Source organism: Protopterus annectens, chromosome 1.part2, assembly GCF_019279795.1.
Source record: "Protopterus annectens isolate FY-2018-M chromosome 1.part2, PAN1.0, whole genome shotgun sequence".
Lineage (NCBI taxonomy): Eukaryota > Metazoa > Chordata > Ceratodontiformes > Protopteridae > Protopterus > Protopterus annectens.
In genome coordinates, this window is record NC_056727.1 from 1,223,609,512 (window position 1) to 1,223,681,600 (window position 72,089).

General features: G+C 40.9%; 1 protein-coding gene across 1 annotated transcript; it reads left to right on the forward strand.

The window, feature by feature from the left end:
• Positions 1 to 43,750: 43,750 nt before the first annotated feature.
• On the forward strand, positions 43,751 to 49,413 carry SF3B5 (splicing factor 3b subunit 5). The gene has a single exon (XM_044060084.1). The coding sequence runs from the start codon at positions 43,865 to 43,867 to the stop codon at positions 44,123 to 44,125; it is 261 nt and encodes an 86-aa protein (XP_043916019.1). The 5' UTR covers positions 43,751 to 43,864; the 3' UTR covers positions 44,126 to 49,413.
• The last annotated feature ends 22,676 nt before the right edge of the window (positions 49,414 to 72,089 follow it).

The window sequence follows — 72,089 nt, forward strand, 5'->3', positions numbered from 1 at the left end:
GTGTCCTCTGAGCAGATAACGGGTGTAGCGTTGGATGCTACCACTCTAGTGAAGTTGTTTAGCCTTATTTTTAAGCTTAGATTCCTTGGCGGTACATTTCTACCAGCTTATAGTGTTTCTATACTGATTAGCGACTGTGCTATTACTCTGATGCAGCTGCTAGTCCTATATTTATGTTGGGACTCTGCTGCTCAAGCACTGGATACTAGATAACGTAAGTGCTATCACTCTGGTGCTGCGGTTAATTCTTAACTTCTAAGATAGATGGCACCACTTAGAAACTAATAGTCTGCATTCCGTTGTGAGTTTTAGGGACCTGGAATAAACCAGAGCACTTCTTTGAACATTCTAGTTATAGGATTGGCGTTTTACTACAAATCTTTGTATATGACTTTGCCGATCACAACGGCATACATGGCACTCCCTAGTAGGCTTTAATATCAAGTATACTCATTCATTTTCCACCCTAATTAATTAAAATACAACTACAGTATAACTAAATTACCTGGATGCTATAGAGTTTGATTTCCCAGATACCTTGTGACTACAAAAAGCTAGGCGTGACTGGGATGCCTGTGTAGTTCACATTATCGGATTTTGGCACAGGTTCTGGCTCTATTAATTAATTAAGAAGGTAAAATACTAACCATTGGCCTCACCTAAAGCCTTACTGCTACCCTGAGATCTGAAATAGTAGCAGCGTGATTGACACTTTTAGTAGCATTAAAATTTAGTGATTAAACAGGCTTGTCCATTACATGATGCTGTAATAGAGCTTATAAGTTGTCCTCACTGTTCACCTAACTCTACTTCAAACGAGTTGTCTGTAACTGCTGAAAGATAGCCGATTGTTTTTACTGTTCTTTTAATTCTGGCTACCATGTTCTAACTGTAATGGTTCCACTTTTAGTTAAAAGGCTCTGTTTCTAGCATATAATTAATGCTATACATTGTTTTATCCTATTTCAATAGCTAAGTACATAGGTTCATAGGTTCATAGGTTCATACTAGGCTATCTGCCGTAGGGCATTTATAAGCCTAGCCAGAATGTGTTTGGCTTTCGCCACCCATTTTAAATTTATTTTGCTATGCCCTTTTTCGAGGTTAGTATACTGTGCCTCTGTCTAACAGTGACACAGAAGTGATACCCGGGGTAAACCTACGATCTCCCATCCACTCATCAAGATTCCTCTTGAAGAGAGTCAATGAGGGACTCTGCCTAACCTGGACTGGGATTTTATTCCAGAGTGAAGGTAGCCTCTGGGTTATGAATCTGTCCCTCCAGCATGTCCTATGTATTTCAGTGCTGAGGTTCAAGTCTCTCGAGCACGTAGCTCGATGGGATTTGGATTTTCTGAGGTGCAGTATGTTCATTAATTCCGGGTTGGACATGGCTTTATACGTCAGGCACAGATCGCCTCTGAACAGGCGGTATGCCACTGAGTAGAGCTGGAGTTTCTTTAACCGGGCAGCATATGGCATCTGTTTGAGCCCTTTGATCCTCTTGGTGAGGTACTTTTGGGGTCTTTCCAGTTGCTGCAGGTGTCTGGTAAGGTACATCCCAAAAGGGGCATTGTACTCAATTATGGGCCTGATGAGGGATGAGTAAAGAGGCACAATGACCTCCCCTGATCTAGATGTGAATCCCTTCATGATTAGGTGGGCTATATAAAATGTTTTTCTAACCACTTTGGCCACGTGGTTGTCAAATGAGAAATTGCTATCAACTTGGGTCCCCAGATCCCTAATTACTTCTTCTGTACTTAATGGATTACCACCTATGTGGTAATTTGTGGGCACTTTGTTTTTGCCAAAGGGGATGGCTATACACTTTTTGGCATTTAGCTTGAGGCCATGGCTCTGGCACCAGTTGTCTGTTTCTATGAGGCCCTTTTGGAGGATGCTTGTGTCGGCTGGAGAGTCGATTATGGCGCCCAGTTTGCAGTCATCTGCGAACTTGGTCAGCCACAGTCCTTCCGTGTTGGCCTGTACCTCCGAGAAATATATACCGAACAAGAGAGGTCCCAGGACTGAGCCTTGTGGGACACCACTTGTACCTGGTTTGGAGTCTGACATGGCTCCAGAAATTCTAACCATGTGGGTTCTGTCCTTGAGCCAGTTTGCAATCCATCTAGTGACATAGGGGTTTATATTTAAGCTGGTGAGCTTATCTATAATGCCCGAGTGGGGTATTGTATCGAAGGCTTTTGCGAGGTCCAGGTAGGCTGTGTGAACCACCTTCCCCTCATCAATGGCCTTGGTGACTGTTTCAAAGAAATCAACCAGGTTTAAGAGGCAGGATCTGCCCTTAACAAAGCCGAACTGGGTAGGATCCAGTGTCTGTAGGTCCCCAATATCTTTATTTATGAGGTCCATGATGATCCTTTCCATAGCTTTGCAGACCAAGCTAGTCAGGCTTATGGGGCGGTAGTTTCCAGGATCCGTTGAGGCACCACCTTTATGGAGAGGGACCACTGTTGCTGTACGCCACTCTTTGGGCACATATCCTGTAGTAAGGCTGAGATTGAACAGTAGTTTTATGTTTGGGTTTAGCTCTTCTTGGAGTTCATGTAGGACGAAGCCCGGGACACCGTCTGGTCCCATTGATGCTGTGTTTTTTGCTTTGGAGAGGGCGGCTCTTACCTGAGCATCTGAGATGTCAGCGGGGCAGCACTCTGCTGGGATAGATATTTGCCCTTTGGTGGGAGGGTAGAAGTTTGCGCTGAACCTGTCAGCTAGGATGTTGGCAACTTTAAAGGTAAAAGATAGTAAAGGTATCTTTAACAGCTGCTGTGTTACAGATAGTTGAGTTATTATGCAATTAGGTGATTGCTCCTGTGCTTTTGACCTATGTATTGTTGTTTTCTAATCCTGTTGCTGATGTTTATTTTTTGAACAAGAGCTTTTGAACTATTATTTGATGTTGTCTACTCCTGGTGCTGATGATTAATATTTGATCAAGTTTTTTAGTCCTGTTAAATCTGTACTGCTAAAGAAACGTCTCTCTTGCTTTACCCAGTGTTAATTTTAACCTTCTTCTCACTGTATTTTTATTTCTCTCCAGCTGTGCAAACCTATTATACTTACTTTTTCCACTCCGGGCTGTGCCCTATTGGACTCCAAAGACCAGCTATATCCACCTACCAAAACCTGTCTGTGTACTTCCTCACCTGGGCAATCTAAACACCCTTGGACTAAAAGCCACATTAACTAAGATTGTATGTCACAAAGTAATTTTTTTCTTTCTTCATCTACTTTATGTATATACTAGTCCAGTACACCTCCTAGGTGTACTAGTTAAACTGCCATATCTGCCAGCAGCCATAACCCCCACCCCCTTACTACTACTGTTATACTCCACTGTCTGACTCTAAGATACTGCAGCCCCCAACCTTTATGCCAACACCCCTCTAACCTCTCCCTTCTCCACTACTTTTATTTCTTATTTAAATCCAACTGCTGCGATCTCTTTACAGGGTACTTACAGATGTTGGCCAGTAGGTGGCAGTCTTTACCCACCTCTAATTTCACTTTAGTTCTCTTCCTACCTTACTTTAAACTTTTCACACTTGTTGCACTTTTCTCCTTTACTACCTTCTCCCATAGACCATTTACACCTTGCACCCATCTCCTTCCATAGTCCTTATAAACCCTTTACCTAGCCCTCCTCTCCACCTCCACTACTCCTACATTAACCCTTACTCACCCAGGTTTCCCCTCTCTTTTCTTTCCCCTTTCCTCTCACTCACAACCTCTGCCTTTTTACTTACTGTCTCCTGTTCTTACCTTCTACCTTACTGATTGTTTTTTCTCACTGCTTTTACCAACATTGGGTCTCTCCCTGATACTCTACCAAATGTATACTCTACCTAACCCCCACTCACTATCTTCTTCCCTCCCTTCTTCTTTTATATACTCTCCTTTTGTCTCTCCCTCTCCTATTCTGAGAGTATTAGTCCCTATCCCTGTACCTGTCTACATTGATCTCACCCTCCTCTCCTATTTAATTTATTCATCTTTACCTCCCTCCACACAACACTTTAAGGTATTTTTCCTCCTCCTCTATACCTTTAAAGTTTCCAACTTTGAAAGAATTTCCCCTGTGTATCTCTATCTCTATCTCCCTCCCCCTCCCCTCCACCTCCACCTCCACCTCCATTGCTCTCACCTACTGTAGGCTTGTTCTCACTTACCATCCCACACCTCCACCTTACCCTAGTCTTCCGGTCACCATTCTGCTTTTACATACTTTACTCCTCCCCCCAACTTACCACATCCGTGCCTCAACTATTATATGGGACTAGCTCCCTAGAGGCGCCATCCTTAATCTCCCTCTCTGTGCGTGGCTGCTGAGCGATCCCTGGCGTCAAAATCTGTATTCCAATGTAAGTGTTTTATTGTTACATGTTTTTATGTGTTTTTAAACCATTGCTTGTATAAATTCCATTATTATGCTCTTGCCACCTGCTTTTTCTGTACTATTTTACAGTACTTTTTTGTAGTTTCCTACAACCTATACTCTGGGTATCTCACCTACCTGCCGCCTTCACCGTGGCTCCTTAACTGCTGCATTGCTACGCCAGGAACCAGTAGCATGCTTCCACTTTGTTGGAACTGGGTTGCGAAACAGTAGTTATTTCCTCTGTTTATTACTGACTCACTCAACCAGCTTTTAACCAGAGCTGTCTAATATTTGCTTACAGTTAAAGCCTTAGTGCCTATAACTTCCTAACATCTAGCTTCTTGGGTGCATGCCCGTAGTCGGCGGACAGCTACTCTTGCTCCTCCGCACTACCTTACCTTTCATAAAGTGCCCGGTACACTAGACCGGAGTATTTTGGTTAGCTAAAAGTATTTGTCCTACCACACCAGTACAGATAATAGATTACAATTTAAAATTGTCTGCACTGCCTTATTAAATTGTAAATTTGATATCACGCGTGCTGCAGTGACTGTGCCACTCACTCTGGTGCAGCCGTTAGTCATTAAAGTATTTGCCCTACAGAATCCCTGCCAGAGTCCTTTAGTGTCCCCTGAGCAGATAACGGCTGTAGCGTTGGATGCTACCACTCTAGTGAAGTTGTTTAGCCTTATTTTTAAGCTTAGATTCCTTGGTGGTACATTTCTACCAGCTTATAGTGTTTCTGTACTGATTAGTGACTGTGCTATTACTCTGATGCAGCTGCTAGTCCTATATTTATGTTGGGACTCTGCTGCTCAAGCACTGGATACTAGATAACATAAGTGTTATCACTCTGGTGCTGCGGTTAATTCTTAACTTCTAAGATAGATGGCACCACTTAGAAACTAATAGTCTGCATTCCGTTGTGAGTTTTAGGGACCTGGAATAAACAGGAGCACTTCTTTGAACATTCTAGTTATAGGATTGGCATTTTACTACAAATCTTTGTATATGACTTCGCCGATCACAACGGCGTACATGGCACTCCCTAGTAGGCTTTAATATCAAGTATACTCATTCATTTTCTGCCCTAATTAATTAAAATACAACTACAGTATAACTAAATTACCTGGATGCTATAGAGTTTGATTTCCCAGATACCTTGTGACTACAAAGAGCTAGGCATGACTGGGACGCCTGTGTAGTTCACATTATCGGATTTTGGCGCAGGTTCTGGCTCTAGTAATTAATTAAGAAGGTAAAATACTAACCATTGACCTCACCTGAAGCCTTACTGCTACTCTGAGATCTGAAATAGTAGCAGCGTGATTGGCACTTTTAGTAGCATTAAAATTTAGTGATTAAACAGGCTTGTCCATTACATGATGACAGGATATCATTTTGATATCCTATGCCTATCAGAAACATGGCTAAAACCTACCATTAAGGATAACGAAATTACCCCTCCTGGTTATAATATCCTCAGAGTAGACCGTAACACCAAAAAGGGAGGAGGTGTAGCAATTCTCTACAAAACACAACTTCAAATTAGTATAACAAATCTGAACCTTCCTCTAAGGCAGAATGCAGAAGTAATCACCTCAAAATTACAAATTAACCCTAATAAAGCTATCAACATAATTTGTGTATATCTCCCCCCAGGAAATAACACTGACACATTAGAATGTATTCTTAGCCACTTGTCTAACAACCTCCCCCAAGAAACACTAGTTCTAGGTGACTTTAACATTGATTGGAATTCTTGTAATAGCATAAATCCCACATCCCACATAAACCTATATGCTTTTACTCAACTCATTAACTGTCCAACCAGAACTGATAAATACAACAACCATGAATCCATCCTAGACTGGATTCTGATTAACACACCTCAACAAACCTACCAGTCTGGTACCTTTCCCAATGATCTAAGCGACCATTCTTTAACCTATGTCATTAGACACAAAACCAACTTAACTTTACCTACTACCTTTAGAACACTTGAACAAAAACATTTTAACCCTGAACATTTTCAAGCTGATCTGAAACAAACAAATTGGTCCTCACTTAAATATCTCCCACTTAATGAAGCAGTAGAATACTTTAACTCTACGTTCTTATCAATTCTAGACCAACATGCCCCAACACGAACCATCAGAACTAAAACAAAAATAGCACCCTGGCTAACTAATAATACTAGGCATAAAATCATTCTTAGAAATAAATCCTGGTCTAAATGGCGAACCACTAAAAATCTAACTGACCGCCAAAATTTCAGAGAACTTAGAAACAACACCAAAAGATCTATCCTAACAGACAAAAGAACTATTACCTCCAGCTACAGCATAACACTAATAAAGAACCTAAAAATTCTGGGCCAGTATTAACAATCTTCTATCCCCAGGTCATTCCATTTCACCTAATCCCCAGGACTCTAACCCAGATAACCCTAAACAAACAGCAAATGATTTCAACTTGTTCTTCACAAATACTATCAAAACACTTGCTAGTCATTTATCTCCTGATACGTCAAACCTACTTCCACCTATATCAAATCCACCTCCTACCCTCCACTTACAACCTGTCTCTACCTCCTTCATCACATCACTGCTCCAAAACTAAAACCAACCACTCCCTCTGCAGACAAACTGCCTGCAGAATTCCTGCAGGTAGGTGCCAAAGCCTTAAGCTACCCTATTTCCATCCTAATTAACAGATCTATAAGGGAAGGAATCTTCCCCTCTCTCTGGAAGATATCTCATATCATCCCACTACATAAAGGAGGCAGCTCTAATGAGTTTTCCAATTTTCACCAATAGCTCTACTCTCACCACTTGCAAAATTATGGAAAAATGTATTCACAAACGAATACTAAATCACCTTCTTAACAACAACCTACTCTCTAACTGTCAGCATGGTTTCAGACCCTCACACAGTACCACTACAGCTTTACTCTCCTTCACTGACTCCATTAACACTAACCGTAACAACAACTACTTATCATCCTCAGTCTTCATCGATCTATCCAAAGCGTTTGATATGGTGAATCACAAACTTTACTACATATTCTCAAATATTTTGGTCTTGACCAGCTAGCCTTATCCTGGTTTGAATCTTACCTAGAAAATCGTAAGCAGGCAGTACTTTGGAAAAACTCACTTTCAAATCTTCTACCTATCTCCATAGGCACCCAAGGCTCAATCCTAGGCCCGTTACTATTTTCAATTTTTATCAATGACCTTCAAGCTGCTATTCCTCATGCTACCTGTATTCAATACGCAGATGATTCTACTATAATCTGTACTGCTAACTCTCTAACAGAACTCCAGTCACTTACTCAAAAGCTTTTAACACTGTAGAAGAAGGGTGCTCGGACCGGGGTCTACTCCTTAACCGGAAGAAAACGAGACTGTTAGTTTTTTCACCTACTGTAAATTGACTACACCACACTTTACTCTTACATCCTCTGACAGAACACTCATTTCCCTGACTTAACCACAAAACTATTAGGAATAACCATTGATAATAACCTCAACTTTGATTCTCACATCAACAACACCATAAAATTAGTAAATAAAAAAATCGGATCCCTTTACAGAATAAAACCTTTCCTAACGCCTACAGCAAGACCCATCATTGCTAGGTCTCACCTAATTTCTACTCTTCTCTATGCTTGTCCCATTTATACTAATCTTTCCAAAAACAACATGAAGAAACTTGAAACATCCTATCATAACATAGCTCGATTTGCTGTAGGATCACCTTTTCGAACTCATCACTGCCAGAACCTAAAAGAACTAGGCTGGCTTGAACTTCCTAACCAACTTGTTCTGCAACAAATCTTAATAGCTCATAAGATTCTATATCAGCCAACCAATACACCAATACTCTAGCCTTATTTCCCCATACAAAAACCTGAAACAACTTCGCTCTGCCAACAAACTCTTGATTAACATTAGTAAATCTCACAATCATGCAGGTGACTGTTTATTCTCCAACTCTGTTGGAAAAACATGGAATAATCTACCCTCTCATATCACTTCTTTAACCTCTTTCCAAATTTTTAAAAATCAACTAAAGACTCATCTCAATAAACACTGGCTTTGCTCCTGCACTAATCCAGACTAATGCTCACTCTGCTCCTGCACTAATCCAGACTAATGCTCACTATAAAGAAATTTTAAATTCTAGTATCTTATTTTATCTTTTTAAATCATATGTTTAAATTGCTTTGTGTCTCATGTAATATTTTCATGCCTTTTTGTGAACTTGTACAACATATGGAGCTTTTCTCCCCGGGCCTCTACTGAAAATGGACATATATCCAGTTGGACTAGCCCGGTCAACAAATGTAAAATAAATAAAATAAATAAAAATAAATAAAATGATGCTGTAATAGAGCTTATAAGTTGTCCTCACTGTTCACCTAACTCTACTTCAAACGAGTTGTCTGTAACTGCTGAAAGATAGCCGATTGTTTTTACTGTTCTTTTAATTCTGGCTACCATGTTCTAACTGTAATGGTTCCACTTTTAGTTAAAAGGCTCTGTTTCTAGCTTATAATTAATGCTATACATTGTTTTATCCTATTTCAATAGCTAAGTACAGCTGCTGTGTTACAGATAGTTGAGTTATTATGCAATTAGGTGATTGCTCCTGAGCTTTTGACCTATGCATTGTTGTTTTATAATCCTGTTGCTGATGTTTATTTTTTGAACAAGAGCTTTTGACCTATTATTTGATGTTGTCTACTCCTGGTGCTGATGATTAATATTTGATCAAGTTTTTTAGTCCTGTTAAATCTGTACTGCTAAAGAAATGTCTCTCTTGCTTTACCCAGTGTTAATTTTAACCTTCTTCTCACTGTATTTTTATTTCTCTCCAGCTGTGCAAACCTATTATACTTACTTTTTCCACTCCGGGCTGTGCCCTATTGGACTCCAAAGACCAGCTATATCCACCTACCTAAACCTGTCTGTGTACTTCCTCACCTGGGCAATCTAAACACCCTTGGACTAAAAGCCACATTAACTAAGATTGTATGTCACAAAGTAATTTTTTTCTTTCTTCATCTACTATATGTATATACTAGTCCAGTACACCTCCTAGGTGTACTAGTTAAACTGCCATATCTGCCAGCAGCCATACCCTCCACCCCCCTTACTACTACTGTTGTACTCCACTGTCTGACTCTAAGATACTGCAGCCCCCAACCTTTATGCCAACACCCCTCTAACCTCTCCCTTCTCCACTACTTTTATTTCTTATTTAAATCCAACTGCTGCGATCTCTTTACAGGGTACTTACAGATGTTGGCCAGTAGGTGGCAGTCTTTACCCACCTCTAATTTCACTTTAGTTCTCTTCCTACCTTACTTTAAACTTTTCACACTTGTTGCACTTTTCTCCTTTACTACCTTCTCCCATAGACCATTTACACCTTGCACCCATCTCCTTCCATAGTCCTTATAAACCCCTTACCTAGCCCTCCTCTCCACTACTCCTACATTAACCCTTACTCACCCAGGTTTCCCCTCTCTTTTCTTTCCCCTTTCCTCTCACTCACAACCTCTGCCTTTTTACTTACTGTCTCCTGTTCTTACCTTCTACCTTACTGATTGTTTTTTCTCACTGCTTTTACCAACATTGGGTCTCTCCCTGATACTCTTCCAAGTGTATACTCTACCTAACCCCCACTCACTATCTTCTTCCCTCCCTTCTTCTTTTATATACTCTCCTTTTGTCTCTCCCTCTCCTATTCTGAGAGTATTAGTCCCTATCCCTGTACCTGTCTACATTGATCTCACCCTCCTCTCCTATTTAATTTATTCATCTTTACCTCCCTCCACACAACTCTTTAAGGTATTTTTCCTCCTCCTCTATACCTTTAAAGTTTCCAACTTTGAAAGACTTTCCCCTGTGTATCTCTATCTCTATCTCCCTCCCCCTCCCCTTCACCTCCACTTCCACCTCCATTGCTCTCACCTACTGTAGGCTTGTTCTCACTTACCATCCCACACCTCCACCTTACCCTAGTCTTCCGGTCTCTATTCTGCTTTTACATACTTTACTCCACCCCCCCCCAACTTACACATCCGTGCCTGAACTATTATATGGGACTAGCTCCCTAGAGGCACCATCTTTGATCTCGCTCTCTGCGCACGGCTGCTGAGCAATCCCTGGCGTCTAAATCTGTATTCCAATGTAAGTGTGTTATTGTTACATGTTTTTATGTGTTTTTAAAGCATTGCTTGTATAAATTCCATTATTATGCTTTTGCCACCTGCTTTTTCTGTACTATTTTACAGTACTTTTTTGTAGTTTCCTGCAACTTATACTCTGGGTATCTCACCTACCTGCCGCCTTTACCGCGGCTCCTTAACCGCTGCATTGCTAGGCCAGGAACCAGTAGCATGCTTCCACTTTGTTGGAACTGGGTTGCGAAACAGTAGTTATTTCCTCTGTTTATTACTGAGTTGCTCAACCAGCTTTTAACCAGATCTGTCTAATATTTGCTTACAGTTAAAGCCTTAGTGCCTATAACTTCCTAACACCTAGCTTCTTGGGTGCATGCCTGTAGTCGGTGGACAACTACTCTTGCTCCTCCGCACTACCTTACCTTTCATAAAGTGCCCGGTACACTAGACCGGAGTATTTTGGTCAGCTAAAAGTATTTATCCTACCACACCAGTACAGATAATAGATTACAATTTAAAGTTGTCTGCACTGCCTTATTAAATTGTAAATTTGATATTGTGCATGCTGCAGTGACTGTGCCACTCACTCTGGTGCAGCCGTTAGTCATTAAAGTATTTGCCCTACAGAATCCCTGCCAGATTCCTTTAGTGTCCTCTGAGCAGATAACGGGTGTAGCGTTGGATGCTACCACTCTAGTGAAGTTGTTTAGCCTTATTTTTAAGCTTAGATTCCTTGGCGGTACATTTCTACCAGCTTATAGTGTTTCTGTACTGATTAGCGACTGTGCTATTACTCTGATGCAGCTGCTAGTCCTATATTTATGTTGGGACTCTGCTGCTCAAGCACTGGATACTAGATAACGTAAGTGCTATCACTCTGGTGCTGCGGTTAATTCTTAACTTCTAAGATAGATGGCACCACTTAGAAACTAATAGTCTGCATTCCGTTGTGAGTTTTAGGGACCTGGAATAAACCGGAGCACTTCTTTGAACATTCTAGTTATAGGATTGGCGTTTTACTACAAATCTTTGTATATGACTTTGCCGATCACAACGGCATACATGGCACTCCCTAGTAGGCTTTAATATCAAGTATACTCATTCATTTTCCACCCTAATTAATTAAAATACAACTACAGTATAACTAAATTACCTGGATGCTATAGAGTTTGATTTCCCAGATACCTTGTGACTACAGAAAGCTAGGCGTGACTGGGATGCCTGTGTAATTCACATTATCGGATTTTGGCACAGGTTCTGGCTCTATTAATTAATTAAGAAGGTAAAATACTAACCATTGGCCTCACCTGAAGCCTTACTGCTACCCTGAGATCTGAAATAGTAGCAGCGTGATTGACACTTTTAGTAGCATTAAAATTTAGTGATTAAACAGGCTTGTCCATTACATGATGCTGTAATAGAGCTTATAAGTTGTCCTCACTGTTCACCTAACTCTACTTCAAACGAGTTGTCTGTAACTGCTGAAAGATAGCCGATTGTTTTTACTGTTCTTTTAATTCTGGCTACCATGTTCTAACTGTAATGGTTCCACTTTTAGTTAAAAGGCTCTGTTTCTAGCATATAATTAATGCTATACATTGTTTTATCCTATTTCAATAGCTAAGTACATAGGTTCATAGGTTCATAGGTTCATAGGTTCATACTAGGCTATCTGCCGTAGGGCATTTATAAGCCTAGCCAGAATGTGTTTGGCTTTCGCCACCCATTTTAAATTTATTTTGCTATGCCCTTTTTCGAGGTTAGTATACTGTGCCTCTGTCTAACAGTGACACAGAAGTGATACCCGGGGTAAACCTACGATCTCCCATCCACTCATCAAGATTCCTCTTGAAGAGAGTCAATGAGGGACTCTGCCTAACCTGGACTGGGATTTTATTCCAGAGTGAAGGTAGCCTCTGGGTTATGAATCTGTCCCTCCAGCATGTCCTATGTATTTCAGTGCTGAGGTTCAAGTCTCTCGAGCGCGTAGCTCGATGGGATTTGGATTTTCTGAGGTGCAGTATGTTCATTAATTCCGGGTTGGACATGGCTTTATACGTCAGGCACAGATCGCCTCTGAACAGGCGGTATGCCACTGAGTAGAGCTGGAGTTTCTTTAACCAGGCAGCATATGGCATCTGTTTGAGCCCTTTGATCCTCTTGGTGAGGTACTTTTGGGGTCTTTCCAGTTGCTGCAGGTGTCTGGTAAGGTACATCCCAAAAGGGGCATTGTACTCAATTATGGGCCTGATGAGGGATGAGTAAAGAGGCACAATGACCTCCCCTGATCTAGATGTGAATCCCTTCATGATTAGGTGGGCTATATAAAATGTTTTTCTAACCACTTTGGCCACGTGGTTGTCAAATGAGAGATTGCTATCAACTTGGGTCCCCAGATCCCTAATTACTTCTTCTGTACTTAATGGATTACCACCTATGTGGTAATTTGTGGGCACTTTGTTTTTGCCAAAGGGGATGGCTATACACTTTTGGCGTTTAGCTTGAGGCCATGGCTCTGGCACCAGTTGTCTGTTTCTATGAGGCCCTTTTGGAGGATGCTTGTGTCGGCTGGAGAGTCGATTATGGCGCCCAGTTTGCAGTCATCTGCGAACTTGGTCAGCCACAGTCCTTCCGTGTTGGCCTGTACCTCCAAGAAATATATACCGAACAAGAGAGGTCCCAGGACTGAGCCTTGTGGGACACCACTTGTACCTGGTTTGGAGTCTGACATGGCTCCAGAAATTCTAACCATGTGGGTTCTGTCCTTGAGCCAGTTTGCAATCCATCTAGTGACATAGGGGTTTATATTTAAGCTGGTGAGCTTATCTATAATGCCTGAGTGGGGTATTGTATCGAAGGCTTTTGCGAGGTCCAGGTAGGCTGTGTGAACCACCTTCCCCTCATCAATGGCCTTGGTGACTGTTTCAAAGAAATCAACCAGGTTTAAGAGGCAGGATCTGCCCTTAACAAAGCCGAACTGGGTAGGATCCAGTGTCTGTAGGTCCCCAATATCTTTATTTATGAGGTCCATGATGATCCTTTCCATAGCTTTGCAGACCAAGCTAGTCAGGCTTATGGGGCGATAGTTTCCAGGATCCGTTGAGGCACCACCTTTATGGAGAGGGACCACTGTTGCTGTACGCCACTCTTTGGGCACATATCCTGTAGTAAGGCTGAGATTGAACAGTAGTTTTATGTTTGGGTTTAGCTCTTCTTGGAGTTCATGTAGGACGCAGCCCGGGACACCGTCTGGTCCCATTGATGCTGTGTTTTTTGCTTTGGAGAGGGCGGCTCTTACCTGAGCATCTGAGATGTCAGGGGGGCAGCACTCTGCTGGGATAGATATTTGCCCTTTTGGTGGGGAGAAGTTTGCGCTGAACCTGTCAGCTAGGATGTTGGCAACTTTAAAGGTAAAAGATAGTAAAGGTATCTTTAACAGCTGCTGTGTTACAGATAGTTGAGTTATTATGCAATTAGGTGATTGCTTCTGTGCTTTTGACCTATGCATTGTTGTTTTCTAATCCTGTTGCTGATGTTTATTTTTTGAACAAGAGCTTTTGACCTATTATTTGATGTTGTCTACTCCTGGTGCTTCTGATTAATATTTGATCAAGTTTTTTAGTCCTGTTAAATCTGTACTGCTAAAGAAACGTCTCTCTTGCTTTACCCAGTGTTAATTTTAACCTTCTTCTCACTGTATTTTTATTTCTCTCCAGCTGTGCAAACCTATTATACTTACTTTTTCCACTCTGGGCTGTGCCCTATTGGACTCCAAAGACCAGCTATATCCACCTACCTAAACCTGTCTGTGTACTTCCTCACCTGGGCAATCTAAACACCCTTGGACTAAAAGCCACATTAACTAAGATTGTATGTCACAAAGTAATTTTTTTCTTTCTTCATCTACTTTATGTATATACTAGTCCAGTACACCTCCTAGGTGTACTAGTTAAACTGCCATATCTGCCAGCAGCCATAACCCCCACCCCCTTACTACTACTGTTGTACTCCACTGTCTGACTCTAAGATACTGCAGCCCCCAACCTTTATGCCAACACCCCTCTAACCTCTCCCTTCTCCACTACTTTTATTTCTTATTTAAATCCAACTGCTGCAATCTCTTTACAGGGTACTTACAGATGTTGGCCACTAGGTGACAGTCTTTACCCACCTCTAATTTCACTTTAGTTCTCTTCCTACCTCTTACTTTAAACTTTTCACACTTGTTGCACTTTTCTCCTTTACTACCTTCTCCCATAGCCCATTTACACCTTGCACCCATCTCCTTCCATAGTCCTTATAAACCCTTTACCTAGCCCTCCTCTCCACCTCCACTACTCCTACATTAACCCTTACTCACCCAGGTTTCCCCTCTCTTTTCTTTCCCCTTTCCTCTCACTCACAACCTCTGCCTTTTTACTTACTGTCTCCTGTTCTTACCTTCTACCTTACTGATTGTTTTTTCTCACTGCTTTTACCTCACTTGGGTCTCTCCCTGATACTCTTCCAAGTCTATACTCTACCTAACCCCCACTCACTATCTTCTTCCCTCCCTTCTTCTTTTATATACTCTCCTTTTGTCTCTCCCTCTCCTATTCTGAGAGTATTAGTCCCTATCCCTGTACCTGTCTACATTGATCTCACCCTCCTCTCCTATTTAATTTATTCATCTTTACCTCCCTCCACACAACTCTTTAAGGTATTTTTCCTCCTCCTCTATACCTTTAAAGTTTCCAACTTTGAAAGAATTTCCCCTGTGTATCTCTATCTCTATCTCCCTCCCCTCCACCTCCACCTCCACCTCCATTGCTCTCACCTACTGTAGGCTTGTTCTCACTTACCATCCCATACCTCCACCTTACCCTAGTCATCCGGTCTCCATTCTGCTTTTACATACTTTACTCCTCCCCCCACAACTTACCACATCCGTGCCTGAACTATTATATGGGACTAGCTCCCTAGAGGCGCCATCTTTAATCTCGCTCTCTGCGCATGGCTGCTGAGCAATCCCTGGCATCTAAATCTGTATTCCAATGTAAGTGTGTTATTGTTACATGTTTTTATGTGTTTTTAAAGCATTGCTTGTATAAATTCCATTATTATGCTTTTGCCACCTGCTTTTTCTGTACTATTTTACAGTACTTTTTTGTAGTTTCCTGCAACTTATACTCTGGGTATCTCACCTACCTGCCGCCTTTACCGCGGCTCCTTAACCGCTGCATTGCTACGCCAGGAACCAGTAGCATGCTTCCACTTTGTTAGAACTGGGTTGCGAAACAGTAGTTATTTCCTCTGTTTATTACAGACTCGCTCAACCAGCTTTTAACCAGATCTGTCTAATATTTGCTTACAGTTAAAGCCTTAGTGACTATAACTTCCTAACATCTAGCTTCTTGGGTGCATGCCCGTAGTCGGCGGACAACTACTCTTGCTCCTCCGCACTACCTTACCTTTCATAAAGTGCCCGGTACACTAGACCGGAGTATTTCGGTCAGCTAAAAGTATTTGTCCTACCACACCAGTACAGATAATAGATTACAATTTAAAATTGACTGCACTGCCTTATTAAATGGTAAATTTGATATCGCGAGTGCTGCAGTGACTGTGAAACTAACTCTGGTGCAGCCGTTAGTCATTAAAGTATTTGCCCTACAGAATCCCTGCCAGAGTCCTTTAGTGACCCCTGAACAGATAACGGCTGTAACGTTGGATGCTACCACTCTAGTGAAGTTGTTTAGCCTTATTTTTAAGCTTAGATTCCTCGGCGGTACATTTCTACCAATTATAGTATTTCTGTACTGATTAGTGACTGTGCTATAACTCTGATGCAGCTGCTAGTCCAATATTTATGTTGGGACTCTGCTGCTCAAGCACTGGATACTAGATAACGTAAGTGCTATCACTCTGGTGCTGCAGTTAATTCTTAACTTCTAAGATAGATAGCACCACTTTGAAACTAATAGTCTGCATTCCGTTGTGAGTTTTAGGAACCTGGAATAAACCGGAGCACTTCTTTGAACATTCTAGTTATAGGATTGGCATTTTACTACAAATCTTTGTATATGACTTTGCCGATCACAACGGCGTACATGGCACTTCCTAGTTGGCTTTAATATCAAGTATACTCTTTCATTTTATGCCCTAATTAATTAAAATACAACTACAGTATAACTAAATTACCTGGATGATATAGAGTTTGATTTCCCAGATACCTTGTGACTACAAACAGCTAGGCGTGACTGGGATGCCTGTGTAGTTCACATTATCGGATTTTGGTGCAGGTTCTGGCTCTATTAATTAATTAAGAAGGTAAAATACTAACCATTGGCCTCACCTGAAGCCTTACTGCTACCCTGAGATCTGAAATAGTAGCAGCGTGATTGACACTTTTAGTAGCATTAAAATTTAGTGATTAAACAGGCTTGTCCATTACATGATGCTGTAATAGAGCTTATAAGTTGTCCTCACTGTTCACCTAACTCTACTTCAAACGAGTTGTCTGTAACTGCTGAAAGATAGCCGATTGTTTTTACTGTTCTTTTAATTCTGGCTACCATGTTCTAACTGTAATGGTTCCACTTTTAGTTAAAAGGGTCTGTTTCTAGCATATAATTAATGCTATACATTGATGTATCCTATTTCAATAGCCAAGTACAGCTGCTGTGTTACAGATAGTTGATTTATTATGCAATTAGGTGATTGCTCCTGTGCTTTTGACCTATGCATTGTTGTTTTCTAATCCTGTTGCTGATGTTTATTTTTTGAACAAGAGCTTTTGACCTATTATTTGATGTTGTCTACTCCTGGTGCTGATGATTAATATTTGATCAAGTGTTTTAGTCCTGTTAAATCTGTACTGCTAAAGAAACGTCTCTCTTGCTTTACCCAGTGTTAATTTTAACCTTCTTCTCACTGTATTTTTATTTCTCTCCAGCTGTGCAAACCTATTATACTTACTTTTTCCACTCCGGGCTGTGCCCTATTGGACTCCAAAGACCAGCTATATCCACCTACCTAAACCTGCCTGTGTACTTCCTCACCTGGGCAATCTAAACACCATTAGACTAAAAGCCACATTATCTAAGATTGTATGTCACAAAGTAATTTTTTTTCTTTCTTCATCTACTATATGTATATACTAGTCCAGTACACCTCCTAGGTGTACTAGTTAAACTACCATATCTGCCAGCAGCCATACCCCCCACCCCCCTTACTACTACTGTTGTACTCCACTGTCTGACTCTAAGATACTGCAGCCCCCAACCTTTATGCTAACACCCCTCTAACCTCTCCCTTCTCCACTACTTTTATTTTTTATTTAAATCCAACTGCTGCGATCTCTTTACAGGGTACTTACAGATGTTGGCCACGAGGTGGCAGTCTTTACCCACCTCTAATTTCACTTTAGTTCTCTTCCTACCTCTTACTTTAAACTTTTCACACTTGTTGCACTTTTCTCCTTTACTATCTTCTCCCATAGCCCATTTACACCTTGCACCCATCTCCTTCCATAGTCCTTATAAACCCTTTACCTAGCCCTCCTCTCCACCTCCACTACTCCTACATTAACCCTTACTCACCCAGGTTTCCCCTCTCTTTTCTTTCCCCTTTCCTCTCACAGTAGATGTATTTTTCTTGCACTTAGCCAAGACTTTTGCTACAGTTCCTTGTTAAAGCCTTTGAGAACTGGATGTTTAATAAATATTCTATCATCTGAACAATAAATTAGTTAAATGCTAGAATGCCAAGTGTAAATATTTAAGTAAAAGGAAAGTGAAATGTCTAGTGGTATTCCACGAAGTTCAGTTTTGGGTCTTGTTTTGTTTCATATACTTATGTCTGGATTCCCAGTTGTGAATAAGTGTTGGGTTGGGAAGTTTGCTGATGATGCCAAGGTTGAAGATGTCACATCAGTTAGTGATCAATATAAGATTTGATAACATCTAGATATTTTATTTTAATGGGTACAGTCTAATGGAATGATGAGTGATGCATATGTGTATGCAAAATTCAGGTTACCCAATTATTATAAACAATTCCATTATTAAGGAATACTCTGTCTATGAGGATTTGGGCATTATAACTGATAATAAATTGTTCAAAGCATAGGTGAATGCAATTTTAAGGAAAATAAATATAGTTTCAAAGGACAGATGAATACAATTTTAAGGAATACTTATTTAGTAATTAGGATATTATTAAGAACAGTTTCCTCAATGGATGAATTGATTATGGTTATTATTTATAAATCAATTAACAGACCATTAATGGAATACGGCACAGGATTTTCTGTTTATTCAAGTTCTGATATTTGTAGACTGGAAAAACATATCTCTTGAAGCACTATGTAAAAAGCTTAACTTAGTCTCTATCTTATAGATAAAAAATGGGGAGATCTAATTTGGATTTTTGAAAGTCTGAAAAATATAGATACAGGTTGCTCAGTAGGTAATAATTTTCTGCAGTATGCTAAGTGCACATGAAACAACTAGCCTGTTGTGAATATAAGAGCACTGCACACAAAATTAGGTAGAAATTTCTTCCAGGCCAGAACTGGAAGACTATAGAATTCCCTGCCTTTAGAGATCAGATAGGAGGATAGACAAATGGCTTTGAAAAAAGGTGTTTTGCACATTGTCTTTGTGAAGAGCAGCTAGTGTTGATCTATGACAAGATCCATAGCCACTAATGAACATATGAACATTTCAATATTTGAATAAAAACCTTCAAGATGAAGAGAATTGTGTCTTTGTGTAGACTGCAATGGAAGAAGGGCTTATTCTATACAGAGAGAAAGGACTTCAAGAACACCAGAAATGTCTGCAGATGCAAGTGACTGCTGATGTCAGTGCAGCTGATGGCCAGAACACGTCTAATGTCAGAAGTTCATTGACAGTATGTAAGACCATTCCAGAAAAAGCTACAGAGCTCCAGCTTTAGATCTCAAGTAGGTCATGGACTTAATCGGGTCCAACCACTCCCACAGATAAGTTTTTCTCTTCCACTGATGAGCAATCGTTGGCACTTGAGGTACATGGCAATCAATGTGTGCTTCTTCAAGTACACATGACATTGTTTTCATTGGTCTGCCCGAAGGGTCCACTTTGTGCAGACCTCCCACCATTCTGTCTGCACACCTAGCAACATATAGTGAGGGTAAGAATGAAAATCTCCTGAATAAAAGACATGTCTCTACACACTGTTATATCTGGTGCTGAAAAACATTACTTCTGCCAGTTGAGTGGTTATGAATAGTATGTAGCCATTATGATTCCCATTTCTGTTTATAATTGCATGCTTGCATGTCAGTGATACATCTCATGTAGTCATCACAATCACCATCAGATTGGGGGATGTTAAAACGCTGATGCTTCTAACGCTTCTGTGCAGACACAGACATCTCATTTCCAGAATAAAAGAAGATAAGTTTTGATAAGGAAAAGTAGTTAGAATACAAATTACAACTGGTACTTGAGGGAATACAGAATGCTGCTGATGATGATGATTATGATGATGAAGATGGTGATTAGAAGGAGGAGAAGGATCATTGTCCTGCTGCATGACACACAAGGGGTCTAACATGGATCATAGGGATCATACAGACATGTATGTGTCAGCAGCTAAAAATAACCCCATCTGTACTGTAGGGGTGGGTGGGCACACAGAGTGGGTGAGCTGCAACACTGTACCAGCCTCATCTTGCACAGTCAGTGTACATTATCCTAAAAGGTACTCAGTGCTACCAGTGATGAGGAAGTAGAGGAAATGCGCAAATGCATTTGGGGCAGCTTACTGCACCATTACTATATGAGATGCAGGCTATGTGCAAGTGCAGGATGGACTTTGTGCAATAGCATGAGCCTCATCAGCATGACCTGCACAGAACCCAGCTGTAGCTCAACATAGTAGGTTCAATGCAATAAGCTATTATACCAGTCTATCCAACACCTTGTCACAATCCTCTCTTTTTTGGATAGAACTGTCATCATGCTGTATGATACAGGGAGGTCATATGTGATACAGCTATCTGTCTATATTGGTATCTGAGACAGGTTGTGTATGTACACTAGTCTTCCCATAATAGTATGCAGGATGCCTTTGTAGAACACACACACACACACACACACACACACACACACACACACACACACACACACACACACACACACACACATAAACACTGAGATTCAACATGCACAGGCTGCACTGGGTGCCATACATGAGGCCAACATACAGTAAATTCAAGCCATTGTGGTATTCTGGGTACAATGATCCACGCTTAGTGGAGAGCTATCAGGATACCTCAGGCTGAAAATATTTATGATGATACCAGCCAGACACATATACATGACCAGCTTCCACTGCATATGCAGCCAGAGTACAAGCCATAGCCAGCACAGCAGAAGACACACTTGCCCATGGTGTGCACTTATGGCTGGTGTACATCTCATGCAATGAATCTGTGGACTTATATGGTTAGGTAGACTGTGACTTATACCTGTTGGATGCCTGACCATTATTATAAAGGGTGTCTAGCCTGGGGTACATTCTGGAATCAAAAAAGGATCCACATTGTCCAGGCCATACAAAGCATGGATTCAATGAAAAGAAAAATACCATGTGTATTTAAAATCCAAATGTAATAGCATCCGTTACTTGCTTTCATCCACCATACACTGGACTTCTTCAGAACATAAACCACATTATTTCAAATACATTTAAATATACACCAGTATCCATTTAATCCATCAATTATGCCCAAATTAGTCAATAAAAAAGTAATCAGATCATTTACAAGTCTTGTCATCTAGAATACCTTTTAAGCTAAAGCCACAAAATCTATTGAGAATTATTTAAACTCTCATTTGAAACAAACAATTCAGCACATACTAAACCATTACAATTTAGTAGCCTTCATTCACTGGAGACTGAATGGCTAAAAGATCAGATTTGTACATACTCGGTATGAGATGCCACTTCTCTGACTATTCCCTTTTTGCCAAGGTATGGCAATCTCGGAGTTTGTATATATAATTTTGAAGGGTGTGGGCCCCCCTCCGCAAAAAGAAGTTTTAAGGATAAAAGTGATTTTCAAGCTTTGCCCTTCTCCTGTGTTTTCAAGGTTTTTTTTTTTTTTTGGCTTTTCAGAGCTCACCATTTCAACAGGGAGCTGGCGCTGTCAGCAGTCTTTTCTTCATATCTGTGTAAACTGTCCCTGTTATGCTATTTATTATAGTATGGGCACATCTTTAAGCTGTTATGATTTAGGCATAGCGCTATAATCTTGGCCCTCAGATTTAGCATTGCCTTACTTTTCTCATAAACTCAGACCCAGTTATGGGGGGGGTACATTTTTATATAAATAAACCGAGCATATTCAAAGCTTCTGCATTGCTTACTATGTAAGGCATAGTATAGGGAAAACTTCTATTGTGAAAAAAATAAGAAACTGTTCCTCTTTCTGGCCCACTGCTATTATTTCTAAAGATCAGTACTGTGATTTTTAATCTTCTGGGGTTAAGATGTATGAGCATGGGTATTATGCCCATTCCTGAACCCATCCTGTGCAAGAAAGCAATCTCCCTCTTAGTATCATGATACAAAAACCGCTTGTATGTTATGCCAGCCCCTAATTTTCTTGATTCATAGTTCATTGAAATTAGCTTGATCATTCATGCTGGATTGAAAACAGTAAATATTTGAAACCCCTGTGCACTGTTTTGAGAGGTTCTCCCTTCCCCGGTGTTATGGGAAGATGGAATTGGTATAGATAAGTTTAGGATGTCAAGTTTGGTAGTCATTGCCCCCTGCAAAAAAAAAAAAAAAAACTTAAAACACTAATCTTTATTAATACCAGTGGAGTACATGATTTTCCAGTGATCAAATCTTGAGTTTACACAGAGCAACTGTGTACTACCTTGTGTATGCTCCTAGTTAGCGGCCCAGGTTAGAGAGCTGCTTGGAGTCACTAACAACAGTGTAGCATGGCGTCATAAATAATGGTGTTTTTGCAACATGTTTCCGACAGTGTGGAGGAACTTTCATGTGTGATAGTATGTTAATGATGTAGGTTAAGAAACCAGCGATACTGAAAAGAACCATTTTCAAAACTGATGGAGGAAGCTCACTGGGAGGGTGACTTTTTTTTTTTTTTTTTTTAAATAGTCTGCTTACTGATTTTATAGAAACTGACCTAAAGTAAAATATCGGCTGATCTCTTCTAGTATCAGTTCTGAGCAGTAAGTCCTAAGTATCAATGACAAATTCTACATCACTTGAGAACATAACCTCAAAAATATGGATGTGTGAGAGTTTGACCTAGTCTGCAGAAGTAGGGCCTTTTATCAAAGTAGAAAATGCCATTGGCTGCTAGCCTAGATAGGCAACATCTGTCAACTCCTTGAAAGCTGGGTTTCCTATTGTAAAGGTCTGCTTATTCCTAATGTATGCAAATGTAATGGTCGACCTACAAGCTTTTCTCTTAACAAGAGTACTTCTTGTAGCAGAAGGTCTTATGTTTTTTTCTACCATTTCAAGAAAAAGTGCCTGTCTTTCAGTTGTGCCTTAAGCACACTAGTCAAAAGACATTTATCACCTCTTAATCTTCCTAGTCTCACTAGGAATCACTTGTCCTTTACCATTCTGAGGACTGTGGTAAACATTTCAAAGGTGAATACAATGCTTTTATGAGTTAAAATACACCCACGTTATCTGAGTCTAGTATATCCAGAAGCTTAGTACTCATTGTAGGAAAGATGTATCTGCCATTAACATAAACTGGCTTAACTTTTGCCTTTTTGAATGACCAGATCTGAGGAAACAAGTCAGAGAACACTGAGGGTATCTGAATGTACTCGAGTGTCTAAGCCTTTGGTAAGCCTACCATGGTGACTGTATCAAGTAATGAATAACACCCTGTAGTAATAGTGGGCCTTGTTGGTTCAGAAACTATATTCTGTCTATCCCTTACAGGTTCTTAGGTTCATAAATAATTATTAGGTATGTAGCCAGAAAACTATTGAGGATCCTAGCCCCAATTTCCCAATTGCTCCAAATCACTGTCACACAGTAGACAAACACAGGCTAAAGGAACCAAACAATTGACTACAGGAAAGTGATTGTTAGCAGCCCATAGCCCTAATCCTTTGTGCTAACTGTCAGATTTGAGTTTTCTGTTTATTAGAACAATTTTGAGCAAAGACCCTAGACTGGCATAATGGTTAAGGTGTTATGTTCATAGACAAGAGGTACAGGGTTTGATCCTCACTAAGGGAAATTGGGTAAGCTTAACATGGTCCCCAAAGCCAGCACTTAACTATACATTTGATTTAGCTGAAGTACGTGCTTGTTGTACTCTCCCTGAATATTGTTGATCTCTATCTGCTTTTTATTTTGAATTTATTTTTTTCATTTAAGGTTTGGTTACTTCTAGTTTTATCTTTTTCTTATATTACATTTGTTTTGTTTAAAGTTTTCTGTTCTGTTTTAAGAGGTCCTGGCTAGGGTCAGTTAGAAAAGTTAGCAAAGAATTCCTTTCCAAATAGTGAATAACATCAATTAATTAGTGGCAGGAGCTGAGAAATAGCATTCCTCATTCATCTTGAACTATTTGGATGCATGTCTATTTAGCTGGAGTGCTTGTTTGACTTGCATTCTGTACTCTGTCTGAATATTGCTGAGCTTCCCACCCAGCTGCCCAACTGTTGTTGGATTCTTAAACTTGGTGTTTTTTGAACTGCCCGCCCCACTATAAATCTGATTTTGGACACTCCTCCCACTCCCATCTCATCAGCTCATTCTACTGAGTACAGAGAGAGATCAGCTGGGAAGACCCACCCTTAGTTTCTTAACCTTGAATTCTCTTCTGTTTCCTCTCTTCCCACTAAACTTTAAAAAATTGCACTCTATTCAGCTGCTTTTACTGCATTTGCATTTCTTCCTACTTTATTACTTTATTTTGCTTTTCCTGCTTGTTCTTAAAATGTTCAATTGCATTTATTCTGCTGCATTTATTACTGCTTGTTAGTAGCCTGATTAAATTGTAACTGTTATTCTAAACCTCTTAGTTTTGATTTAAGCACTTGGGCTTCATGCCAGTTATTTTACATTAAGAAGGTTAGTGGTCTACACACTTGTGGGAGGAGAGAGTAGCCTCTGCCCATCTGAGCTGGGAATTGCTGGTGAAGGCTTATTGTGGCTGTTGTTCTAAGTGTCTTTGTTCTGGTTTAAGCACTTGATTTCCAGATCATTTATTTCACAATAGGAAGGTTTGTGGTCTACAATCTTGTGGGATTATTCTACTGACTTGCTGCTTTATTTAAACTGTTTTTTTGCTGTTGTGACTGTGATTTTCTGCCATTTGAATTTCTAGTACTTCTGCATTTTATAGCATAGGCTACATTCAGGCTTGCTGAATCTAGACTCTTTGGTATCATTTGAGCACTAAAACAAGCCATCTTACATTAAGAAGGCCCCCCTGCACCTTTGTGGCAGAAGTGTGCAGCCAAGGACCCATCTGAGTTGGGGGATTGCTGGAATAAGCCTCAGTCCTGGGCTTTCCCTTTGGTTAATTTAGAGGTTAGCAACAAGCAATCAATTTCCTGTGTTATCTAATACATCCACTGCCTGATACTGAAAAATAAGTATAATTTTTACTTGATCTGCACTTCTTCCATTGTATTTTACTGTGTGCTGTTATTTTTGAACTGTATTTTACTATAATTTTGCTGTTTCCTGCACTTTTAGTCTAACATAGACTTGGTTCAGATTTGCTGGACCCAGTCTGTTTTTACAGTTTCTGAGCACTAATCCAGCTTTCCTCCACAAAGGAAGGCCTCTCCCTACACCCTAGTGAGAGAAGAGTGTAGCTAAGGACCTATCTGAGTGGTGATTGTTGACCCAGGGCCCAGTCAAGTGTGCTACTATTAGTTAAAAGTGTTTGAAATCAGTTTAATTACATTGCTACTTTTTGCCCGCAATAGCTCAGATTTGCATGGTGTGCACTACCTGCATAATATACTGCGCATTGCCATGCAGTGGAGGATACCATTGGCGGTTATAGACACAAACTCTCAGATAGATAATTTTCCTCCACAAGTCTTAGCCATTAAGCCTCTCACAGTTTAGAGCTTTGTCTTGTGCTTAGCCATGCCTGGTCCTTTTAGTCCCCTCCCTGTTACTGACCACAGTATTTCACCTAGCATCATGAATGGACAATTTCCCACCATTTCTCCAGCCAACCTTATTGACATGGGCATCCTGAGGCAATGTAGCAATTGCCTTATGTATACTGACAACCCATTTCTCCTAATTCACACAAATGCAATATGTGAGAGATGCATCTACATTAAGAAAATAGAATCTAGGCTCACTTGCTCACAAATCAATCAGCTCCCACAATTCACCTCCTGCACCATCCACGCATACAACATCTAAACCTACATATCTCACTAGAAGCCTACCTAAAGATCAGAGACCTCCCAAACATAAACACACTTCACGTAATACATTCCGAGCAAATCATAGTACACATACAAACATACGCATTAGTGTCTCGCCAAACATACCCCTAAGGCAAAACACAAAATCAAATGTTTTAGCCATAGGTGACTCCATTGTGAGACACACAGATGTCCCACTTACCAGGTTGGATAAGCAAAAGGTCAGGTTCAGCTGTCATCAAGTGCCAGGATTTGCTACATCATGCATGCACTTAAGTCTTGCAACAACAGGCACTGTTATGACTCCGTCAAAGACCATGTTGGTGTGAATGACTTGAGATGTACCTCACTGGATTATATGAAGAGGGACATGTTTGAGCTCTTTGATTATGTGTCCAAGGCAGGTATGTCCCTAGCCTTAAGAAGCATTCTGTCTTCACCTAGGATGATGCCTCAGTACAGACAAAAAAATGATTGACTTCAACGATTGGCTTAGTTTCTGGTGTCATTCTAAGGGGATCTAGTACCTTGTCAGCCTGTGATTTGAAAGACCACAATGCTTTTCCAAAGATTGTCTCCATCTGTCACCTCTGGGCTTTCAGACACTGGCTAAGGCTCTTGCCTCCTCCATAGTGCCTTCTTTAGGCAGTGTCACAAAAACAAAATTCCCAAAGTAAAAATATCCTCAAAAACAACCTTAAGGTTATGCCGCTAAAGGCTAGGAGTCTAAATCTGAAACTGCACTCACTGGAAGCACTCCTCACCTTGGAAGATGTGGACATCTATGCAGTCACAGAGACTGGTTCAAGGCCACAGAGAGCACCCCAGCCATACTAGGATGTAATACCTTCCACACATTCAGACCACAAAATGAACGTGTGAAAACTAAAGGAGTAGGAGGAGTATCAATATTCATTAAAGATAAATACACCTCCAGATTGGTTAAACAGAATGATTCCCTAGAGTTACTCCATGTGAAAATATATAGGAAAGACCCCTCACCAAGTTATCACCAGCTATAGCTCCCCCTCCATGAACCATGATATCCACACTGCCTGACTGGATCTACTTGAATCGCTCAAAATACAACCACACCCTGCTTATGGGTGACTTTAACTACCTGTCCATAGATCGGGTAAATTATATGTGTAGAAACACACTCGCCCAAATGTTCTTGGACTTCATTGACTCAAATGCCTTGGAGCAGATGGTTGGCACCCCCACAAGTGGCCCAGTCATTCTAGACTTGGTACTCACCAACATGATTGAATGGTGCACCACCACAAGTGTGCAGCCTGCCTGGTGAAGTCTAATCATAAATCAAGCTCTTTTGTAGTAACTATAGCATCAGCCCCCCCCCCCCCTAGAGAAATTAGGCTAAAAAACTTCTCCAAAGCCAACTATAGCCTTTTATGAGAAGGCATTAATAGCTTCAAAGCTCCTTTCCCCACTGACACAAGGACACCTATACAGGAATATACACCAATGCATTGTATAAACATCTGTACAATTGTATTGACTCAGCCATTCCTGATAGGACCAAAGCAAGATCCTCAAGAAAAAACAAGGCTGCCTGGTGGACAACCACAATAAAACGGTTATATAATAACAGGAAGAAATTGCTATTTGAGCAAGAAGGAATGATCTCAAAAGTTGAAGCACACCCTTCTCAGCTTGGACAAGCAAAAAAATATATCTTGTAAAGTCCTCGAAAGCTATCTATGAATCCAGATTAGCAGCCCTTAGCTACATGTGAAACCTTAAAGGTAAAGCCCAGATTTGCTCTAAACTAGTAGTGAATGGTACCACATATATTGAACCAGTGGAAATAGCCAACCTGCTAGTGGACAGGTTCGGTGAAAACTTCTGCCCCATGTCTCCACCACAAATAACCCAAAACATTCCTACCAACTAATTTCCACCTAGTATCTCTAAAGAGCAGGTTTTAACCGCTCTCTCCAAGGCCAAAAACACAGCCTCTATGGGACCTGATAACATCCCAGGCCATGTTCTCAGTGGTTTAAAATAGGAGTTAGCAATACCATTGGGTGTTCTTTTCAACCACAGCCTAAGCACTGGTTTTGTCCCTGCTGAATGGCAAACAGCTACTGTCATCCTCTTGCACAAGGGAGTGCATCCACCCACTCTGGGAACTACAGACGCATTAGCCTAACCAGCCTCATCTCCAAGGCCATGGAGAGAATCATCATGGACCTTATCACTAAGGATGTAGGAAACCTCCAAACACTTGACCTGACCCAGTTTGTTTTGTTAAAGGGAGATCCTGCCTACTGACCACTGGACAAAGGCAAAGCTGTGCATACAGCCTACCTAAACTTGGCCAAGGCCTTTGACACAATCACCCACTCAGGCATCATTAAAAAACTCACTCAGCTGGGGTCAACCCATATACTGTCAGCTGGGTTGCAAACTGGCTCACCGACAGAACACATACAGTCAAAATAGGGGACTCCAACTCCACCAGCAGACCCATTACCAGTGGTGTTCCACAGGGGTGGGTGCTGGGGTCCCTGTTGTTTGGAATCTTCTTCTTAGAAGTACATGCAAAAACAAAAGGTCTGTGGCTGACAAAGTTTGCTGAAGACTGCAAACTGAGAGCAGTAAGTGAGTCCTCAAATTATCTCAACATTCTACAAGAAGGACTTACACAAACCAATGATTGGTGTCATAGTCATGGTCTTAAACTCAATGCAAAAAAATGCATTATCATCCCCTTTGGCAAAGGTGATTTCCCTGCAGATTTCCATATTAATACCAACACCCTAAGCTCTATATCAGTAGCAAGAGATTTGGGCACACAGGTTGACAGCAACCTTAATTTTGATCACCATGTCTCCACAGTGGTAAGGAAGGCCTTCTGCATTGCTCACCTCATAAGCAAGGTCATAGCTTCCAGAATAAAAGAGGTTATAACCCCCCCTGTAGTCTTCCCTCATCAGTCCAATAATAGAGTACAATGCTCCCTTTGGTATGTACCTAAACAGCCACCTGCAGCAAATGGAGAGACCTCAAAGGTTCCTTACAAAGAAAATTCAGAGTCTTCAGCACGTCTTATGTGGAAAGACTGAAATCACTGTCACTATACTCTGTATCATATAGACTACTCACAGGCGGCCTTTGCCTTGCATACAGAGCAATCGCTGATCCTGCCTTAATGGAAATGCTGCGCATTCATAAGTTAAATGGTACATGATTCACTTGCTCTAGGAACCTTAACCTAGCATGTGACATCAACAGGACTTGCTGGAGAGACAGATATATTTCCCAGGTCTTGCCTCTCCTGTGGAATAAACTTCCAATACAGGTTAAACAGAGCCACTTGTTAACCCTTTTAAAGTGTAACTTGGATGACTGGATGGGAAACTGCAAATTCACCCCAGGGTTTTCACCTGTGTCCCTTTTGGATAGGGGCAGTTAGTGCTAACTTAGTTCTGCTTATAACATAGACCATATCTCTAGACCCTTAAGGGAACAAAGATTGAACTTGGCTAGGCTTGTAAGGGCCCTAGGGCCATTAGCCTAGTAACTTCCTATGAACGTATGAAATATATATTTCTGTGACAATCACAACATCATCACGAGTTACACCAGCATATGCAAAATTTACATATGCATTTATAATAACGTATGATTAACTGCAAATGTTTTACATCACAATCAAGATCAAGAGCACAACCATCAAACAAAACAGATTCATAGTTTCAGACAGACAGAGCAAATCCCAAGATAGCATATGAGAGCAGGTGCTGCTTCAGAAAAAGATTTCTTGCATAGCCATTGATAAGGTTACCAAATACTGTTCAGGTTCCAGGCCCTGAGCCTGCCCCTCCTACCATGGTAGCAGCAGCATCAGTATCAGCATCAGTATCAGTATCAGCATCAGTATCAGTATCAGTATCAGTATCAGTATCAGTATCAGCATCAGCATCAGTATCTCTACACTTGTTTGCTACTGTCAGAGTGCTACATGAAGCCTTGAGTCTTGACATCCACTAAGATATGTTATAGGTTCTTAGGTTGGTACTAGGCTATCAGCCCTAGGGCCTATACAAGCCTAGCCATAACAATTCCCTGGCTATTTCTTCCCACATTATTTACTTTATAATTATATATATTATATATATTATGTTACCTTCACAAGTCTGAAACTCTCGTCTGGAAAATAATGACGCAGATGTTGATCCATACAAAACCATTGATCCAGCACTAAGCACAGTGGAACTTTTGAAGGACTTTATGCAGGCATATTTTTTTTTATCCAGCAAACTGTTCTTCAATCAAGGATTTAAACAAAATCTTAACTTACTCGGCATCAAGTGTTGAACAGAATGGATGTGCAACAGTTTTGCAGAGCAGCTTTTTACAAGATCTTGCCCAAATGATATTGAAGTCCTCTAAAAACTATGACATTCTTTGCACAGCCTTTGTAGGCTACTTCTAGAACCTCACCATCATTTTGTTGTTGTTGTTGTTTTTACATTGATGATGGTGATGGGATGGTTGCTACAGCTATAAAGAGATTGGTAAAGCCACCAGTAAGCAGCATAACTAACCTCTTAGTAATTGTATATTCATCAACAGAGACATTTTTCTTGAATGTGGTAACCAGAAAACATATGCCCACTATCAAAAAGACAGTGTCCCCACCAGCACCAGCACCACCATTTTTGTGCCATTCTGTTGTCCTTAAAAATACTGTAAATGTAAGAAATGTAACCATACTCTTGAATAAAGCAAAAAGTGTATCTGAAAGAAAGCAACTCAGTAGATTATTTGTCATATTTTAGTACTGCCAAGATATTTTGGAAATGTTGCTTTTTTAACCATTCGGTGATTCAGTTCTTTGTTTGGTTAGTTACTGCTTTTAAGCCATGTCAATGCAACCTTAGGGATTTCCGAGTTTTCTCTACTTATCCAGCTTTTCAGCAGATTGCATTTAAAATTTTAACTGGTTGCATTGACATGAGAGATGTTCAGTGCACGTACATTTATTTATTTTTTAATCTGTTAATTGGGGGAGAACACTGATCCCACTTGACCTATTTCAGTATCAACCTGGGGGTAAACATAATAGATACATGACTTTAAGAAAAGTAGATATGTTTGCACAAGCAGTACAGTGTTTGATTCTCACCAAGAGAAACTGGATAGGCTGAAAATAGACTACAAAGACAATTAGCCTATTTTTCCCTATTAGATTAAAGTGTTTAAATTCACCTGTATTTAAGCCTTGCATTTGCATGGGTTTGCATTCAATTAACCGGAGCTGATCAGCGTTTGGCATATTTTACCAGAGGTCCAGAGTGATTCTGCTTTAATCCAAGGCATCCAAGACAAAAATTAAAAAAAAAATAAGTACACCTTTATTTCTATTCCACTTTTTAAATTGCATTGTGTCTGATTACTGCATTATTTCTGCTTTTTACTGCATTATTTTCTGCACTTATTTTTCAATTGTACTTTAGCCTAGATAGCACAGACTAGATTCAGATCTGCAGAATCTAGCCTGTTCTTATTACACTTGAGCACTGAACCAGCCATCTTACATTAAGAGCCCCCCCCCCCCTGCATATTGTGGCAGAAGAGTGTAGAGCCAGCCTTGTCTGAGTTGGGGTTTGCTGGAAGAAGGTTGATTGTGTGCTTTTCTATTTGTAGATTAGCTTAAAAGTGTTTAAGTTTGACTGTATTTAAGCCTTGCTTTTGCATGTGGCTGAGCACCATGCAACAGGGGTTAGAGGGGCCCTTTACAGATGCAAACGTCTGGAAAAATATTTTTTTTCCTAGACATCTGTCACTGGAACCCTCCCAAGCATCTCTGTTGCACTGCGGGCAACTCAGCTTTGCACTAAGCAGTGTCGCCACAGTTTTTCTTCCCTAACCTTCAAAAAAATAAGTCCCTTTGTTAATCCTAGAACATAAACTGGTCTAACTTACCCACTCCCTAACAGTACTTACAGTAGAAACCTGTCATAATGGAAGGTCAGTATGAAGTCAGAAGCCTATCAAAAGATCATAGACTTCCCAGTGCAAACCAGTTGCACACACTACAAAGCATATAAACCACTACACATAATAACACACATACCAGTGTCTCAGCAAATAAGCCCCTAAGGCAAAACACCTCAAAACCAAATATCTTGGTCATAGATGACTCGCTAGTGAGACACACAGATGTTCCACTCACCAGGCTAGACAAGGAGAAAGTCACTGTTAGCTGCCTGTCAGGAGCAAGGATACATCAAATCACTCATGCACTCAAGTCACTCAACGATAAGTACCAGTATGACTCTGTCATAATCCATGTTGGGGTGAATGACTTGCGATGTACCTCTCTGGACCTCATGAAGAGAGACATGACTGAAGTCTCAGATTATGTGTTCCAAGCAGGTATATCCCTAGCCTAAGCACCATTCTACTTTCACCCAGGATGATGCCACAATGTAGAAAAAAAAATGATAGACTTCAACAATTGGTTTAGCTTCTGGTGTCAATCCATGGGGATCCAGTATCTGTCAGCCTGGGACGACATGTTTGACAGACCACACTGCCTTGCCAGAGATGGTCTGCACCTGTCCCCTCTAGGCTTTTGGATGCTAGCAAAGGCTCTTGCCTCCCCTATAGGACCTTTTTTTGGCAATGTCAAGACAACAAAATTTCAGATGTAATAAATTCCACTCAAGACAAATTCAGTGTTATGCTGCTTAATGCTAGCAGCCTAAACAGGAAAATGCACTCCCTGGAAGCACTTCTTACCCTCGAAGATGCTGACATCTGTGCAGTCACAGAGGCATGGTTCAAGGTCTCTGAGAGCAACCTGCCTGTGCAAGGCTACAATGCCATCCACATGTTCAAACCTCAAAACGAGCATGACAGAACCAAAGGTGGCGGTGTATCCATCTTCATTAAAGCTACGTCTGGTCAACTCCTCTATTCCTTCACCATTGCCAAACTATGGAACTCACTTCCACCTTCTATAAGAAACACAGGCAGCACCACCACCTTCAAACAAATACTGAAAAATCATCTGAGCTCTTTCTGGCTGTGTACTTGCTCTATGACCTAACCTCCTTCTTCTCCTTATATGATAACTAAACTCCTGTACTTTTTGCTACTGCTGACTGATGATATTTTCTACATAATTATGACTTTTTATCACTTGTTGATACTGGTACAATAATGCTGATTAATATATCTCTGTTTATATTTCTCTGATTGAATTCTTCTGGCAACCAACAAGATTCCTGCTTTTATGTATATATTCTGTCTATATTACTGTAATCACTATATGTAGCACTGTATCTACTTTTGTACCAATTAATGTTTAATATTTTCTGTATCTATGTTCTTGCTGAAGCTTTTCTCCCTGGGCCTCCACTGAAACTGGGCTCTTTTAGGCCCAGTTGACTTTCCCAGTAAACAAATGCAATGAATAAATAAATACACACACCTCCAGACTGGTTAAACAGTATGACTCTCTTGATCTACTCCAGGTCCAACTAACTATAGGCAAAATACCGTACCACATCATTGTTAACTATAGGTCCCCCATCAGGAAAGAAGAGAAGCACATTGCCTATCTGGACTTATCGGAGTCACTCACCATACAGCCAAACACCTTGGTCATGGGAGACTTCACCTATCCTTCCATTGATTGGGTGACATACACAAGCACAAACACATTGCCTGAGGTTCCTGGAATTTGTCAATTCAAATTCCCTGGAATACATAGTCTGCACCCCCACAAGGGGCTCAAATGTCCTTGACTTAGTACCAACCAACATGGGGGGAACTGCACCCCTCCCTGTGTGGTGCCCTCCCTGGTAAGGTCGGACTGTAAATCAACCTGGTTCAAAGTAACTATCGGACCTGACATCCCCACAAGAGCAATAAAACTAAAAAAAATTTCCAAAGCTAACTACAGCCTATTAAGTGATAGTATAAAAATTTTCAAACTCCCTGCAAACACAGTCAGCAATGACTCCTATGCAGAGTTGTACACAAATGCTTTGTATAAACACCTAGACAACTGTATAGACTCAGCTCTACCTGACTGGATCAAAACCAGGCCCTCCTGAGAAAACAAGCCAGCCTGGTGGACCTCAAGTATAAATAGATTATATAACAGGAGGAAGAAACTGATGTCTAAGAATAAGAGTGAACTGACTCAGCAGACAAAGAATTCTCTCCACAGCCTGAATAAGCAAATCAGAAATCTTGTAAAGTCCTCTAAAGCTAATTGTGAAACTAAAATAGCATCCCTAGCTAAGGATAACCATAAGGCATTCTTTAGCTATGTCATAAATCTAAAAGGGATTGCCCAAGTATGTGCCGAATGGACAGTAGGCTGTACCATTCATACTGTACCTGAGGAAATTGCCAACCTGTTAGCTGACAGATTTGTCACAAACTTTACCCCCCTGTCCCCACCAGCCATACCTCATAGCATTCCTGACACTAGTCCTCCACCTAGCATCTCTTTAGAGAGCAGGTCTCCATGGTCTTCAAGGCCAAAACATGGTCTCAATGGGACCAGATAACATCCCAGGCTGCTAGTGGAACCACTTCATGCTCTCTTTAACCATAGCCTGAGAACTGGCTGTGTTCCTGCAGAGTGGAGAACAGTAACAGTAATCCCTTTGCACAAGGAGGGCCATCAACTGCCCCTGGGAATTATAGACTCATAAGTCTAACCAGCCTCATTTGCAAGGCCATGGAAAGAATCATCATGGACCTAATCAACAAGATCATAGGTGACCTTCAAACTCTAGACCCAAACCTAGTTTGGCTTTGTTAAGAGTGGATCATGCTTGTTAAACCTGATAGACTTCTTTGAGAATGTTACCAAAGCCCTGGATGAAGGTAAGACAGTGCATACCACCTATCTTGACCTAGCCAAGGCTTTTGACACAATACCCACTCAGGTATCATTGAGAAACATTCCAAGCTGGGGATTAACCCTTACTTCACTAGATGAGTAGCCAATTAGCTCACCGACAGAACACACACTGTCAAAGTCGGGGACTCCATCTCTACCAGTAGACCAATCACCAGTGGCGTACCACAAGGATTTGTGCTGGGCCCTCTTCTGTTTGGAATCTATTTATCAAAAGTCCAGGCTAAAGCAGACAGCCTGTGGTTTATCAGGTTCACTGATGATTGCAAATTGGGTGTAATCATTGAGTCACCCAATGATTTTAACATATTGGAGAAGGGGCTGACGCAGACTAACAATTGGTGCCAAAGCCAGGGACTACAACTAAATGCAAAAAAGTGCATTATTATCCCTTTTGGCAAAGAGGAATTCCCTTCTAATTACAGTATTGACAGCACCCCCTAATAGCAATCTAAACTTCAATCACCATGTTTCTACAGTGGTAAGGAAAGCCTTCTACATTGTCCATCTCATAAGTAAGGGCATCACATCCAAGTCTAATGATGTTATAACTCCACTGCACTCAACCCTCATTAGACCACTAATGGAATGCAATTACAATGCCTCCTTTTGCATGTACCTCAACAAACACCTGTAGCAGCTGGAGATACCACAGAATTTCTAACCAGGAAAATTCAGGGCCTCCAAACCTTGAATTACGTGGATAGACTGAAAGCTCTGTCACTGTACTCTGTATCTTACAGGCTGTTGAGAGGTGACTTGTGCCTAGCCCGCCCTAATGGAAATGTTGCACATCCACCAAAAAAAAAAAAAAATGGGGCAAGAGTCACTCTCTCCAGGTATCTTAACTTAACCTGTGACATTAAATGAACATGCTGGAGAGAGAGATATATCTCCCAATGATTGTCTCTCCTCTGAAAATGTTTGGGAGAGGAGTAGGTAGGAGTGAGAGGTTGAGTTGTTCAGAATAAAGAATAGCAACTCTTTCCCCCTTTTTGGGAATCTAGCTAGCCGGCAGATGTTATATCCAGGAGGTAAAATTTATTTGTCCGAGATATGGGGTTTTAGCCAGGTTTCAGATAAGATTAAGATATGTACAGTGTTGTGGGCTATCCATGAATGGAGTTCAGAGGTTTTATTGGGTATGCTTTGAATGTTCATAGGATGGTTAAGTTTTGTGGTTTGAAGAGGTTGGGGGGATGGGTGAGGCGGGAGGAACAGGTAGAGGAGGAGGGTGGCTGGGGCTGGGTTGACAGGAGAAGGGGCAGAGTTAGGGCAAATGTCTCCAGAAAGCAGTAGTTTTTGCTGATAGGGTAAGTTGTGGAGAGTACAGGTTAGTCAGTGTAATATTTTAGCTTAAGTTTGGAGAGGGAGGGATATAAGATAATATTTTGATTTTGAGGAGGTGTTATAGGAGAAGTTGTATAAAGAGGGTGAAATTGAATATTTTATTTATTTTTATTTAACATTTGTTTACGGGGAAAGTCCGACTTGGAACAAAGCCAATTTTCAGCAGAGGCCCGGGGAGAAATGCTCCAGATGCATGTCTTTGAACTGTGGTTGGAAACCAGAGCACCTAGAGGAAATCCACACGAAAGCTGGGAGGACATGCAGACTCCACACAGAAGGCACCCCAGCTGAGAATCTAACCTGAGAACCTCTTGCTGTGAGGTGATAACGCAACCACTGCACCACTGTGCCATCCATGTAAAGAGGTTGGGGGATGAGTGATGGAGGGACAGGTGGGGGAGGAGAGTGGTCGGGGCTGGGTTGAGAGGAGAAGGGGCCAGGGCTGAATATGAAGTGGTATTGGTAAGGGTAAGTGTGGGGGATGGTTTTAAGTAAGATAGTTCAGTGTGATATGCAGTTAAGAAGGCAAGAAGGAGAATTACGGGGAAGTTAAGTAAATGTGAAGCATGGTCTGGAGTGTTATGAATATGAGAGTGGAGGAGCTGAATAGGGAGGGTGGAAAGGTTAGGGGGGTATAGGATTTGTACTGAGATACAACAGAGTGGGAAGGAGTGCTAAGGGTAGAAGAAGTAGGTTGGAGAAGATAGATTATGTGTGGTATGAAGGGAGGGTATAGGGTGTGAATAAATAATGGAGGGGGAGTGGTTAAGGAAGTTTAGGTGAAAGTGTGTGGTTGTGTAACTGGGCGTGGAAGTCTTAATTAGTTTTGAGGAGTTGAGTAGTAAACTAAATGTCCAGTGTTACTCTACATTTCTCTGACAGACTGATAATTGTTCAACAATTACACTGTAAAATTCCTTATTAACCTGAAAGTCCTAACATGGCCCATTGCTCTTAATAATTACCAAGAATTACATCAGGGAATTAACTACAATTTTTGATATACCTCTCAACTGCTCTGCATCTGGTAGAGTGCTCCAATTTCATAAATGTGTGTGTATGCCACTGTTCTGCTTTGACATGAGACAGCTCCATTTTTTTTCTATTTCAATGGTTCGACTGATGAGCCAATGAGAGAGAGAGAGATAGACAGACTTCTGGGATTTATCAAGGTAAAAATGGATAAGAAGAAGAAGAAGACAAGGTCTCTAGCACTACATCGTCTTTTTAAAATAAAAATGTTACACTGCAGTGCTAAAAAAGTGTGTATGGTACATAGTGGTACAAAAGTAGCTTTCTGCCTGTCACCTGCCTCAGAATTTGCAGAATGTCTCTAACATTGGCTCAGATTTTCAGTTTGTCACTCAAAAGAGATAAATAAATCAGTAATGATTACAGCCAGTATAATGCCAGTAGTTAGGATGTCATACTTCTTATTGTTCAGAAAATGCATGCTGATACAAAACCTGTTGTTTAATTAAATCGTTTAAGTGAATTAGAAAATTTAAATTTAAACATTGTTGCTTTTTTGGTCCTTTTCTACTATGTCTGAGTTGGGAATTGTATCAAAAGCTTTGGCCAGGTTGAGGTATACAGGGTGCTCCATTTTTACCTTCATCCATTGCTTTGGTGACCTTTTCAAAAAAGCAACAATTAGTCGCTTACCTGGTGCCAGGATCCACACACAAGCTCAAGTTTTTGAGCAAAGAAGTTGGGTGCCATTTTGATCTGTTCCCCGTAACATGTGTGTGTTTTATTTTTGGTAAATTGTTGTACATTGCAGTCATTAATGACAAATGAGCTGGAAACTTCATATTCTTCAGAAGATGTGTTAATGCAAATCATATTATTCTAGCAACTTAGTAAGCATGTAAGAGCAATATTTAAAATCCTTTCCAGACTTTGGATCTTTGTGATTCTTGAGCTAAGAAGCTGGGGGTGGGGGTGCACTGTGTGGTTCTGAAAGCAGCAAGATGGAATACTTTACTAGGCCATTATTGACTTATTCATGCATTCAGTTGATATCACACAGACATATAAGATGTGCACAATAATACAACTGGCTTTATTTTTTGGTGTGTGTGTGTGTGTGTGTGTGTGTGTGTGTGTGTGTGTGTGTGTGTGTGTGTGTGTCTGCACATGAGAAAGAACAGATCTCCTGCTTCCTATCTGTGAGCCAGTTGGCAATCTAGCAGGTGACAGAGGGATTTATTCACAATTTATTAAGCTTTTCTACTATGTCTGAATTGAGGATTGTCTCAAAACTTTGGCCATGTCAAGGTATGAAGTGTGTATCATTTTACATTCATCCATTGTTTTGGTGACCTTTAAAAAAAGTGATGGTTGATTCCTTATTTTGTGCCAGGATCCACACACACACACACACACACACACACACACACACACACACACACACACACACACGTCCTTAAACAAGTACCAGTATGACACTGTCACAGTACATGTGGGTGCCAGTTGTCAATGACTTGAGATGTACTCCACTAGACTATATGAAAAGAGACATCATGGAGCTCTCAAACTATGTATCACAGGCAGGCATAAGCCTAGAATTGAGCAGCATTTTATCTTCTCCAAGGATGATGCCACAATATAAGAAAAAAATAAAGTGTTTGGCGTCATTCAAAGGGGGTCCTATATTTGTCAGCATGGGAGGATATGATCGATAGACTACACTGCTTCACAAAGGATAGGCTGCATCTTCCCCCTCTAGGGTTTTGATTATTAGCAAAGACATTGTCCACCCTCATATTGTCTTTCTTAGGCAATGCTAACCTGATAAATCTACCAACATAAGAAGCAAGCAAAGAAAAATATGAAGATGTTACTGTTCAGTACTAGGAGCTTTAAAAATAAATGACACAGCCTACAAGTCCTACTCACTCTGGAGGACATAGACATCTGTGTAGTTACTGAGATACAGTTAAAAACAGAGAAGAGCACCCTGAGTATATAAGGCTATAGCACCTTCCACATGTTTAGACCAGCTACTGATCAGAAGGGAAAAAGCTGGAGGTGTCTCAGTCTTCATCCAGAAGAGACTCACATCAAGGCTAGTAAAGCAACATGATGCACTACAGCTTCTTCATGTCCAGATAACAATCAGAAATGTCCTGTACCATATATGAGCTAGCCATCTATAGAACTCTCTCTAGGCTCCAAGAAAGCCACAATGCCTATCTACAAGAACTGGAATCACTCGGTATTAAACACAATATAATTTTCCTAGGTGATCTAAACTATCCAACTACAGAATGGGAAGTGTACACCACCACTAGTGCATAAACACAGAGATTCCTGGACTTTGTCAATATAAATGCCCAGGAACAATTAGTCGACATCCCCCTAATATGGGAAACAATATTTTGGATATTTGCCCTTACTAATATGAAAGCATCTTACACCATCCCTTGCATAGCTTTGTCACTTGTGAGGTCTCACCATAACGCCTTCATCTTCAAAATAAAATTGAAAACAGTGAGCCCTTCCATCAAAGCTACTTTTAGAAATTTCTCCAAGAGGTGACCCATATCTGGTAAGGTTCAAAGGTTCATAGGTTCATAGGTAGGTACTAGGCTAGCTGCCCGAAGGCATTTATAAGCCTAGCCGGAATGTGTTGGCTTTTGCCGCCCCCTTAGATTAATTCCCTGTGCCTCTGTCCAGCAGATCCTTTGAAGTGATCCCCGGGGTAAACTTTCTGTTTTCCATCCACTCGTCAAGGTTTCTCTTGAAGAGTGTTAGCGAGGGAGCTCTGCCTAATGTAGATTGGAATCTTGTTCCAGAGCATGGGAAGTCTCTGGGACAGGAATCTATCCCTCCAGCAGTTCCTATTTATTGTTGTGGTGAGGTTTAGATCCCTAGAGCGTGTGGCTCGAGGGGATATGGTTTTCTTTAGGTGGAGCATGTCCATCAATTCTGGGTTGGACATGGCCTTGTATGTCAGGCAGAGATCACCTCTGAGTAGGCGGTATGCAACCAAGTACAGCTGGAGTTTCTTCAGTCGAGCTGCATAGGGCATCAGTTTGAGGCCAGTGATCTGCTTGGTGAGGTACTTCTGGGGTCTTTCCAGCTGTTGCAGGTGTCTTGTAAGGTACATCCCAAATGGGGCGTTGTACTCTTTGATGGGTCTGATGAGTGATGCGTAGAGGAGCACAATGACCTCTTTTGATCTGAATGCAAACCCTTTTGTGATTAGGTGGGCCACATAGAAGAATTTTCTAACCACTTTGGCAATGTGATTATCAAAGGAGAGATTACTATCTACTTGGGTCCCCAGATCCCTTATTACGTCTTCCATATTTATGGGGCTACCACCTATGTGGTAGTTAGTGGGTACTTTGCTTTTTCCAAAGGTGATGACTATGCACTTTTTGGCATTTAGCTTGAGGCCATGGTTTTGACACCAGGTATCTGTCTCAGTGAGACCCTTTTGGAGGATGTCTGTGTCAGCCGAAGAGTCAATTATAACCCTAGTTTGCAGTCATCCGTGAACTTGGTCAGCCATAGTCCTCCTGTGCTTGCCTGTACCTCTGAGAAGTATATGCCGAACAGGAGGGATCCTAGGACTGAGTCCTGGGGAACGCCACTTGTAACCGGTTTAGAGTCAGACCTAGCTTCCACAACTCTTACCATGTGGGTTCTGTCTGTGAGCCAGTTGGCAACCCATCTCATAATGTAGGGGTTTATGTTCAGGCTGGTGAGCTTGTCTATAATACCAGAATGGGGAATGGTGTTGAAGGCCTTTGCGAGGCCTAGGTAGGCTGTGTGGACGACCTTTCCCTCATCTATAGCCTTGGTAACTGTTTCAAAGAAGTCCACCAGGTTTAGGAGGCATAATCTACCCTTAACAAACCCAAACTGAGTAGGGTCCAGTGTTTGGAGGTGCCCAATATCTCTGTTAATGAGATCCATGATGATGCACTCCATAGCCTTGCAGACCAAGCTAGTCAGGCTTATAGGGTGATAGTTCCCGGGGTCTGTTGTGGTTCCACCTTTGTGGAGTGGAATAACTGTTGCTGTGCGCCACTCTATGGGCACGTAGCCTGTGGAGAGGCTGAGTTTAAACAGTGTGTTTAGGTGAGGGGTTAGTTCATCTTTGAGCTCATGTAGGACGCAGCCTAGGACACCGTCCGGTCCCATTGATGCTGTGTTTTTGGCTTTGGAGAGGGCTGTTTTAACCTGAGTGTCTGTGATTTCAGGGGCACTACATTCTTCTGGTATGGTTATGGGCCCTTTTGAGAGTGAGAGGGGGGTGAAGTTTGCACTGAACCTGTCTGCCAGGATGTTGGCGATATCGGTCGGTTCAGTGTATTTTGTGCCATTCTGCAGATCTGAGAATTGCCAGATTCTTGACATAGCTAAAGAATGCCTTGTGGTTATCTTTGGAGTCCTTGGCAATTTTTCTTTCGAAGCTAGCCTTGGATGATTTTATGAGGGATCGTAGTTTCTTGCTGATACTGATCAGGCATGTCTTTCCTTCTTGGGATTTTACTTTTTTCTGTACTAGTTTCCTCCTTCTATTGTATAGCTTGTTTATGGCAGGGGTCCACCAGACTGGTTTAGTTTTCTTGGTGGAGTGAGTCTTGGTTTTGCTTGGGATAGCATGATCCATGCATTCTTGTAGGTGCCCATACAGTGCATTAGTAAAGGATTTTGCAGCTTGGGCAGCATTATCCTTTATCATGGGGGGCTTTGAAAATTTCCACCTCGGTCTTAAGTAACGTGAAGTTTGCTTTTGAAAAGTTTTTCACGGTGGTTTCTTTGACCGGGGGTGGGGCGGAATGTGGATATCCAGAGTGATTAGTTTATGGTCAGATCTAACCAGTGAGGAACACCAGTCGCCCATGTTGGTGATGACCAGGTCCAATATTTTGTCACCTCTGGTGGGGGTGTTGATCAGTTGATCCAGGGTGTTTGAGTTTATAAATTCTAGGAAATGTTGGGCAAGGGAGTTAGTACTTGAGTAGTTCTCCCAGTTAATGTTTGGGTAATTGAAATCACCCAATATCAGGGTGTTTGATAGGACCTTTATGTTTCCCAGTGTTTCCAGAAATGCAGAATGGGGGTCCTGGGACATGGTGGGTGATCTGTAGCAAGCTACAATTTGAATTGCAGTTTTGCCCATTGTTAGTTGCACGTGGATGATCTCTGAAGCATCGTGCTGTGCCACTAACTTGGAGGTGTGGGTATCCTTGATGAATATGGATACGCCCCCACATTTTTTATTTCAGTCCGGGTTTTGTGGCAGAAATGCATGGTATGAGTTGTAGCCTGGTAGTGCTGGGGTGCTCTCTGGAGCCTTAAACTTTACTGCACATATATCGATTTTCTCCATACTGAGGAGTGCCTCGAGTGCATGCATTTTGAGGTTTAGACTTCTGGCATTGAGTATAGCATTATCCTCAGTTTTTTGTTACTTGTGCTGTTCACGGCGTTGGGTTTGTCTTTTGAGCCTTGCCTAAAAAAAGGCACTATGGGGGTGGCAAGAGCCTTGGCCAGTATTCGAAAGCCTAAGGGTGACAAGTGCAAGCCATCTCTAGAGAAGCAGCGCTTTAATTTGATAAAGAAAATGTTGCAAGCCATCCTCCCACCCAATACTGATGGACCTACTGCATGTCACCAAGTCAAGTGACATTAGAAATGCTTGATCCAGAGATCTAAACCTCTTCTTCAACATCAAAAGAATGATTTGGAGGGACAGGTATATCCCGTTGAGAGTACCGCTGCTCTGGAACTTGCTCCTATCCACATAAAACAAGGCTCATCTCTGTCCATATTGAAAAACGGGATGGGTTAATTCAAGCACCAAAGAGAAATTGGCTAGGCTAAAAAAAATGGCATGCTTGCCCAGTGCTTTCCTATGAATCTACAAATGGTTTTCAGACTTAAAAATAATGTGGGAATAGCAGATCTATCACCCCCCCCCCCCCCCCCCCACACACACACACACACACACACACACACACATAACACGTATGTTCTACTAGATATGCTATTTAGATGGATTGGAAGAGATTAAGTATTGGGCAACAAAAGCGCCGGGAGATCACCCCCAGGATTAACAGTTTAGGGATACAGTCGTTATATACACATGTAAAGAGCAGTTTACTTTTAATTGCTATTAATGTAAGGTTGGGCAGAGCTCTAACTGTTGCAAATAGTTTCTGCCCTAGATTATGATTAGGAACTTAACTATACTCGCTTCACAACCACCAAACGTATTTTTTTGTTGTTTGTTTCAAATGTAACTATTTAAAAAATACTGAATTCCTTTTGGTATACTTCGCTGCTGGATTGCACCGACTACAATGTTTTCCGTCTAGTTGTTATCTCACCATCAGTATACACTTGATTTCGTGATAGTTTTTGAAGATTTCCGCCCCCTAGAAAACGACATACGCCATGCGTAGTAGTGATTAGACACGTTGTTGCGTCGCGTTTGGTGTGTTCATTAAGTGGCGCCATAGAAGTTCTTGATTGTAACCATTACAGTGTCGTGATTTCTAGAAGTAGTTTGAGGCTTAGTTTATCTTACCGTGGTCATCATGACAGATCGTTACACTATTCACAGTCAGCTGGAGCATTTACAGTCTAAGTATATAGGTACAGGTCATGCTGACACCACGAAGTGGGAATGGTTGGTGAACCAGCATCGGGACTCGCACTGCTCGTACATGGGTCACTTCGACTTGTTGAATTACTTCGCTATTGCAGAGAACGAGAGCAAGGCCCGTGTCCGCTTTAATTTGATGGAAAAAATGTTGCAGCCATGCGGACCTCCTTCGGACAAGCCTGAGGAGTCCTAATGTGAGGAGATGTATAATGCGCTGGTGTGTGTTTGGGGGCAGATGGAAAGACTACTGCTAATATTGCCATTGTGTGGTATAAACGTTTCAGCAGAAGCATCTGAGATGTGTGTTTACGTTGGAGTTTGACAGCCCATTAAAAGGTGTACCGGAATACTGACTGCAGCAATGAAAGCGTCTTCTCAACGAGTGTTAGAAATCAGTCGTGGGCTTTCCTGACATCCTGACATGTACACATTTATCAGGTCGATTTGGAACATTGCAGATTTTAAAGACAGGATAGCTAAAACACCATTTTTGTGGTGTTCGTTTCTTTGCCGCATTAGGTTGGAAATCCAATATTTGGTTATCTACGGTTTTCAGTTGACAAATACGTTTCTTTCCACGGGCTGCTGTTCTTGGTTCAAAAAATAAGAAGCGTTATTGTTTTTGCATTTAATGTAGTTTAGTTTAAGTATGATTTTAAATTGTGCAAGTCTTAGTATCGCACAGATGTTTGAACTTCATACATCGGAGCATGTTGAAAGGGTTGATCTTGAATTATTGGAATTGTACACAAGCGTCCCCATTTTTTAACGCTCTTCACCCACGAGTAACTAGCTCATGTTTTGAGACCCCGCTCTCTTATATCTTTCTTTTGTGTCGTGTATCGGAATGCGGCATAAAGTTGGAACATATGTGCGTATTGGACAGCTAGTGATATTAGATCGGTGGTGTATTTGTCTTGCTATTTGTTAATGGAGAGTGTGAGCTTGGCTCATGCAGCCTTTTGGATGCAAGTCCATTCCAGCATGCCCACAACTGACAGATATGTGGCGTTCATTAAATTGCATATATTTGGCAAAAAGGCGTACTATAAGCAATTCAGTTTTTGTAGCAGTTAAGGGTCTGTTGCCTCCTAAATTCCCAGTACGCATTTTGTATTAAAATCAGGAAGGTAGCACTTCAACCATCATTTTTATGTGCAGAGCTTAGTGTCACTTTGACTTAATAGATTTTTTTTATAAAGATGGAGCGATTAATTACACAATAAAACAAAATACTGTTCAAACTTTATAAAATGTTTTTGGTTTTAATTAGCTTACTGTGTTGATTTACTGATTGCCACCAAGACTTTAGCTTTTTTGTAAAATGTCCAATTATTTTTTGAACTGCAGTGATTAAAATTGCATGCAAGACTTGTTTCTTTCTGTGTGTCTAGTCTAGTTTTATCAGGAGTGGTGGTGGTTTGGAACCACAGTGCCATTGTGATACATGGACGTTTTTCTCTTGATAACCCGAACCCCAAGTTGTGCAGGGTGGGCAGTGTCATAAGTATGTCTTATGCTTTGCGTGATTTTGTATCCACTGTGCACAGTCCTCCTGCATCTCCGTGCTGTTTCTTTGCCTGGATCCCGGTGGGTCCCAGTAGCTACTGAAGTTGTAGCTCTGCAGTAGAGATTCCACACCTTCGTTCTAAGAGATGATGAGTGGTCCAAAGTGCTACTCGGTTGGACCACCACCCACCTCCACCAATGCGTTCACACTCACCAGCCCTCTAGTACCTGGTCCAACTCCCTGTCTCCACAGGGCCTCTAGAAAATTACCATCTAATTTCCAACTGAGTTGTGAACCTTTTGTTAGTTACCAAACACTTGTCTGTACTACTATTCTGTTTTTCCAGAACTGTAAATGTTAGTACAGAAGTATAAAACATACAATTGTTTAGCACACACTCAGTATTGTAGTGTCTTTTCATTCTATTCTTTAGATGTGCTTTTAAGTCAGTACATTGGTGAATATTTAAGGTACACAGATAACTGTCAGCAGCATCTTTGTTCATGTAGTTGTAATCCATTCTTATGTGGCTTTTTGAAATATTTGCAGACTTGCAAAATAATGCAAATGGACATAATTTCTTATTTAAATCTCGTTTATCATTCTAGCTGTTCTAGACAGAGTTGAGTATCACTGAGTTGTATTCCCAATCTTGTAAAATTGTGCCATTATCTTTCCAAAGCTTGCGTTTAACTTTGCAGTTATTAACGTGAATATGAACATACACAAATATTCACTTAGAAATGTATAAGGCTGATTTGTGAGACCACCTGCATAAAAAGACAGGTCACCAGTGAAGTGTCTCTGGCTCCGTGTTGGGCCCACTTCTGTTCTCTTATGGCATCTGCTTCTCAGAAGTCAAGGCCATTGTCAAAGGCCTCTGGCTGACCAAGTTCACAGATGATTGATGATTACAAACTGGGAGAAGCCATAGAATTCACCCCCCAAGACTGAAACATCTTATATGAGGTTCTAGTACAAATCGTGACTTAAAACTCCGTGACAAAAAAAAAAGCGTAATACCTTTTATAAAATTAACTCTGGAAACTATTTCAGCAATATTTAAAAAAAAAGACCCACTAATCAGGAATTTGACATGTAGAAAGTAACCTGGCATTCGACCAATGTGTGTCTATGGTAGAAAAGAAATCTATATTCTTAACTTGTAAGTAAAGGTATGGCCTCTAGGTCCAGGTAAGTCATTGTACCACTACAGTGTGTGCATGGCAAGACACAGGCAGCAACAGGAACGTCCACAAACTTTCCTTTTTAAAAAAAAAAGTACAGGGCATAAACTTTGTCTCAAAAGCAGAGCACCTCAAATGTTTTCTCTTGACAGATTAGTGAGAGGTGATCTGTGCCTCCATACGAAGCATTCCTATATCCTGCAATGATGAGCCTTTTACACATCTTAACGGCATCAGAACTGCTAGCTCTAAAGACCTAATTTTTTTTTTTTCCATAATAATTCTTTATTATTTTTCAGCTTATTCAAACAAAACATTTGACATAGAAATACACAGGTGATTTTCAAACAAAGCTTCTAATAACATTCAAACAACATATATACACTATTTACATGAATGCTTCCATATTTTGCTTGCAACATAAATATGATGTCAGAGAGAGATGGGTATGTATTGCAGAGAATTTTTATTTTTGGAGTAGGCTCCCCATCCGTGTGAAACAGTCCGTACCCCCAATTCTATTCAAATGCAATTTCGACCATTGGATGGGAGAGAGAAAATTCACCCCAATTTGGCCTCTGTATCTCTGGTGTACTTCAGTGAATCATGTCATAACCAACAGTAACCCCATATCTAAACATCTGAAAACCTATAACTTGTGGGACAGATATGTCAGGTTTATGAAGGCCCTATTGGTCATTAGTGTAGTATACACCTAGTAAGCAAGGCAAGTTTCTGCCAAAAGGAGCCTTGTATGAAAAAAAAAAACACATTCCTTTGGTCTCCAGTTTCATTGCAGCATGCACCACTAGAACATAGGTGCTGACTTAGTGTGTTAGGTCCCAAGTTACGAAGTTAAGGTAGCGGTATTTTATAGCTTGGTCACACAACAGGCAGCTGTTGTAGGCTGTGTTTTTAATGTGGTCATACTTGGATGGCCAACTAGAATTCCAGCTGCATCATTCTCCATCCATGAAGGCCAGTTTCAGGAAGTTAATTTACAAGGCTTTGTAGTAAATAAGACACAGTGTAATCGGGGTGTGGGTGACTACAACAGAGGGAGTGTCTGCAGTAAGATATTTTAGCTGGACTGTTATGTTGTTTGAAGAAGACTTAACTTAAGACTTGATCCTCCAGTATCATTCACATAATAACACCTAGATCACATCCCTGACACAAACTTCAGCCTTTTTCTACTTTGATCCCCATGCCCCTTTTTTGGGTGGGAGACTTGACCCTGTCACTCTATGGGTTGACGTGATTTACTTTTAAAGTTTGTAATTTTTGTTGTATTTTTACCATTTAATTACATGCTACTTTAGGTGCACTGTGTTGTCAAGGAAAATAAATTCTGAGATGGGGAGATTAATACTGAGAAGAAATGGTCTTGTGTTCAAGGTGTTTTATTATATTTTTAAATAAAATTGCTGTAAATTTCAAGAGTGGTGGGTATTTCTTGCCAGTTAATCTGGTGTGGGTACTGTTACTGTGTGCTATGCTGTGCAGTGATGTATACTGCATATGTAGCAATCCTTGTAGGCTCAGTAGAAACCCAGACATTGACTGCTGATAAGGATTCGTTGGCTCACTTATTCTGCTATATTCCTTCCTTATGTCTGGCATAACAGACAGCGCCCCCCCCCCAAATAATAAAAATGGCTTTGTGTCTTGTTCCTCACATGTTGAATTCCATTGCTGTTTTTAATGGCTGGGGATGGTGAATTCATCTATCACCAGGTCTTTATGATAGTATTCGTCTTCCTTGAGCCATTATTTTAATTTGCTGTTGTATTTCATCTTCCGTGAAAGGCTGGTACCCACTCAAACTATGTGGATGGCCAAAGCATGAGTACCTTTTCTTATTGAAGTCTTACTGTGGATGATGTTTGTAATTGCTCACCAATTTTCTTTGCTGTGGCCTGAATGGCTCTGACTGGTCTGCTCTTAAACTGGAAATGTGGATTTTCCAAAGATTTGCTGCAGTGTCCCTGCTTGTAAGTCTGTGTCCCAGCCCAAACTTTCATTTTGTATTTTGTTTGTTTTGTTGTCCCAGAAGTCTGACTGAATTTTCAGAAGAGGCATTGCGAATAGCTGCTACTAGAACAGTTACAAGATTCTTGGAACACGTGTAATGTATATTGCAAAGGTCTTTCATTTGTAACCTGTCATAGATCAAGCTTCATGGTTTAAAGCACCCAAATTGCTAGGAGTCCGATGTGAGATGCACTGAAATCAGAAAAGGTAAAATAGTCTTGTGTGCCTTATTTATGTCCCATTGTTACTGAACGTTTTGTAAACCTCAAAGGAGGATTGACCAATGGTGTTTTATAGACTAGATAACCAAAATCAGTAGGCCTTCACTACTTCTCTGGCATTTTTTATTATACTGTTTCCATTTAAGGGTTCTGTAAATTTGGCTTGGGTCCTCATACAGGATGAAACCAGAATATATTACTACTGACTTGTCATTTACTTCAAAAATAAATATTCAATTCCAATAAAAAAATCTTATTCTTTCCAGCTTGTATGCAGTCAAGAGTACACTATGTGAAGAGAAAGCTGTGTACGTCTGTACCTGAAATCAGTGAAGTGCAGTCTGTAGTTAAACATAATGTTACTGTGGAAAAAGACTGGGGAATATTTAAAATTTGTTTTAGAAAGGAATTTTTTCTGTTTAGGCACTACTGGTAGTCCTGTATAGCTATTTGGGTGCTCTGTTTTGTGCCATTTTGTTTGCAACAGCTGTAAATTTTTGTATAGAATAAACTCTGTACCTTGAAGTCTGTCATTGGTGTCTTCTTATGAAATGAACACCTAAGAAATTAGAAGAAATTAGACAACCCCCTCCCTGCTTATTAATAAGACTGTCTTAACTCAAGACTGTCTAAACCATGGACCAGCATTTCTCAACTACTGTAGCTAGCCAGATTAAGATAGTATCTTGAGACCATGTAAGAATTCTTGTGCCGACAATCGCATTACTCAGTGTGTGAGATGTACATATGTAATGACACTGATGGTTAAAATGTCGCACAGACTACTGTGATTTCAAGAATGTCAGCAGTACACCATGCACCACTGCCATTATACTGCAGACAATCATACCTTTGCTAAGGGTCTAAAGATTAACTTGCCTAAACCTCAAAAATATGATTCTAGCACAAGGCACCGGCAGCAGCACTGTCCTGTCTGCGTGTAAAGCCTATCACCTCATAGTGCAAGGAGTGCCAAAGTAGGATGTTAAGCCTGTAAAACATACATGAAAAAGTGACTGATGCCAGGATCTGTCAGATCTCGCACATGCACTCAGTCCTTGAACAAGTACCAGTATGACTCTCTCATAGTACTTGTGGGTGTCAGTGATTTGAGATGTACCTCCTTGGACTATTATTTAATTATCTTTTGTTGTGTGTTATACCCACTATGCTATAGAGAAGAGACCTGAAGTGGCATATTACAGGAAATTTGGCTGGGGCATCGGAAAACTTCCCCCACTCTTTTCAGTAGGTGCCATGAAGACATGATGGAGCTGTCAAACTGTGTTCTAGGCAGGTGTGAGCCTAACATTTAGCAACATTCTACCTTCTCTGAGGATGATGCCACAATGCGAGAAAAAAATAGATTCCAATAATTAGCTTAGTTTATCAGCTTGAGGACAAGATCCAACAGACCATGCTGATTTGTTGGAGATGGTCTGCAACAGATATACTTACGAATATAATGAAACAAGCAAAGGAATATATGAAAGTGTTACTAACTAAGAAATTCCACTCCCTACAAGTAGCCCTCGCCTTTTGAGGGAGTAGATGTACGTGCGGTGAATGAGACATGGTTTAAAACAGTGGATAGTACTCTGGTTGTGCAGGGCTACGCCTTCCAGTCTTTGAGTAGCCATTGTACAGGCGGGAAAAAGGCGGAGATGTCTTTATCTTCATTCAGAAGCAAGCTACATCAAAGCTAGTTATGCAGCATGATGCGTTGGCTTCTTCTGATGGTGATTTGGGCAACATATAGATCTTTCTGTATGACCCATGAAGAAAGCCACAATGCCTGTGTATAAGAACTGGAGTCATTCTATATTAAACCCAGTACTGTTATCTGAACTATATGATGCCGCAGTGGTACGGCGGTAGCATTGTTACCTCACAGCAATAGGTTCTCCCGTTTGATTCTCGGCTGGGCTTGGGAGTGCCTTCTGTGTGGAGTCTGCATGTCCTCCCCGTTGTTGGGTAGCGTTCGAAAGACATGCTTGCGTAAATGGGCATGCCTTCGTTGAAGGTTGAGCGTCGAGCTGGCACCTCGGCGTTTCGTAAAAATCTACTGCCAATCATTAGCGGACCGGAGTTCCGCTGTGGCGACCCCTTACCGAGAAAAACCGAAAGACAACAACTGTTATCTGAACTATCCAACTATAGACTAGGAACCTATGCCATCACTAGTGCACAAACACAGGAATTCCTGGACATTGTCACTACAGATACTCTGGAACAACTGCTTAAGTGTATCCACTAAGGAGAATAACATCTTAGACCTTGTCCTTGCTAATTTTGCACCATCCCTTATGTATCTTCACTTGTTAGCCTTCTGGTCAGAGCTTCTTTGAAATAAAATTGAATTCAGGGACTCTAATGCCCTCTGGTAGCTATAAAAAACTTCTCCAAGACAAACTGCCTATTCCTAAGTGATACATTGGTTAAATTCAAATTCCTACCAAACCCAGTTAACTATACTGAATATATGAAAAACAAAACGACGTAGAACTTCTTCAGACCTGGTTGTATCACAAAAACACTGCATTTAAAAACACTAAATACCGAAATATATATAGTTTGTCATCTCAGGAGCACAAGTAAGTGTGCTGACATTATTGTAAGTCATGTTACTCTGAAGCTGAAGATATAGCTGTAACCTAATGACTGATTAAATTAATCTGAAATTTTACCCCTCTCCCTCCTTCTGTATCACATGAAATAGCTGGTAATGAATCCGTTTCATTTATCACACACTACCCAGATTGAAAGCACTAAATAAAAATAAAATTGTTGTTGGGTCCTGATAATATCCCAGGATGGATCTTGAATAGCATAAAGCACAATTTAGTCACCCCCTAACAACCTTGTGTGTTTTGTACCAGGTGAATGGAGAATAGCAACTGTTATTAATTCCCCTGAGTAAGGGAAAACCTTCTGACCAGCCTCTTATGCAAAGGCAAGGAAAGAAGTAAGTATCTTGAAATTAATCAGTAAGGACATAAGGAATCTTCACTGTGGACCTATGTCATTTTGGCTTTGGCAAAGGTAGGTCATGTTTAATCTGTTGGACTTTTTCGAAAAGGTCACCAAAGGAGTGGGCAAAGGTGAAAAATGGTGCACACTGACTACCTTGGTCAGGCCAAGGCTTTTGACACCATCTCCCCACTAACGCAGTAGAAAAGCTTAATAAACCCCTTTGTCACCCTCTGGATTGCCAACTGCATCACAGATGACAAGTCACCAGTTACGTATCACAGGGTTCTGTGTTGGGACCTCTTCTGTTTGGCATCTACTTCCCAGTAGTAAACAGCAGTACCAAAAGACTGTGGTTGATTAAGTCAGCAGATGACTGCAAGCTAGAAGCAGTGATTGAATCTCCAAATGACATGGCCATCTTACAGGAATGTTTCTTCTAAATCTGAAAAAGTGCATCTCCTTTGAAAGGTGCACTGTCCCAGGGAGCTACCACATTGGCAACACACCCCTAAGAGTTGATCCATTAGTTTGGGATTTGGGAACTTAATGTGCACAGTGGCCTAATGTTTCACCAGCGTGTGTACCCTGATTGCTTCTAAATTCACTGATGTTGCTGTCCCCCTTACTCCATCATGGAGTAAAATGTCCTGTTTTGCATGTATCTGTCCAGGCACATCTAACAACTGGAATGCCCATAGAAGCACCTTACAGAAAAGATACAAGGCCTAAATGATATGTCCTACATGGACTGTCTGAAATGAAAGCCCTGCCATTGTATTCTGTCTCTTACAGATTACTATGAGGTGCCTGTATCTAGCATGCAAGGCACTCTGACCCATTACTGATAGGCTTACTGTACATCCACAGGTCAGATGGTTTCAGAAATGCTCTATATCCAGAGACCTAAACTTCTGCAGCAGTAACAGTTTTGGTGGGACAGGTGTATCTTGCAGAATATACCCCTGCTCTGTAACCGACTCCCCATCCACATAAAACAAAAGCACATCCCTCATCACATTCAAGCATTACTTGGATAAATAGATGGGAAACAGGACATTTACCCAAGGCCCCCCAGTTACTAATGGACAGAGGCAGCTCCTAAATGCCTCATCCCAACACGAGTTCCCTTCAGATGTCTCTGTTTATCCTCTCAGCATGAACCTGCAGGAAGATGATCTTGCCTGCTGGTAGGGGCATTCCTTTCTTAAATTTGGGAGAATTGTTCAATTCTTACAGGTATAAAGATTCAGGTCTGGTAGTTCAGGATTAATTTGTTTGTCTTCTCCACTAGTACTTAATCCAGTAAACCTTAGGGTGCTACTGTTCATTTTATCTATCCAGGAATTTGGATGTCAGTACAATAGTGCAGAGTTCTTTTCCTCAATGATTCCTATGTGTGTTCTCTGGTGTCTCCCTCTTTTCTACTATGGCTGACTCTTCAGCTACAAAGATTGTAAAGTCTGTGATTAGATCATTCAAATGTAAAAATAATTATCATTATTTAAGATATCCCTACTCTAGTTTAGCCGTCATTGTCTAGGTCATGTACACAAAGGTCTGCCCTTTCTCGTACCATAGATTAAGATGAACTCTGCTAACCTGTTGTACAGGTACAAGGCCGGCAGTCTGATGTTCCCTCATCTGGAGCCATTCACATTTTTTTGTGCCACTGGCATCACACATGATGCAGTTTTTAAGCTGGTTTTCACTTTCTAGAATACAAATACAGATGGCACTGGTCCAGTTTTCCATACTGGTACCTGCAGTGATCTCACAAATCCACACTCCAAGACTATTAAAAATACACAGTCGTTTTTCGCCACTAGACTTCCTCAGAATTCAAATAAAACCATATGAATTGACTGTAATATACATCCACTTATATCGCCTGTTAATATTACAAACACCCACTGGTTAAAAACTTTTCACCAAGTTTAACATATGAGAATATAATCTAGGTAATCATAAAGGCTTGTGAAATGTTACAGCAGCAGTTATACATGAAAATAAATGTATATGAAAAAAGATGTCAAAATATATTCCCCGAATAGGCATAGTTAAGTTACTTTGTTGTCAAAAAAACATTTACTGCAAAGGCTTCCCCCTTAGTTAATAATTAGATAGAGATAGGCTTGAATATGAGCAAAGGAGAGCCTATCCTTTAGAACTTGGTGAAATCAGCAGTGGGTAGAGTTGTGGAGCTGAAGTCAATCCTGGGGGTGTGTGCAGGTGAGTGAGGATGACAATATTAGTGATATCCAGGATAATATTGTCCCTTTAGATGTACCATTAAGGAGATCGGAACCAGCAACAAAATTACCAGGGGGGGGCAGTTACCAGAATTTTAATTTCAACAGGGGCAGAACATACAGGGGGAGGGGGAGAGGAATGACGAACAGGTGGTAGGGTGTGAAATGGCCCAGATGTACAAGGTTATACTGAACGAGGCTGGTGATTTCAAAATTTACAATTATACCGACCTGAACATCGGCCCAGCCTGGGCCAACCTACTTCAAAAGGGACTAAATTTTGTTCCCATGAGGAGGCCCAGGGTCGAGTGCATTACTTGTTTTTATTAGAAAACTGAAACTTAAGATGGCTTTTGATAACATCCCACGGAATAATAAGTTTGAATGTAGAAAAATTAGTACATTTACCCCCCCCCCCGCATCAGACTCTGCATGTGTTTGAAAGTTTACATACAGGGCAAATTAGATGATTACGTAATTTCAAAAACAGTAATGTTTGTCACATTCTTTCCGTATCAGAGATGGGAGTACTTAAAGAGATTACGGATAATAGGGCTGTCAGGGTCATGAAGCCTGACAAGGGTGGGGGTTTGATTATTATGGATCAACATAGATATGTAGAGAAAATGGTATCTCATTTGTTTTCTGAGTCCTATGAGGAGACCTCTAAGAATGAGTTAATATTTCCTACAGGAATATTGACATTATCTTAAACGATCTATTATTGAACGAGCAGATCTCCATTAGTGATCATAACTTTCTTACGCAAAAACATCCTCGCACCCCTACCATTTGTGGAATTCCTAAACTCCACAAATGCATGGAGGACCCCCCCCCCCCCCTTTTAAACCCATTGTTGATGCTAAAGCATCTAAGACTTATAATCTGGCTAAATTTATTGACCACAATTTGAAACCCTTGTTACTACAGCATACACACATATGTAAAGATTTTTGGGACTGTCTTAAAAAGATACAGAATGAGTTTGGTCACCATGGATATCCCCACAACCAAGGGCTTAATATGTTTTACAATCATTTATGTTCCTTTTCTGCTGAGCGGCATTCCAAAATTCTTATGTATAGAACATTGATGGAATTAATTTTACAAAACAATTTCATTTTATTTGAAAATCAACTTTTTAAGCAAACAGTTGGGATAGCAATGGGGGTGGCTTGTGCCTCCCCCCCCCCCCGTTTGCTAATTTTGTCCTTATCCAATGGGAACTTAATTTTGTTTTTAAACATGTTTTGTTTAAATGTAAATTTCATGGGAGATTTCTCGATGATGATGTAACTTTTTGGGAAGGGACAATGGAACAACTGGAATTTTATGATTTTCTTAAAAGTACCGGGTTCCTTAAGTTGACAATGGAAAGTAGTTGTACATCCATTAACTATTTAGACATTACTATAGTTAAGGATACCCAAAATAAAATAAAAAAATTGTCTACACTTTATATACCCTGTTGCACTTTGACAGTTGTCATCTGACACATCAGAAGAAATCTTTGGTCAAAGGACAGGGTGTTAGAATTTCCAGGATGGTTAGTGAGTTCCCCGACTTTATTCAAGAGATGGGAGAATTAAGGAGCATGCTGACTCGGCGGGTATACCCAGGTTAATTTATATATCCCATTTTGGATGAAGTTTAAGAAAAGGAACAGTGGGTATTTACCCCCTTTTAGGCACCTCAGGACCCCCTCCAAACTTAGGTGTTGAGGGCATTACCAGGGTAAACAATCAGGTTATGACGAACACCCCCTACGTGGATGCTATGATTCTCACTTGTAATTTTTTTTATTTTTTGACATCAAACAGGTTTTAAACAACAATTGGGTAGTTTTTACTTCGGATGACACTTGTAAAGCTAGCAAAGAACAAACCAATAGACCAAAAAGAAGAAGAACCACCACACTGCAGGACACAGAAATAATTATGTTAGCACTTTCGTTTACTCAGAATAGGCAGACTTCATCAGACAAATTTCATAAGACAAAATAAATCCTTAAATAGGCAAAGCTTAATTGACATCACCATAAATAATCAGTTAAAGGCACACTCACATTTAAAAGGACAATACAGTAAAAAGATGTAAACATAAAAAATAGTACACTACACCATAAAACCTACATAGGACAAACAGTGACTGCATAAATATACACTTACAAATACATAACATATATAAATGTAACCAAAATAAAATAGCATTATCTCATTAATGCTTTCATTTTTAAAATACTACCAATAGAAACGGAATCAAGACCAGGAAAAACAAGGGCATTTAATTTTAAGTTGCCACATTAGTTCCTTTTCATCCAATTTTAAGGATATGGGCCCACCCCTAGCATTTTCATAAACTTTATCCATAACAAGAAAAACAAACCTGTGGTCAGGATGATCTTTAATGTGTCTAGCTAAAGCATTATTTAGATTTAGTTTTTTTTTTTCTTGTTATGGATAAAGGGTTTTTTCAAGAGCACGTCTCCATCTATGCCTTGTGGCCTTAAGATCTTGGTAAATGAGAAATCTTGAGGAGCTGAGGAAGGTTTGGAGTCTAGACAATTAAGCTGAAAACAGGGTATGAAGAGAAGAAGGTATGCTACAGAGGACAGTCAGATATTTTATATTTGATAAGAGGAGATCCATCCTCCATAGCAATCAGGATTGAATCTCTAGGAAATCTCCCTGGATGGACATCTCTATAGGAGCATTCCCCTGATGACACCGGCAACAAAAGGAATCCTGGATGTAGGCATGATACACACCTTATAATGCCCTTTCAAAATTGTGGGGAAATCTCCCTGGATGGACATCTCTATAGGAGCATTCCCCTGATGACACCGGCAACAAAAGGAATCCTGGATAATAGGCATGATACACACCTTATAATGCCCTTTTCAAAATCGTGGGGAAATCTCCCTGGATGGACATCTCTATAGGAACATTCCCCCGATGACACCGGCAACAAAAGGAATCCTGGATGTAGGCATGATAAACACCTTATAATGCCCTTTCAAAATCGTGGGGAATGTCAAAGTAGCTACTGCATAACTGTCATCCAAAGATGTTTCCCAAAGGAATGATGGTTATGACGGAAGTGTATACAACTAATTGCCTGCCTAGATACTGTGATTTTGGATATTATATGGCCTAATTTGATTTTTGCAAAGGGCTGGTCATTCTTGCATCCATCAAAATCTGGGTAGCATAAAGGTATTCCTGCTCAACACCAGGAGCATTAACAAAACGTTCTATTTCCTTCAAGCAATCCTGACCCCAGAAAAATCTGTGTATTAATCATCACAGAGACCTGGCTCAAAACCAATGAGAACACACCATCAGTGCAGTTTTTCAGTGCCTACCACACATTCGGGCCCATCCCATTAGATGAAGGCACTGAAGGTGTCACTGTCTCCAAATTCTTAAAAGCTATTTCTCTTCCAGACTCATTGGACAAGATGATAATGTTACCCAAGCAGACTTTTTTGGTAAGCCCTATTTTGCTAGAAATGAATCAAGTAATAATACAGAACAGAAGGGGTGGAACTGGAGAGTACAAGGCCATGCAGGAGCATTCTGATGTCTTTGGCTTAAACATTTGGCATAATTCCCTGTGGAAGTATGCTACTATCCAGAACAATCCACCATGGAGGGCATTTTAACTTTTAGAAAATAAGTCATCTGTTGAATTATTTTAAATCATTCTAATATTTGTTTTAATGCTGGCACTATGTCAAGTTATACAGAAGAGAGTAAAGGTAATGTCATTCATTCTGATTAACCAACTGGTTGGTTAAGTTTGACTTTCAAGTGCATCTGTATCTTTTGTCATGTCACACCAACAGAATTAGCAAGTAGTCCTTTTGGTAAGTTTGTCCTCCAGTGCTACTTTTCTGAATTGTTTTCTTCATTTAATCCTATTAGTGCATTCCTAATTCACCAAGTTTCTTAATTGATGCTGATTTTCTGATTTTTCTCTCATTTTGTTTGTCCTGTGATGTTGCTTTTCTGAATAATTTATCTAAGTCTGTCTGTACTGTGGTACAGCCTTTCTGATTCACTTCACATATTTTGCCTTGTCAGTGTTATTGTTTATTTCGGTGCTGTATTGTATATATTCTGGCAATGTTTAGCTGGTTTCCACTTCTCCCATCACCACACATACACGCACAAAGCATTGTCTGGCACTAATTGTACATTCATTCTTGGTTCTCTTGATACTGTGTTTAGGGTGACAGTTCAGAAACTTTAAAAATCACAGCTTCTTACACATTTTCCTTTTCCACCTACCTCCCACAGCTTGGTCAGCTGCTCTGGCCCTGTTATCTCTGCTGGCCTTAGAAACAAACTGGACTGATAGCTAGAGGGTGAAACTGAATGTCATTTATAGAAACAGCAGTCTTGGAAATTAGGGATCAAATCAAAACATAATGAAGATAACACATACAAGAAAGTGGTTTTGGTAAATAAAGATGCTTCTTGTATGAAACTGTTACAGTCAGTGTGGTTTCCACTGGAGTTGGTCAACAACAGTCACTTATTAGACTAAGGCAGTGATCAACAAATAGCACAGTGTAGCTGAGTGCAGTTAACTATGCTGTTGGTGTACATCTCAAGTTGGAAATCAAATACCTTCAATTTCATCCTTTTCTCCTGGGTAGGCAATAATAAAAACACAATCTATGATGTATATATGTAGTAGTGTAATCAGGGGCTTCTTTTTCTCACTGCTAGTTAATGTGTCCCTCTGGAACATCAAATGGACAATTGGATTTACCTTTTTAAGCTTGCTTTCTAATTAAATTGAGCTTTGCATTGTCTAACCCTCCAGAGAATGGCACAGAGAGCTTGCAGAATCAGTCATAAGTGACTCCAGCAATCAACAGGATAATCCTAGGCCACCAGGTTTAGAAAAGTGTGTTTAAATCAGAAATATTGATAGTATATCTAGCCTTCCGACTGTAGTGAAAAGCATGCCAAGCCATGTTGCTACTGTGGATAGCTGAAAAAAACAGCAAAAATAACAGTAGCACAAGAAAACATTCTGTTCTCTTACTGTTACACTAGATGGCAGCAAAACCAAACATGTAAGAAATGTTAACCAGGTAAACGGAATTAAAAGCAGAGTGGGAACCGAATGAAAGTAGAAATGCATGTGTGTGTGTGTGTGAAAGAGGGAGACAGAAATGGTGGCCTGACAGTTGTAAATTGGAAAGGAGCCACTACACTCTCAAGGGTTATGAATTTTAATCAGAAGATGTGAATAAACTATGGTAGGGGATTCATCAAAACACTAGGGACACCTAGCAATGCAAACTGCCACGTGCCTGTAATGTTTTATTTAGAGATTCGATATGAATCGTACAATGATGTGAACAGATAGCACATACCAGAAAACTGCATGCTTGATACAGTTCATTCTTTTTAACGTTTTTAAAATGTTAAGAATGCTCATTGCTTCTTTAGACATTAATATACATTTTCAAGCAGACACAGCCACTGGATATCACCATTTAAACTGATCAGTTTAATAATAGAATAACCTAATTGTGTTTGGTCTCATATTTTTGTAAAATCTTATGGTACAGTGTGATTACGTTTTAAGAATGTGATAAAGAATCTTGGATTAATCCCACCCTTATCTGTTGGGAAAATATACATGCAGCTCAACACCATGGCAGAGTACAGCTATATATACACTTAAGGATGTGCATGATAAATGTAATACTGAATAATAGCAAAGATATCCATGCACTGTACCATATGAAATGTAACAAATCAAACTGCAGGGAACGTAGCACTGAAACCATCACTGCTCTTTAAAATGTACCAAATTGCATAGCAGGTAATACATGTCACTGAATGCAGCATCCGAATTTTAAATGTATGAAACTGCATGGCAGGTGTTACATGGCACAGAGCCCAACATCAGCATTTGAAATGTACTAAACCAACGTAGTAGGCAATACCATGACACTGAACTCCATGACTGTATTTAAAATTTGTAAAACTAGACAACAGGTAATATGTGACACTGAACACTATCAGCATTTAAAGTGTACCAAACTACACAGCAGGAAACGTGGCACAGAGCCAACATCAGTATTTAAAATGTACCAGCTTATGCAGCAGGTAACACCATGTCACTAAAGCCCCACAACAGTATTTTAAATGTATCAAACTAGCCAGCAAATAATACATGGCACAGAGACTGGCACTAATATTTAAAATCTACCAACCAAAACTACACAGCAAGTAATGCATGGTAGGGGATGCTAACAGTAATATGGAAAGTGCATCATATCACAGAAACACAGGGCAGCAAAAAGTCAACCACTTGATCCCTATATCCATGGCTCGCTCTCTCTCTCTTTCTGTATGTATGTGTGTGTGTGTGTGTGTATATATATATATATATATATATATAGAGAGAGAGAGAGAGAGAGAGAGCGCGCTGTACAAATGTCAACAGCTGGTTGAAACATGCATTTGTCAAGTGGCAACGGATTAAACACAATTCATTGATCAGCAATGGGAAAAAAATCTGCTTTTATTCAGGGGGTGAAGCCCCACTGTCCCCCACTTCCACCCCCTGCTAATTATATATTGTATCTATGAGCCTCCAAGATTGCACTACAGGGGGAAAGGGGAAACACGCAAATCCCACTGTATTGAAATCTTAAACAAAATAACTGTTGACATGTTCAGTCAGATTTTTGATTGGTAATGCTGGCAGTTTTTTGGGTCAGACAAGTTGTAATTTGACAACTTGTGGGTAACCTACATGTATAGTGTGTGTATATAATTTGTTTGCTTGCTTATCATAGGTTCATAGGTGGGTACTAGGCTATCGGCCCAAGGGCCTAAGTAAGCCTAACCAACAAGGTTCCCTGGCTTACGCCACCCAAAAAAGTTATTTTCCTGTGCCCCTGTCGAGCAGAGCCACAGAAGTGATCCCCGGGGTGTATTTCCTATTTCCCATTCACTTATCAAGATTTTTCTTGGAGTGCTAATGAGGAACTTTGCTTGACACAGATGGGTAGCTTGTGCCAAAGTATGGGAAGTCTCTGGGACAGGAATCCATCCCTCCAGCTTGTCCTGTTTATTGTGGTGACAAGGTTTAGGTCCCAAGAGTGTGTAGCTCGGAGGGATTGGGATTTCTTTAGGTGTAGCATGTCCAACATATCTGGGTTTGACATAACTTTATATGTTAGGCAGAGATCACATCAGAGTAGGCGATATGCTATGGCATAAAGCTGGAGTTTTTTTAGATGGTTAGTGTAGGGCATCTGTTTGAGGCCAGTAATCCTCTTTATGAGGTACTTCTGTGGCCTTTCCAGCTGCTGCAGATGTCTTGTGAGGTACATTCCAAAAGGGACGTTGTACTCTATAATGGGTCTAATGAGTGTCGAGTAGAGGGGAACAATGACCTCTTTTTTCCTAGATGAGAACCCTTTTGTGATGTGTGCCATGTAGAAGGATTTCCTGACTACAGTGACGATGTGATTATCAAAGGAGAGACTACTGTCCACCTGGGTCCCCGGTCTGTTATCACACATTTGGCGTTAAGTAGATTGTCGGCTATGTGGGGCGGCTTGTGCTATTGGACTGCAGCCCCCCAGCTGTAAAATGAAAAAAAAACAGAAAACTAGCTGCAAGTCCTGTGCAAGTGTGCTTTCCTATACGGACTGTCTAACCAGTCCAGATTGCAAAAAGGTAATCAGTGTAGATGCCCCAGAAGTCTATGCAGTTACAAACTGCATCGACTGCAAGGAGAATGGACTGCAGTGTCTGCAGTCTACATAGCAACTGACTGGCTCCCCAGCTCGTATTTGATGCACTCTGATTGGCTTCTGGCACTCTCGGACTGACTGCTGCTGCAAGAGAGTAATGGCAGCTAGAGACTCAGACTTTTTGTTTTTGTTTGACCTTGGACTGATGCTGTAATTCAAAAGCTCTGCATGACCTCGGACTGATGCTCTGCAAGGAATATATCGGAACCGCTTTTGGACTGACAGGGCAGCTCGGAAGCAAGCATTCTCACTGGTTGGGAATATATACAGGTAACGGTAATTCAGAAGCCCTGCAAGGAACACACTCAGACTGACTGCAAAGGTAGGTGTGTGTAATGCCCCAATTCAATATTACTGGTGGCTAGAGTTATTCAGGCTCAAACCCTGTACCTTGAATTCCCTACCCACCACCACTGCAGATTTTTGCCTCATATGTTTGTTCTGAATCTGATGAGAGGCATTTGAATTTCAGACTTCGTATTCTTCAGAAAATGTATGGTAACACTACACAAAACCTTTTATTCTAGCAGTTTTCTTAGTTTATAAGATCAATATTTGAAAATTGTCCCTATTTTTGGGCTGTATTCCCCCATTATTGGCTTTGTCCATGTTTTTTTGTGCTAAGAGGTTGACAGTTATGGTGAGAACTGAATTCACTGAATATGTTTGGGGGCTGTATTCCCCCATTATTGGCTTTGCCCAGGTGTTTTGTGTTAAGAGGTTGAGAGCTATGGTGAGAACTGAATTCACTAAATGATAGCCATTTAAGTTTCAATCTTCATGTTTTTTTAAGAAACAGTTTATATGGCATAGTAGTATGTTGCTCTGACTGTAGTGCATAGGGTCCTGGGTTCAATACTTGGCAGTGAAATGCATGGTGGTAACATAACATTTTATTCTAGCAACGTTCCAACATTATACAAGCAATGTTTAAAATGTCTCTCTGTTTTTTGGGCTTTTGTCTCCCCCTCTCTCTCTCCAATAAGTTGTGGCTTTCTCCAGATTTCTTGTGCTGCAAAGCTGACAGATACAGTTGAGTGGATTTTACAAGGAACTGAGAGCTTGAAGAAAAGTTTAGTGCTGCTTATGCTGAGTATAATTGCATTGTTAATAGCACAACAGGTAGTATACTTGCTTTTGATGCAGAAAGCTATGGGTTCTACTCCCACAGTATGTAGATGCATTGCTGATGATAATGTACTGTTTTGTACTTTTAAAGGGGGTGGATGCTGCAGTCCTGAGAATGTCCTCTTTGGCGGAGATACCTAGTAACTATGAACCTGTTATCAGTTTGCCATCCATTCTCTATTGCAATATTACTAGCTTATCATTATTTAATGTAACATATGCAATTTATTCCTCAAGGGCAACAGGCAATGTATTTGTAGATGAAACAATGAAATATAAAGTTGTTTGCTAGCAGCAATCTCATTATTACTTATAGATCTCTTTAATGTGGAATTATTTAGATGGCTTTTATTTCTGTAGAGATTATGCATATTTACTGATACTGTTGGATTGTAGAAGTTTGAGTAAACTTTTATGAGGGAAATGTTCTGAATTGGGCAGTTTTGTCATTATTGGTGCATACATTTTGTTTCATTGTTTACTGGAAAAATGTTCAAAACAATAAATTTAAAACGCTCTCTAACAACTGTACTGTATTATACAAGGAATATAATTTAATACAAATCAAGAAGGTATTTATTGATTATCTGATCAGCTCAGGTACGCCCCCTCCCAGTTCTTGTTTGGATGTGTTCGATTAGGAACCAGTTGAATCAACTGTGTCTATAGGTTCACAGGTTGGTACTAGGCTATCGGCCCTAGGGTCTATACAAGCCTAGCCATAACAATTCCCTGGATATTTCTTCCCCCAATATTTACTTCCCTGGACCCCTGTCTAGCAGGGTGACCGACGTGATCCCAGGGGTGAATTTCCTATCTCCCATCCAATCTTCAAGGTTCCTTTTGAAAAGGGTCAAGGAAGCACTCTGCTTGACATGTATGGGCAGTCTATTCCAGAGTGTGGGGAGTCTCTGGGACAGGAACTTATCCCTCCAGCATGTTTTGTTCATTGTGGTGACAAGGTTTAGATCCCTGGAGCGTGTGGCTCTGAGGGATTGGGATTTCTTTAAGTGGAGCATGTCCAACAGCTCAGGGCCTGACATGGTCTTGTATGTTACGCAGAGATTGCCTCTGAGTAGACGATATGCCACAGAGTATAGATGGAGTTTTTTTTAGATGGTTAGCATAGGGCATCTGCTTTAGGCCTGTAATTCTTTTAGTGAGGTATTTTTGCAGCCTTTCTAGCTGTTGCAGATGTCTTGTGAGGTATATACCAAACAAGGCATTGTACTCTATAATGGGTCTAATGAGGGATGAGTACAGTGGGACAATGACCTCCTTTCTTCTGGATGAAAAGCCCTTAATGATGAAGTGTGCCACATAGAAGGATTTCCTGACTGTTGTGGCAATGTGGTTATCAAAGGTGAGACCCCTGTCCACCTGTGTCCCTAAGTCTCTCATCACACTTTCAGTGTTTAGTGTACTGCCACCTATGTGGTAATTCATGGGTATATGTTTTTCCCCCAGAGGGGATAACTATACATTTCTTGGCATTAAGCTTGAGCCCATGGCTCTGGCACTTTTGTAAGACCCTTTTGTAGAGTATCCACATCATTTGTGGATTCAATATTGGCTCCCAGTTTGCAGTCATCTGCAAACTTTGTTAGTCAGAGTCCCTTAGTGTCAGCCTGTACTTCAGAGAAGTAGATGCCAAACAAGAGTGGTCCCATGACTGAACCTTGAGGTACTCCACTTGTCACTTGTCTGGAGCTGGATTTGGAGTTGGCTACTTTTACAGTCTGGGTTCTGTCAGTAAGCCAGTTGGCAACCCATCAAGTAACGTAGAGGTTTATGCCTAGCTTAGTAAGTTTATCTATGATTCCAGAGTTGGGGATGGTGTCAAAGGCCTTGGTGTGGTCCAGATAGGCTGTGTGGACTGCCTTACCATCGTCCACAGCTCTGGAGGCTGATTCGAAGAAGTCAGTCAGGTTCAAGAGACAAGATCGGCCCTTCACGAACTCAAACTGGGTGGGGTCCAGTGTTTAAAGGTTGCCAATGTCTTTGTTTATAAGTTCCATGATAATGCATTCCATGCCCTTGCAGATCAGGCTCGAAGGAAAGGTGGGAAATGAGCAAACAAGATAGTATTTTTTTTGGTTGGTTAAAACAATGCAATAATACACTAAATAAACACTGAAAAGGCTAACACACTTGAGTGTTTAGCCCTAAACAGTAAATGCAATTAAAACTCTACAAAATTAGCAATTTAAAACATTTTAAATGAAGCAAGGCAAGTGCACAACTGAAAAACGATTTAAGAGGCAGTAATGCAGTAGAATAAGTAGCTAGTCTATATATACAGAAAAGCAGCTAAAAAACACTAAAACAATTCAGATGCAGTGCAACCTAGAGCACAAACTTTTTTTGTTACTGAATATTTTCACTGAGTCTGAATGCTACTGAAAGTGATAAAGCCAGATTGAAGCAATCACTTCTCTTAGATCTTCGTTTTGTTTGGGGGGGTACTTATTGTCCACACATAGGAAGCTAAGTCCGTCATGTAGGATTTCTGCCACGCAATTCTCCCGCCTGAACTATACCTCTCAACTGTCCAGATTTTCGTAGAATGGATAGATTTTTGCTTCTTATTTTTGGTTTGTTCCTCATAAAATTTGTAGTTTTCTGGCAAATCATTTAGGATTGAAGTCACTTAATAATGACAGACATTGAGTTTTAGACTTCATACCCTTCAGAAAAAAATGCATGCTAAAGCAAAACCAGTTATTCTATCAACTGTCTTAAGTTTATACAAGAGCAACTTTTAGTACTGTTTTTTCCCCCAATATAATTGGCCTTGTCCAGATTTCCTGCGTTAAGAGGTTGAGAGATATGCACAAATAAATCACTTTATAGATTTAGGTATATCCAAACCTCTCAACTGTCCCCGGTTTTGGCTCAAAATGTTGCTTTCACCCTAATAATCCCTCTGCAAAATGGCAATTTTGGAAGAAACGTGGATGGTTTACAATTAATAAATAATTGTAATGATCAGAGTTACAGATTACTTTTATTTTAGAAATGCATGTAGATTCTCTTATGTTGTCAGCTGCTCTACTTAACAGTACTAATATTTAAAAAGTATCTCTTTTTTGACAGGTTCCCAGTTGTATTGTGTGGCTATTTTATATTTTTGCATCACATTTTTGGTCCGTTTTTCATAAAATTGTGGTTTTCTAGCAAATTAGTGGCAAATCATTAAAGACTGAAATTAGAAAATTTGTGTTTCAGATTTCATACCCTTCAGAAAATTCATACTAATTCAAGACCTACTATTCTATTACCTTTCTAAGTTTATAAGAGCAATATTTAAACATTGTCCTTATTTTGGGCCTTTGTTCCACTTCTCTTTATGGCTTTTTCCATATTTCTTGCTCTGAGGTTGAGAGGTATGACAAATATGTGAGGGCCATCACCGTCAGCCAGAGACATTTCGAATTGTGACATACTTGTTGTGCCCCACTCCCCCATGTAGTGACTCTGGATGTGTCCAAGCAAGGCAAGGAGCAGTTATGCAGTGTAAGTGTGCAAAGTATCCCCCCATCCAAGATAGACACAAGTACTACAGTGGCTTTTCATCTATCCTTGATTTTGCAGAATGTTCTGGTTTTCTGTCATTTTTATACTGTTGATTTATGCTTATTATTCAGAAAATGCATGTTGTTGCATTGCATGTTGCTCTGTGTTTAAGTAGCAATGCTCTAATGACCATCAGGTAAGCTTGTCTGGGATTGTAAGATACAAGTAAGCTTTAATAAGCATACTGTTAAAGAATTATCAACATTGAAAGCATTTTTGTTGTTGCCATGCAGAGAATATTTACATAGCTAGATAACATATAAGCCTTAGGTATTGAAATGTATATGACCATATTTGTAATAAAGGACAGGATTACAGTATTTTCAGAGTCTTGTTACATTTGTTGGAGACTTGCAGTCATCTTTGAAGGCTTTACCTGACCTGTAAACTAAACAGAATGACAATCTATCATGTGTGGTCCATAACCTGTGCAGTAATCCTTTAAGCAATTTATCTTGAGCTTGTTTCTTGTTTGCTGTTCATTTTTTACTTTGATCATGTTTGCCCCATGAAACAAGTAGATAGTTGTTGTCAGGCAGCACTGCAGCAGGTCTTTTTTGGATAAGAAACATTTTTACAAGTGGGGGTAATCGGTATCACAGACACTGCTACTTGGTACTTTTATAAAGCTGAATATAAATTATAATTAGAACTGCAGTGCAAGGAGAAGTGGTTTGAGTCGAGTGCTGCTTGTTTTTTATACTTTATTTTGACTGGCATTGTAGTAATGTATTTAAAGAGTAATTATATTTTTTCATGCCTCTCACCCTTTTTGTTTCCATCTAGATATTAAGTAAGCTGTCATGTAGCCAATGCATTGAAATATTTTTTTTTTCTTGTCTGCTTCATTTTGTCTTGATTGTACTGTCATAATGAAGGTTTGGCACCCAGGGCAGTGTATTTAATTAAAGTCACATTTTTGTGGTTTTGAGCATAGCTCTGCCCCTTTCTAGTTAGCCACACCCCTTCCCATTGGCCCCACCCATTCAGCTGTCTCCTGCAGCCCCCCTTTGATTTGAAGTCACCAGCCGCCACTGTTGCTTATTTATTTATTGCCTAGAAGCAGGCACCTCATTGAGGACAAGACTTGTGGTAGACTGTGTCTGACCCCACCCCCGGCCAATTTTATTTGGACAAGAAGGACATTAGGAATGAATCGGTGTCTGTAGCCCTTCTAAAAATTATCAGCACTGAACCAGAGTGATAGAGATGGGTGCTTCAGGAAAGTACCTTCAAGTGCAGTCTGTGTGCCATTAACACCCTCCCCACTCCAATGCAGTTTTGCACAGAAAGAAGGCAGCTATTGCTTGAATTTTGTTTGATTCACCTTGTGGTTTTGTTAGTGTACAGACTTTCTACAAATTTATACTGTACAAATGTAGGGGAAGAGGCAGATTCAGTTATCCCTCCCTTTTCATGGGAATAGCTACTTCACCTTAGAAAACTGACAGCTATAGTGCTTCCTCTGTCTCTCTGTTTCATTATACTGTGAGTGGGCTGAGGGGAGCTGAGCAGGGTGCTACTTGCTGCAAACCACATTTTGTAACATTCATGTTGCACCTGAGTATACTGCACACTTTTTGGCAACTTGTAATCTATTCTCACTCAGCAGTAGGTTGGAACATGGACCCACCTTACTCGATTCCCACCAAATGCAAAAGTTTATTAGTAATACAATCACTTTAAATCAAATATTGTTTCAACCACATAAACTCTGCAGATATAAAAATGTAAAAAGTCAGAGAAATTCACTATTATTTCATTGTTTCAAATGTTTTAAATACATAGTGCCTTATTTTTTAATATACATGCTAAAGATAAAGGGCAGGATTCACGAAGGCTTGCACGGAGTGTAAGAGACGTGCAACACTCCATGCAAGCCTCGCGATCCAGGAACAGCCCTAAACTCCATGTAAGAGACCAGCTAAAACGTCTCTTACACGGACTGGGCGTGGACATGCTAAATACCTCACTTGCAGCCGAAAGGTATGCAAATGAGGTATATTAGCGATCCACGAAGCAGAAACCAGTCCGTGTAAGAGACGTTTTAGCTGCAGAAATGTACTCAGTTGACAACTGAGTACGTTTCTGCAAATTCCACAACGGAGCCATGTCAGCTCCAAAAAAAGGGTGCATATGACTCAGGCAGTATGCCTTTGGCCAAATATGTGGCCATTGGCAATATATCCTGATGCCAAAATATTAAAAATATAATTTTTTTTCGGTGATCGCCGATGTTTAAACCCAGCGCAGCCCTGCGCAAACGGGCTGCGCTGTGTAAAATCATAAAAAAGAAGGTTATAAACCCACAAATGTGGGTTTCATGCAATACATGGAATGACAATGCAGGGACCAGCAGACCAAAAGCAACATGGCCACCGTGTAGTGGTTGCTAAGGGGGGAAGCTGATTCTAAGACATGTAACTAAGCATTAGTAGGCAATCTCATGTAAATGAGGGTTAGGATACTGAATCTCACAGTCACATAGCAAATGAGCACAGTCTGAGTAGTGTAAGAGATACATAAGGGGGAGGAATAGAGTAGGAGATACGTGACATCACAGCGGGGAATGGTAGAAAGAAATGCAGTTCATTGGAGGCCAGTGTAACATGACAGATGACAGACACAGATCATGGAAAGAGGTTTGCCACTAGGTAAGTCATGGAAAGTCAAGAAATGGAAGGTGTACACTGTTACCTACACCAAAGTTTCTTGTTGGGCGTGCATGCGCACGTGTGCGCGCCATGAAGTGCGAGTAGGGCAGTGTGCACGCGTGTACGGCAGACTGAGCATGTGGGAGCATGTTGGGAGATGTTTAACAATGTTTGCGCGGGTGTGTGTAGGGCAGGCTGAGTATGTTGGAGGCTGTTGGCAGACGTGTAACAGTGTTTGCGTGGGTGTACGCGCGTTTTAACCCGAATAAGTAGATTCTGAACCGTGTAAGCACGTGTGCGCGTGTAAGCCACTGTGAGCGTGTTTCTGATGGTATGCACGTTGCTCCCCCCTGAGGAAACAGAGAGGAAAAAGGAAGCAACAGAATTAATAGGAAGCTAGCAGGGATAACTGCTGAAGCTAGCAGGTGAAAACAATTAGAAGCAGGCAATTACACAGGCAGAATAGTAGCCCAGCCCAGCACTTAAAACTCTGCAAACAGTAGTGCAGGATGTTTCTCTTAAGAGACACTGCAAGACAGGAGTAAGCTAATAGAAGTGAAAACTGAAAAAGCTTAACTCAGAGCAGAAATGTTAGGGGCTGCCATAGCTGTCATAATGAGACATAGGCGACTTGCTGAGGGTGGTGACAATGCAGATGGTGCCAGACAACCCACAGTGAGGAGACGGAGAAGAGTGTACAGGCCCAGGGTCACCTACCACGGGTTACATGAGCTGGAGATAGTAGAGCGCTATAGAGTGGACAGAGAGCTCCTGCAGCAAATTGTTGAGCTGTGCAGGCCACGCCTCACACACAGAACCAACAGAGGGGAACCCATCCCAGTGGAAACCAAGGTATGTGTTGGCCTAAGAATACTAGCAACAGGTACCTTCCAGAGACCAACTGGCAATATGATGGGGATATCACAGGCATCAGCCTCCAGGGTACTGCACCAGTTCCTGGATGCCATGTCAGCACATGTCAGTGATCGTGTATATATCCCCAATGCCCGTGAGGTATTGGCCAGCAATATGCATCTCTTCCAGCAAATAGCGGAATACCCTGAGGTAGTGGGTGCAATAGACTGCACGCACATACGCATCAAAGCACCAGCCGGTGAGCGGGTAGGGCCTACATTAACCGCAAGGGCTTCCTCTCCATCAACTGCCAGGTCGTGTGTGATGCCCAGGGCATAATAATGAATGTGTGTGCTGGCTGCCCTGGGAGTTACCACGATTCCCACATCTGGCATTTGACGCAGCTGTACCAGACATTTGCCAATGGGGACATCCCACACGGACACCTAGTGGGGATGCAGGTTATGCACTGGAGCCGTGGCTGATGACACCCATCAGAAACGCACACACACCTGAACAGGAACGCCATAATGAGGCACACGCACAAACACGTAATGTAATAGAGCGTGTGTTTGGGCTGCTCAAGTCACGGTTCCGGTGTCTGGACACATCTGGTGGAGCCTTGCAGTACACACCAACTACATGTACCCAAATTGTCATGGTATGTGCTATGCTACATAATATGATCTTGCGAAAACAGCTGCAGCAGGACCAGCATAGGGCCGGGCCAAACAGCCCCCCACCATTGCCAAGGCCATCACAGGCAGAGCGTGACTCGGAGGAGGAACAACCTGAGCCTGCCCCAGTAGGCAGAAGGAGGCGTGCCCAGTATGCCCTGGCCTTGGCAAAGAGGCAACGCATAGCACATACACTGGCTCAGTAGGAACCCTGGGAATGATACCCCCTCTGACTCACTCAAATAATAACATGGATGCCTAAAATGACATGACCTTCTCACAAACATGTACAGGGAAGTGTAATATGTGCATCCGACAGAGGCAGCCCTGCAGCACCACCTGAGGCATGAATGCCATGTGTTAAGTAATGTAACACCATGTACTATATGCACACATGAGCACCCTAACTAACATCCACCCTCACCAAGCATGAAGCCACAAAATGACGATGGGATGATCAAGTGCAATAACTGGCTGAAGTAATGCAGTTAGTCAAAGGGGAGCCAATGTGTTTCAGGCTGGGAAGACATGCAGAGCATGGCATGATGCACCACCTGCTAGGGGTGGCGTGCACCTATCATGCCATGCCCCATGGATACTGGCAAAGGCTGTCAGTACCCACAGCATGCCCTGAATAGGTAAGTCTCAAAACACAAACCCACCTTCATAGGTTCTACAAGGGATAGGAACCTAGATGTAATGCTACCCAATGACAGATGTCTAAACAGCAAGATGTGTGCAGTGTAAATGCACACAGTATGGAGAATGTAGATACCAGTCCTGTAATAGAGAACTGGGTCAAGGCTCACATCAGCACCCTAAAACTACCAGGTCACACCTCATACTGTGCTGTACAGCCGCAAAACATGGAACAAGCTACAAAAGGAGGGTGACTAGCAAGAAATGGCAAGGATAACCACACCCCCATGTTGGTACCACAACAAGAAGCAGCATGGATTAGCCATGGTCAAATACCAATGGCTAAAACCGCCTCCCAGTATATAGCCTGCTGCAGACTACTGTCCTAATACCAGGAACTGCACCTGGCCTATGTCGGAATACATGAATATATCAAGCCCCCCAAACCACATTATATTGCTTGACTGAAAATACCCAGACATACACCGGGAGCATTATACTAGCACCAACACAGTAGGAGAAAATTACCCAGAATCCATAAACCAAAATGCCCAGGAACAATGTACCACTCCCACAAGAGGGTAAGCATACTGGATGTGATAATCAGCAACATGTGTACTGGATGGCAAGATGAGAAGTGTACCCCTCACTGGTAAGAC

What these genes read in the sequence shown, in the direction of transcription:
- SF3B5 (XM_044060084.1), top strand. Translation starts at nt 43,865, where the DNA reads ATGACAGATCGTTACACTATTCACAGTCAGCTGGAGCATTTACAGTCT.